The following is a 72,089-nucleotide window of genomic DNA, read 5'->3' as shown; positions in this document are numbered from 1 at the left end:
AAGCGCAGCTTGGCAGTTTGTTTTGGGGGACGCGTGACTCGACCTTCGCCTCGCCTGAGCCTGTTGAGGAGTTGCAGAGATGAGACAAGATGGCAATTGGATAGCATGAAAAAGGGGGTAAAAAAAGAATAAGGCTGTTTCGTAACAAAATGTGGAAAAAGTCAAGGGGTCTGAATACTTTCCGAATGCACTCCGTTATCAGTCATATGGTACAAAAACAACCCCTGGAATTCTTATGCCTTTATTGTAAGGATGTCTTTATTTATGTTCTATGCACTGTGTTCTGTTTCTATGAGGCGTTTGCCGTTTATGCAAATGAGACATGATAACCCTTCATTTATAACTTGGAATACTAAGCGTGGTTGTGTCTGTAATTTTAAGTGAACCGGTTGTATCGTCATTTATTTCACTAGGGGAGTGATATGTTTTATGATTCTTTGTGCCATCTTGAGTGTGCCATCTTCAGTACAACCTCCTAGTACAACTATGAACCTGCAGGATCCAGACAAAATAATTCATAATAGATTTAAGGACTCATTTCACCCAAACAATCAACCATTGCAAATATAACTGTCACTTTTACATTTCTTTGAGATATTTTGTTTGAAGTAGTTACATTCAAAACATTTTGAAAATGGATATTAATGTACAATATATTACTATTGGAAGTATAGAAGTGACAATATGACGTTGAGTTTCTCACATTATTCCACAGACAAAGTATAACAACTAAAATAAACAGTTGGACCCTTCCAAAGGGTGTAAAGTGCTACAATGTATCAGGCGATGTGATTGAACTAGTGTCCACTGAGACAGTGAAATATGACATTGATCCAAAGTGAATGGGATGTTCGTGCAAGATTGCTACACAAAAGCAGATGTTATGAACAACAAAATTCATGGTAGTTCTGCTAACATCTTGTTGACGGTGGGAAATTAAGTTCATAAACTCACAGGCTCAATATTGTACACTTTTTGTATACTGTTTTTATACTGAAGGTCTAATAATAACCGTGATCCACCTGGTCCACTGGAGCTAGGGCAATCTTCAATACAGTGGTCCTCAGGGCATGGTTGGTCTTCAAAATATCACTTCCTTCCTTTGCTGTCGTCTTTGAAGTATGTTGAGTTTTCTAGGGTGCTTGCCATTCAGGATGAATTGGCCGCAGTTGCTGAACCACCAGCCACCTATGAGGAAACCAGACACTTGTTAGAGAACATACTTTTAGATAAGAAGTTCAGTGAGGTTAAAAAATATGCAATTTTTAGAGTAAAATGTTCAAGAAACACTAAAATACTTGAGTTGCTTGGCACAGTTGACGTCTGTGTTCAGATCGTTGTCTCTGTCAATAGTGGAGAAGGACAGACCTGAGGGCCCGGTGGTTACGCCACTTTCCACTTTATCACATGAACTCTCGGGGAGGTAGAGGGTGTAGTTACTCTCTTCTCCATCCAATCGGAATGTATACTGCACAGACTGAGCCTCTCCCATCCAATCAGACAGCTCCACCAGCAGTGTGAGCTCTTCCTGTTTGGTCAGAGTGTGGATGTTGTCCAATCCCAGCCAAAACTCGCCTAAAAGAGAATTAGAATCCAGATTATTCACATGAATGTGTGCATTATTTAAACATAAATATTGGCTGTATTGAAAGGGTTTCCATATACATTTGCTCTAATGAAATAACACCTTTCAGGCTGCCAAAGCCTTTTTGATAGGCCTCCCATAATTGATTTGAAATTTTGGAATCAATCTTGCCGTCTTTGGATGACCGTCCATCCACCTTCTGTAAAAGAAAAGACGGGAAGAGAAGGAATTAGCCAAGTAATGTTCCAATTGTTCCACAGCTGATGGGGTTTTCTCTGTGCAAAGCAACTTTTCTTGGAGAAGCCTGTATCCGCCAGGACAAATTCCAGCCAATGGCAATATAGAAGTTTTAGAGCAACCAAGAACAAGGCGATTTAGTTTCCCTTTCACTCACCAGCAGTCATTTCACAGAAGACGTCAAAGGGCTGAGAGTTGCGAGGCTGGATGGCGTACACTCCATTATTTCTCTCCCCTTTCAGGAACAACTCATGGCAGTCGGTGGCCAACTCTGGAACAGCAAAAATGATACACGTTGATCAGTAACCATTCATTAAACTTCTTTGGTTGCAACTTGTATAATGGTCTAGGGCAGTGGTTCCCAAACTTTTTATAGTCCCGTACCCCTCCAAACATTCAACCTCCAGCTCCACACCAAGGTCCGCGCACTCTGAAATGTTGTTTTTTACCATCATTGTAAGCCTGCCACACACACACTATACGATACATTTATTAAACATAAGAACGAGTGAGTTTTTGTCACAACCCGGCTTGTGGGAAGTGACAAAGTTAGGACCAGGGCACAAATATTAATAATCAATAATGTTGCTCTTTATTTAACCATCTTACACATAAAACCTTATTTGTTCATCAAGAATTGTGAATAACTCACCACAGGTTAATGAGAAGGGTGTGCTTGAAAGGATGCACACAACTCTGCAATGTTGGGTTGTATTGGAGAGAGTCTGGCTTAAATCATTTTCCACACACAGTCTGTGCCTGTATTTAGTTTTCATGCTAGTGAGGGCCGAGAATCCACTCTCACATACACTACCGTTCAAAAGTTTGGGGTCACTTAGAAATGTCCTTGTTTTAGAAAGAAAAGCAATTTTTTTTGGTCCATTTTTAAATACCATCAAATTGATCAGAAATACAGTGTAGACATTGTTAATGTTGTAAATGACTTGTGGCTGGAAATGTATTTTTAATGGAATATCTACATAGGCGTACAGAACCTCACCCAAATGTATAGGCCCATTGGAAAATATAAATGGGCTGTTTGAAAATGTGAAGAAATGAAAAAATACATATATATATTTAGCTTACCCCAGACGGCATTGCACGTACCCGACTTTGGGTATACCTGGTCTATATACAAAGGACTGAAAGATAAATGTCTACAGTCGTGGCCAAAAGTTTTGAGAATGACACGCATATTAATTTTCACAAAGTCTGCTGCCTCAGTTTGTATGATGGCAATTTGCATATACTCCAGAATGTTATGAGGAGTGATCAGATGAATTGCAAAGTCCCTCTTTGCCATGCAAATGAACTGAATCCCCAAAAAACATTTCCACTGCATTTCAGCCCTGCCACAAAAGGACCAGCTGACATCATGTCAGTGATTTTCTCATTAACACAGGTGTGAGTGTTGACGAGGACAAGGCTGGAGATCTCACTTACTTACATCATTTAGCAGACGCTCTTATCCAGAGCGACTTACAGTAGTGAATGCATACATTTCATACATTTTTTTCTCTGTACCGGTCCCCCGTGGGAATCGAACCCACAACCCTGGCGTTGCAAACACCATGCTCTACCAACTGAGCCACACGGGACTTAAGTCATGCTGATTGATTTCAAATAACAGACTGGAAGCTTCAAAAGGAGGGTGGTGCTTGGAATCATTGTTCTTCCTCTGTCAACCATGGTTACCTGCAAGGAAACACGTGCCGTCATCATTGCTTTGCACAAAAAGGGCTTCACAGGCAAGGATATTGCTGCCAGTATATTGCTGCACCTAAATCAACCATTTATCGGATCATCCAGGAGAGCGGTTCAATTGTTGTGTAGAAGGCTTCAGGGCGCCCAAGAAAGTCCAGCAAGCGCCTGGACCGTCTCCTAAAGTTGATTCAGCTGCGGGATCGGAGCACCACCTGTACAGAGCTTGCTCAGGAATGGCAGCAGGCAGGTGTCAGTGCATCTGCACGGACAGTGAGGCAAAGACTTTTGGAGGATGGCCTGGTGTCAAGAAGGGCAGCAAAGAAGCTACTTCTCTCCAGGAAAAACATCAGGGACAGACTGATATTCTGCAAACGGTACAGGGATTGGACTGCTGAGGACTGGGGTGAAGTAATTTTCTCTGATGAATCCCCTTTCCGATTGTTTGGGGCATCCGGAAAAAATCTTGTCCGGAGAAGACAAGGTGAGCGCTACCATCAGTCCTGTGTCATGCCAACAGTAAAGCATCCTGAGACCATTCATGTGTGGGGTTGCTTCTCAGCCAAGGGAGTGGGCTCACTCACAATTTTGCCTAAGAACACAGCCATGAATAAAGAATGGTACCAACACATCCTCCAAGAGCAACTTCTCCCAACCATCCAGGAACAGTTTGGTGACGAAACAATGCCTTTTCCAGCATGATGGAGCACCTTGCCATAAGGCAAAAGTGATAACTAAGTGGCTCGGGGAACAAAACATCGATATTTTGGGGCCATGGCCAGGAAAACTCCCCAGACCTTAATGCCATTGAGAACTTGTGGTCAATCCTCAAGAGGCGGGTGGGCAAACAAAATGGGCTGAATGGGCTGCCATCAGTCAGGATGTGGCCCAGAAGTTAATTGACAGCATGCCAGGGCAGATTGCAGAGGTCTTGAAAAAGAAGGGTCAACACTGCAAATATTGACTCTTTTGAGTCAACTTCATGTAATTGTCAATAAAAGCCTTTGACACTTATGAAGTGCTTGTAATTATACTTCAGTATTCCATAGTAGCATCTGACAAAAATATCTAAAGACACTGAAGCAGCAAACTTTGTGGAAATTAATATTTGTGTCATTCTCAAAACTTTTGGCCACGACTGTACATATTCGTTGCCAAACCCACTGGCTCCAGGTCATCTATATGTCTTTGCTAGGTAAAGCTCCGCCTTATCTCAGCTCACTGGTCAACATAGCAACACCCACCCGTAGCACACGCTCCAGCAGGTATATTTCACTGAAGCAGCAAACTTTGTGGAAATGTATTATTTGTGTCATTCTCAAAACCTTTGGCCACGACTATAGTGTTTTTAAGCTTTTGTAGCGTTCTCCTTCCTTTCAACAGCTGTAACAGTTCAGGATGGTGTAGAAGAAGATCTCAGAGGGATATGGTCTGGCTTTTGACAAACTGGAGTAGAGGTTTTTTGTTGAAGGATAGGTAGTGTGAATTTGAGTTTTGGAAATTCAATGAAACTGACTAGCGTTAATTCAACCTCCATATTCTATTAGGATGTATTAGGTTTACCAGTTAGAGAAGCGACTTCTTTAGTGTAATCCTTCATTGCTATTTTCTGATGTTTCCACCTGACAACGGACTTCTCTCCTCTGTTTAACCTGAGGGAAAAGACAAACATGTATCATCAGATATTGTACACACACCTACATGCAATAGGGGTTATTGTACAGTACATACCTCGCCCTGGAGTGCTTGTAGGTGCATGTTCTGTTTCTTCAGTTTGTCCTGCTGTTGCCTTATTCTGTCCACCAGGTAATCTATCCGTTTATTCTGTGCCTCCAGTAACCGCTGAAGAAAGAAGTAACACAAATGAGATCTGTTTTCTGTTTTTCGTTGTTCGCAATCACTTCTTCCGACTATATTGATAATGTGGGACACGGATGTACTTTCCGTAATTGCAGTATATTGAAGCTTGACTTGTATAACTTCACTGTCCTTCACAAGATCAAACTGTCAATGTTAGTGAAACCTGGGTTCAAATACTATTTAGGGTATTTCAATGACTTCCAAAGACATTTGGAAGTATTTCAATCTTTAAAAAAACAACAACTAGGAATTAGAATGTAGTTGGAAATACACTTTGAAATTACTCAAATACACAGTATTTATAGAAATATAAAAATACTCTCATGCATGTGAACCAGGTCTGTTTGGTACTGTATTTGAATTACGTTTTTGAAAATACTTTCAAATAGTAGGCTATTTATAGGATAGTATTTGAAATGACTTTAAAATACTTCCATAGAAGTAGTTGATTCAGGCCACATTATTTGAAAATATTAAAATACACAAAAGTATTTAAATAACATGTATTGGAACCCTATGATGTGAGTCAGCAGCTAACTTTATATTCTGGACCTCTATCGTTTTTGTTTTATTCCGTTTAGCATGTTATTAATCATATTTAATTAAGTAATGGAAGATTTACTCCCCGATTAATATTTTAGGTATCACCCACAGTGCATTGTGAAAAAGTGGCAGATTGTTCTCTTACCTGGATAAAGTTGGCATCATCACTGCGGTTGTTACTGCTGTTGTTCAGCTTCAGCCCCCGTCCTTGCTGCATCCACCCGTTCTTCTAGCCTGTCCATCCTGGCGTGGATTCTCTGGCGCTCTGCCCTCAGCTCCTCAGCACTCGCATGCACCTCAACAGACATGTTGACCACCATCTCCTGGGCTCTGATCTTCAGTGCCTCTCCACCCTCCTGCAGGCTCTTGGTCTCCCTGCCCAAGTTGGCCACTGTGCCATTGAAGGCTTTCAGCTTGATGGAGATGTCTCTCATCTGGCTCTTGGTTTTCTCAACGTGTTCTTTGAGGCCCTGGCCCAGCTGGAGAAGCCGGTGAGAGAAAGTCTTGTTCTTTCTTCTGTTACATAGCCACAGATGTTTTATATATCCTGTTGGTCACATGCTGCTGATACTAGGCAGTTCTGATTGGATGCTCCTCGGGTAGTAGGGGTGTAGCAAGCAAAGTCTGACTCTCCATTGTCACTCTTGTCACATTCTTTTAGGGAACATGGACCTTGATGAGCAACTTTTGATATATCAATCAGAAACTTTACCTCCTATTGAACAAAAAATATATATAATACACCCTCGTAGTACATTATTGACAGGACCAGTATGCATTATGTGAAGTTATAAAAAATTAAGTAAGTAGCTTTGGCTTGTGTGATCCAGAACGGCTCAAATGAGTTTCAGTAGCCTGAGGCAGCTTGATGTACAAGTACACCCTCTGGATAGGACGCTATTCTATCGCAGGACTTTACCCTCAATCTATCTCAATGCTGAGTGCCAAGCAGAGACTCATCAGGTCCCATTTTCCCAACCTCCCAATCTCTGGGCCATATTCAACAAAAATGTTTATTGCTGAAAGTATTTTGGGAAAGAAGCAAAGATGTTTGTTTTCACCTCCATAATTGTCTCATCTCTAAAGGAAGTTGCTGTTTAAACTAAATTATGTTTCACATTCATTATTGTTTGTTTAGCAGTGTTGCACAACATAGGCTATATATATCCTATTAGATCCTGTTATTCTGGTGCACTCAAGTGTCTAGCTAGCAGGACAGTCATGATCATCATTATGTGTTGTGGAAAGCTGATTCAAACAGAGGCAGTGTGTGAAGTAGGGGAAAGTTCAGGCTCAGAGAGTAGTGGTATTTTGGGGAATATCAATTTGACGAAACAAGTGGTGACAGATCCATTATTTTTTTTTAGATCCATTGTTTTGATAGATCCATTATGCCAAACATTTGTGAGGATATTTATTTTATTAATACTATTATGTTGTTCTGTTCCATCAATGGTACTTTTGACTAAGAATTTTACTTGAAGTACTTTTATGAAATGGTTTTATACATACTGTGTATTTATGTAGTTGGCTAATTAAAATTAAAACGATGCTTAAGTTCCATATGTCAGTGAATGGTCGCATTTTGACAGCATCTTCGGTTGTACATTTACATTACATTTGAGTCATTTAGCAGACGCTCTTATCCAGAGCGACTTACAGTAGTGAATGCATACATTTCATACATTTCATTATAATTAAAAAATAAAATATATATATTTTTTTGTACTGGCCCCCCGTGGGAATCGAACCCACAACCCTGGCATTGCACACACCATGCTGGCGTTGCAAACACCATGCTCTACCAACTGAGCCACAGGGAACGCAATAAGGGACTTACTTTGATAGAAACGCACACATTTCCAAAGTTATTATTAGTAACGAAAACAACAATGATAGCGACGCGGGAAACAGATGGAAAATGTGAACACGTATGCAGATCCTGTTCTGACGGGAGATGCACAAATGTCTGCAGACTTGAACTGCACAAACAATTGGGAAGTGCGTTGGGAATTTTGTCCGGGTCAGAAATGCCCCAAAAATGTATTGTCCGCAAAAGTAAAAAGGACTATTTTTATGTGAATGAATGAGGAGGCGGAACACACCTCAATTCAAACTGTTCTCAGAAAATAAAAACTTGTTCAAAAACCATTTGAAATTGAAGTTGAAACAGCCTATAAGTAAAAACAGGCTAAATTCCTTGGTTTGAGAGCAGTGCGGATTAAATGTACTGTTGCGTAACAATCACATTCTGGAATGGAGAGAACGTTCTAACATCTTGTGCATAAAAAAACTCACGCTGGGGCGACCGTTAGACATATTTGGAACTCTCGCATGAAAGGGTTAAAGGTCTTACTCACATTGGCTGCGGAGAGAGTGATCACACAGTCGTCCGGAACAGCTGGTGCTCTCATGCATGTTTCAGTGTTATTTGCCTCGAAGCGAGCATAGATGTAGTTTAGCTTGTCTGGTAGGCTCGTATCACTGGCCAGCTCTCAGCTGTGCTTCCCTTTGTAGTCTGTAATGGTTTGCAAGCCATGCCACATCCGACGAGCATCAGAGCCGGTGTAGTACGATTCGATCTTAGTCCTGTATTGACTCTTTACCTGTTTGATGGTTCGTCGGAGGGCATAGCGAGATTTCTTATTAGCTTCCGGATCAGAGTCCCGCTTCTTGAAAGCGGCAGCTCTAGGCTTTAGCTCAGTGCGGAGCCTTTAGCTCATTTTATCACAGGTAAGACATTTAGCTCGTTTAGTAAAGTCCGTTTGTAACTCCACTCACTACTTGTAGCTTTATAGTCCGTTTTGTTTGTATTGTTGGTCTTGGCTAGCTTAATGTTCTGGTTGGTAGCTGACACTAACGTTAGCACCATCATGAAAAGGGGCATGAGGGAAGCCCTACAATATTAGCTTTTTCTAAGCAGTGATAACGCTTGGGAGCAGGCAATGCTGTACTTTTCTCAAATGTAGTTTTGTAATTGACTTTTTGTAGACAAGTTGCATAAGCTTTTTCTCAAGATAGGTTATTATGACATGTAGTCAAGGTTATATTGACTAGAAACCATTGTGTGGAACAAGAGACTGAAGAGAACATAGTGCTGTATTGAAACCAGAAGAGTTCCCGTGGGGAATAAAAAAGCACTTATGTTTATGCAACATAATAAGCATCCTAAGAGTGTTTCCAAAACTGAGGGAAACCTTCAAGCAGGGGTCCCCTATTCCATTCAGCCAATTTTTTTTTCCCTTGAATGGGTGGTCGGGGCCGGAACATAGTTATAAATAATTTGTGCGCTGCAAATTCACCGAAAGGATTCTAAATAGATATACATATTTGAAAAAAAGAGTAATTTCAAACCTTGATTACATTGGGATATGATCACATATGCCTCTGTGGGGGAATACTTGGGAACAAATATTCTTAATTAAAATCACTTTGAGCTCGTTTCCTGGTGATTTTACAGTCATTTATGTCCAAGAACTAATATATATATATATATATATATATATATAATATAATATAATATAGCCGGTATATATATATATAAAAATATAAAAATAAAAATGACCCGTAGGTCGAAATTGGGGAATCCTGCTTTAAAGACACATATCCTGGACTGCCATCCTGCACGTCACCTTGTACTGCTAGGATACTGTAGGTCAGGATACTGTGGTTGTTGACCTCTAGTCCACTAGTGTCCAGGAAGTGTTTTTTTTTTTATGCACACCAGAACACAATGGTCAACTTTGTGATGCAACTTAGTTGTAATTAGATGAACCTATGCTTTTCCTGACCCAGTAAAAACAATTGCTTCCTACAAGTTTGAATAATTTGTCATAGTAAGAAGAAAATCACAAAAACTATTATGTAAATCTGAATATGTTTGCAAATTGTATGTTTTGCATATTAGTTTACAAAATGTTTTAAAGTCAAGTCATCCAAGCTATACTGGACAAAAATATAAATGCACATGTAAAGTGTTGGTCTTATGTTTCATGAGCTGAAATAAAATATCCCTGAATTTTTCTGTACACACAAAAAGCAGATTTCTCTCAAATGTTGTTCACAAATGTGTTTAAATCCCTGTTAGTAAGCATTTCTCCTTTGCCAAGATAATCCATCCACCTGACAGATGTGGCATATCAAGAAGCTGATTAAACAGCACGATCATTACACAGGTGCACCTTGTGCTGGGGACAATAAAAGGCAACTCTAAAATGCCACAGATGTCTCAAGTTTTGAGGGAGTGTGCAATTGGCATGCCGACTGCAGTAATGTCCACCAGAGTTGTTGCCAGATAACTTAACGTAAATTTTTCTACCTCCAACGTCGTTTTAGAGAATTCAGCAATACGGCCAACCTGCCTCACAACCGCAGACCATGTGTAACCATACCAGCTTAGGACCTCCACATCCAGGTTCTTCACCTGCGGGATCGGATGAGTCCAGCCACCCTGACAGCTGATGAAACTGAGGAGTTTTTCTGTCTGTAATAAAGACATTTTGTGGGGGAAAAATATTTATGTTTGGGTGGGCCTGGCTCTCCAGTGGGTGGGTCTATGCCCACCCATGGCTGTGCTGTGCCCCTGACCTGTTATGTGAAATCCATAGATAAGGTTCTGAGTTTGTCAACTGACTGATTTCCTAAATACGTATGAACTGTAACTCGTTGAAATTGTTGTATGTTAAGCAGTGCGGCTTGACGGGGTCGTGATTCAGAGGACGCATGGCTCTCGACCTTCGCCTATTCCGAGTCTGTACAGGTGTTGCAGCGATGGGACAAGACTGTAACTACCAATTTGGATATCACAAAAATTGGGGGAGGAAAAAGGGGTAAAACATTTTTGGGGACATTTGTTGCATTTATATTTTTGTTCAGTATAGATAAAGGTACTTACAATGTACAGTGAAACATTGTTTCAAGGTCATTGCATTGGTTATTCAAATCAAATTTTATTTGTCACAAGCTCTGAATACAACAAGTGTAGACCTTACTGTGAAATTCTTACTTACAAGCCCTTAACCAACAATGCAGTTCCAGAAATGGAGTTAAGAAAATATTTACTAAATAAACTAAAGTAAAAAATAAATGTAAAAAAATTAACGCAATAAAATAATGAGGCTATATACAGGGGGTACCGGTACTGAGCCACTGTCGTTACTCTGGTGTAAGGCCTATGTAGCTAATAATGATCAAATTCATTCATAAGCAGTGTAGGAAACCTTCACAAGACGCAAATGCTCCCAAGCATAGATTTAAATGTCACAGCATTCTAAAGAATAAGTGGGTCATTCCACGAAATTAGTGCCTTTTAGATATTTTAAGTAGAAATTGTGCACCAATGTTCTTATATGAAGTGCCCTTTAATAGACCAATAGAGTATTCCCCCAAAAACATTTGCTAAAGTGGCAAAATTAAGCATTTTGACATGTCAACTGTGTTTGTAGGAATATTTTAACACACATAATGTCTCCAAGTTTCGCTATCATTGTAAGGCCCTATTTAGTTGCTTTGACAAAGTAATTTCTGAAGGTTATTATTTCATGTGATTAGTGGTTTAATTTATGTCTGTGCCTCATTTTAAGGATAACACAAGTGAACTGAAGTCTCGTTTTAATATGGTGAAACTATTCCCTTTGAAATATTTGTTTAAATATGAGCTGGTTTTAGTCTTTTTGGCCATTTTCTGGTGTTTTGTGGTGGGAAATGGAGTGGGTCCAGCATAACACTACAACTCTGTTATACATAGATGAACCAGCTATATATATATATATATATATATATATAACATTTTTTTGTGTGTGTAAATCTTGCATTCCTGTTGTACACAACAAGCTTCCATTCCCCCTGTCACAAGGGGATTTATGGCTGGTTTAAGAAAAAATTGTCAAATCTGGGCATGCTTTTCATCCAGACGTGAAAATACTGCCCCCTACCCCGATGACGTTAAGAAAAAATTGTCAAATCTGTTACTTTTCTAGTATTTATTTTTAATTTTTATTTAACCTCTTGAGATAGGCAAACTTGTTTTTTGTGAAGTTGAACATGTGCTCTTTGTCAATGTTAAAATGAGTTGAAATCAAACGTCTCTTTTGACCAAGTTACACTTCTCAAAAGCCACCGAATTGGTGGAGCGACCCAAGTATTGTGCAAAGCCATATACATTTAAGTACGATATAACCCTTGAATGGTGTGGGATTGTGAAGACTAGATTTCTACCACAGCAATAATAACTCTCATTGTTTTTCCTTTGCAGGTTTGTGTGTGAATGGTGAAGATGATATCATGTGCAAGGAGTCTTATATCAGCTTCTTGAGGCAGAAAATAAACTCAGCAAAAACAGAAATGTCCTCTCACTGTCAACTGCGTTTATTTTCAGCAAACTTAACATGTGTAAATATTTGTATGAACATAAGATTCAACTACTGAGACATACACTGAACAAGTTCCACAGACATGTGACTAACAGAAATTGAATAATGTGTCCCTGAACAAAGGGGGGGGGTGTAACAGTCAGTATCTGGTGTGGCCACCAGCTGCATTAAGTACTGCAGTGCATCTCCTCCTCATGGACTGCACCAGATTTGCCAGTTCGTGCTGTGAGATGTTACCCCACTCTTCCACCAAGGCACCTGCAAGTTCCCGGACATTTCTGGGGGGAATGGCCCTGGCCCTCACCCTCCGATCCAACAGGTCCCAGACGTGCTCAATGGGATTGAGAACCGGGCTCTTCGCTGGCCATGGCAGAACACTGACATGCCTGCCTTGCAGGAAATCATGCACAGAATGAGCAGTATGGCTGGTGGCATTGTCATGCTGGAGGGTCATGTCAGGATGAGCCTGCAGGAAGGGTACCACATGAGGGAGGAGGATGTCTTCCCTGTAACGCACAGTGTTGAGATTGCCTGCAATGACAACAAGCTCAGTCCGATGATGCTGTGACACACCGCCCCAGACCATGGGGACCCTCCACCTCCAAATTGATCCTGCTCCAGAGTACAGGTCTCGGTGTAACGCTCATTTCTTTGACGATAAACGCGAATCCGACCATCACTCCTGGTGAGACAAAACCTCGACTCATCAGTGAAGAGCACATTTTGCCAGTCCTGTCTGGTCCAGTGACGGTCGGTTTGTGCCCATAGGCGACATTATTGCCGGTGATGTCTGGTGAGGACCTGCCTTGCAACAGGCCTACAAGCCCTCAGTCCAGCCTCTCTCAGCCTATTGCAGACAGTCTGAGGACTGATGGAGGGATTGTACGTTCCTGGTGTAACTCGGGCAGTTGTTGTTGCCATCCTGTACCTGTCCCGAAGGTGTGATGTTTGGATGTACCGATCCTGTGCAGGTGTTGTTACACGTGGTCTGTCACTGCGAGGACGATCAGCTGTCCGTCCTGTCTCCCTGTAGTGCTGTGTTAGGCGTCTCACAGTACGGACATTGAAATGTATTGCCCTGGCCACATCTGCAGTCCTCATGCCTCCTTACAGGCTTCGAAGTGTAAATGTGTTAATCCTTGGTTGTAATGGCTGTAAGATTGATTGTGATTTTTATTCATGTACGCTCACATTGTTAGTTTTGATTTAAAGGGATCATTCAATATCTTAAAAACAGCAAGTTGCACAAATGGTTATTTAGCTAAAGAGTAGAGGACAGTAGATGTACCATTACTATATACGCCATTCCATGAAACACATGGTTACACTTGTTTATTTCAGGGGGTGTGGTGGGGGAATTGGCATTTATGTTAGAAACCACACAGCTGTTATTTTCAATGCAGGAACTGAAATTCCATTCACCTTCATGTTGACCCATCACCCAGATTCCAAATGTATAGTACCTGTGTTCTGCATGTTGTTTGTCTTTCTGTAGGCCTTATATGAACTGTGTCCTAGATTATCTTCTCTATATCACTGTTAATTGACCTGTTGCCTCTTTACATTTAAAAATCTATTTTGTGATGTGACCAAATGCTATCAAGTTAGTGCTATCCAGGGACGTCCCTAACCTAAAGCCTAACCTTAACCACTACCCTTACCCACTACCCTTACCCCAACCTTAACCCTTACCCTTACCCAACCTCAATCATTAAACCTTAACCCTTACCTAACCCTTACCTTAACCATTTTAAATTTCAATTTCAATGGGGGACGTCAGAGTTGGGACATCCCAAGGATTCCATTTAAACTTTTCCATGCCCTTAATGTCACAGAAATGTCATGCGCCATGAGATACATGGTCAATTGGTAACATACACCATACATGGACTTGTCCACAAATCAATGTACACCCCAAGTTAATTGTAGATGTGGTAAGAAATACCTCTATGTGTCTACTGGATTCAACTGAAGTGTCATGAGTGGAATGCCTGCTGGAGCAAACATTGTGACCATTACTTAAATGTTGTTATACACACATGTTCAACCCTTGCTCAGCTAATCAAATAGATTTTCCAATGATGTTGCAACTGTGGGGTGACAGGAAGATACTCTCCTCCTACATTCTGCCCAATTTCAGTCACTGTAACCTGGAAATGGATTCTGCCCAATTTCAGTCACTGTAACCTGGAAATGGATTCTGCCCAATTTCAGTCACTGTATCCTGGAAATGGATTCAACTCTTCCCCCTGTTGCATTCAACTTCAGTTCACTGCGCCTCAGTCCAGACATCTATTTGCTCAGGTAAAGTTCATTGGTTCATCGCTCTGCCTCACTCCTCATTGGTCTGATGAGCCAGGACTTGTGGTAAAACACTCATTTGATTTTTCATTCACCTTTTCCCCAATCCCAACTCAAAGAGATTTCCACAGGGTAAAATGTGTGAAATGGACTGGACAGAACTAATATTTTGACTTTCATCCTTTTTTTAAAATGTTTTTATTATTATTATTATTATTTTTTTTAATATGCTGGTACCGGGCTACCTTCAGATGAGTCTTGTGAGGCTTGTGGGTGTCCTACAGCAAAACAAATTACATGTACTTTTTCGTGAAAGTCACTTTTCCATAAGAGGGGTCATATTAGTTTTGTAGGACAAACCGTTCAGACGCTACAGACGTTTTTGTGAGAATACCGATTTTTGGGACGTCTCATGGTCTGACAAACCCTGTTGTAGCTCGGCCACCTTCCACCACAGATGCGGAAGCCCGCCATTGGTGGATGTGGTGGATTGAGACGCAGCCCATGCAAGATAACAAATATCTCTTAAACAGACATATTTTGATGGGGCTTTTTATATTATGCTAATTCGATTTCAGAGGGGGCGTGGACATCGACTCTAGGGGTTTTTAACATGACTATGTTCAACTCATTCAGGTATTTAAAATAACTTTGTCTGTCAAATCCAATACTCTTTGAGTCCTTTTACCAGGACAACAAATATAACATATGTTTTCCTCTCCATTTTGGACTTTAGCATGTCCTAATGACTGGTTTCTTATATTACAGTAGGTAGGAATACGACACAATTTCTCTTGCCAATACACAACAGCCAAAGGATTTTATGACTTATTGATAGGACAAGGAGGGATGTACAAAGAGTGCTTTTTTTCTGACGTTAGGCTTCAACTTTTAGCAGATGAAATTATAACTAAGAACTTCCCTGAATTTATAGAGTAATATGCGTATATCCCTTGTCATCCCTTTGGCTAATTTACAGGCCATATGGAAAATATATTTTCCGAAGAAGAAGTTTGGGCCATAGTTGTTGGTGGTAGTTTAGAGTCTGGAATCTTATGACAGAGCGAGCTTGGTTGCTGCCTATGTCAGGGGAAAGCGTGATAATCCAGTAATTGCTCAATTTGGTTTCCTTCCAAGCAGTCTCAGTATTACATAGCTGAGGATAGCGCACTCATGGAAAATCTGAGTCAGATAGGAAACAACAATGCCAACTGTTCCCAATGGTCATCCTCTTACCGTTTTTTTCTGGCAAAATCAACTAGGTAATCATAATTTATGTGTATATATCGTCTGTAAATCACAATTAGGAGGAAATCGAAGTGTTATGTAAATGCATTAAAAAAAAGAAGCACATCACGCCTGCTATTTACATAGGCTTTACACTGCTGAAACAACTTTTTATTTTTATTTTGTTTAACCTTTATTTAACTAAGAAAGTCAGTTAATAACAAATTCTTATTTACAAAGACAGCCTACCCTGGCCAAACCCTCCCCAACCCGAACAACGCTGGACCAATTGTGCATCACTCTATGGGACTCCCGATCACGGCCGGTTGTGATACAGCCCGGGATCAAACCAGGGTCTGTAGTGATGCCTCTAGCACTGAGATGCAGTGCCTTACACCGCTGCACCACTTGGGAGCTAAGTCAACTACTGTTATAAGATGAGAGAAACAATATAACTTTGGATATATTCAATAACATACTGTGCCAACCTGAGGGGTTAGAGAGTGTGCGTCTGAGACAATGGCAAGCCCCCATACAACCTTCACCCACACTAAGCTTTATCTCCTTTAGATAGGCTATCTCTAATGTCCTATCTCAGTCTTCTGCAACTTGTATAGACAATAGGGGACTTACATAACAGAACAATGTTTCACATTCCATTCCTGAGGGTGCATATTTGTGTTCTAGTCCAGCACTAACACAACTGATTCAACTAAAGAAATGGGCTTTGTGAAACAAACATGCAACCTCCTACAGATGTTGGATCGTAATTTGAGCTAGTTTGCTACAGCATGACTAATCCTGCAGCAACAGGAAATGTGAATTACTAAATGGATTTGAATTAATGGAAATATTTTGTTGGGGTTGATGCATTTTTTGTTATGGGTAAATCAAGTCTGACATTTTAAGTGTAAATTACAAACTTTAGAAGTCTTTTTAAACCTTGACTACACTAGAAGTTTGTATCGCAAATTCTCAGCAAGAAAAGAGTGATCAAATTTAGATCCTACATCTGTAAGGGTCTGCTTGCCCCGAGACATGGTAGACTCCTACAGCCATGTCTCAGAGCAAGGGGGCCTGTCATGCCAAATAATGTCCCCGTTCAAATAGTGTCCCTCACTGCGTCAGAACTCATCAAATCCAATTGTGACGTAGAGGGGGACACTATTTGGCATGACAGGCCCCCAGGAATGGAAAAATAGAGGTCAACTGATGACGTTATTATGACTAGTACTTGTTGTAATTTAGCCTCTCTGTGAACAGTAGAGTGGAAGCTAACTATGTTATCATGGCTCACTGAAAGGTAATCAGTCAGAGTGTGACCTCAGCTAAATGTCTAACAGTAACCCCAGGACTCTTCATCTCCTGGGAGTGTTCTATTCTGCTGTGGCCATCAACCGGGGGTCAGCTTATGACCTGGAGGAAAACCCTCAACACTCATCCTGGCCCCATTCTCTGGCATCCTCCACTCCACCACAGAGGTCGATGAACTAAGGATCTGGGAGAGAAATATTATGTTAGTATTTTTGCTCTCAAAACATTTCACTCTGAGCATAGATATAAGAATAAACAGACATGGACTTTTAATATCTATGGCTCAAAATGAAACCGTGAAGCACAACTAATCTAAATGCTTGGCAGAAGGAACCCTGGAAATAAAAAAACATGGGAAACTAGTCAGTGGCCTTCATTGACACCTAGCCTACATGAATTGTATTACTCAACTGACACACAACTGTGATTAAACATGGAATGGACATTTTATAATGAGATGTGAGAAACTGTAGAAGTTGGTAGCTGAAGTGATTTATCACTTATGTCATTCTCTCATGGATCTTGAAGGTCTCTGCTAGTGTTTGTTGTTGTTACATTGTGTCAATGTCATGTTGTGCTCGTCAGTTTACCCCTGGACCCATACCAAGGGAGGGTCAACACTAACCTACAATTAGAGCAATAAAAACAGTCTCCTCTTCCTCCTCAGGATGTTGACACAACAGGACATCCCAAAGGGATTTTTTTATATGCTTTATTAATTATCTGAATATGAATCAGTGCTTGTTTGCTCCAGCCCCACTGCCTGTTCTTTTGTTGTACGACTAATGAACCATGCGGTTTTCCCATATGATGGATGTTGGGGAGGTGCTGGAGATTCTGAATATGAAGTTGAATGAGTGTCACTGGCTCGGTTTCTCTGGTAAATCACAGAGAAGGAGCGCTATCTGTGTGCTCACCCTTGTATCCCCTTTCCCACTTCTAGCCTTCTCTTTGCAATCTATTTCCGCAGTAAAAACCCTGTTAGAAAATAGTGGCTATGTCAGAGATCGACTACACAGCAGTCGGTGACGGCAGACTGAATGATCTACAAATCACCTTTCATCCTAAATAACTACTCATTATTATTTGTAGATCCGTCAGTCTGCTCAATCATTGATCAGCAACTGCTCTCTATCACGGCCGATGTCTCTCTTACTTGAAGACACATTCTGCTGATTCATCAAAGCAAAGATATTTTTAATGTTCATGACAGAGCAGGGAAGCCATTACAAAATTTTGGTCAGCTCCGTGTGTGGTTAGTCAAGCACTGTTCCCTCTGTCACGTTCTTGTAAAATGGAACAATGTTTTCTTCAGTGACCAGATTTATCTTAACCCTACCCTTAGAGGTTTTACTGGTCAGTAAGTAGTGCTTTGTACAATCTGAGAAATACAGTAACTGTAATGCAATAGTGCCCTCTACTGTTAGGCCATATGGTTGCAGCCAGGTCAATAGGGAAAATTGTGAGACGTGTTGACATGAGTGAAGGCATTGAAGATGACCCTTCCACTTTGCGAAGCATAGACTTGGTTAATTCTTACTCTGCGAAGCCTAGACTTGGTTAATTCTTTATAGATTGTAGTTCAGCTTACATTTTTCTTAAACATATACTAGCAGACTGCAATTTTATTCCCAGTTACTGAGTTTTTGTAACTAGCACTGAACAATAAAATACTAACCGCTGTCTGGAAAACATAACATCTGTTGTAGCTGTTTCTGTTTGTAATTAAAAAACTGCTGGTCAGCAGAAAGGAACAGCTACAAGTACAACAAGGATGCTCATAAAAAAATCTGTTTCTCATTTTACTGGCTTCCGCTATACATAAACACACGCATGCTCACACACACACACACACACACACACACACACACACACACACACACACGCACGCACGCACGCACGCACGCACGCACGCACGCACACACGCACTATGCTGACCAGGCATTGTAGGAATGGTAAATATTAAGGTGACTTTCCCCATCCAACATCTTTGCATTCTCAAGTGGGAAGTATTTCAATTGCTTTTATCCAAAACAGTCCTGCCCTCCATGCGCTTTCTACACACACATGCATCACTTACCTCATTACATTACCTCACATTGGGGACATTCCTGTGAATGTATTGTGTAAATGGTGGTTTCTACAGTGTTATATTGTATATCTGTATTGATGTTGATCTGATGATGTTTTTGTTCTGAGCCAACACACCAAGATAAATTCCTAGTATTGTTTGTTGCATGGCTGTAATGTTTCCTGATTCTGATTCAATGTCCTATTACAGTCACCTCAAAATGACTTGCAATAGAGCAGACATCCTATGAATGCTTTCAAGTTAACACAATTGAATCACATAGAATAAAAACATCATGCAAAAGTAATTCATAGCAACAAAACCTTACTGTTCAGTGTATTATTTTTGATTATGAAGGCATGATCGTTCTAAATAGATAATGCTATTGAGCAGAACATATTAAACGTCACTGACATCCTTTTCATGGCTAATCAAGGCAATATCCTTTCCTATTCAGGCTTTCCAATGTGCTCTGATTTACATTGGTATTTGACCAGATAACAGTATATTCTTGATAATTATTATATCACAAGCTAACTTAATTCCAAAACATTCCACTATGCACTAAATAGCTTGAAGGCAAACATGAACACATCTTTGTTCAAATAAATAAAGGAGATTTTACACTTCAGAGACTACATTTATGAATTAGAGCGGTAGTGAAACTTTCACCATTTTTATAAAATGTAGAAAGAAGATCTGTTGGCAAAACAATAATAACTTATTTCTCATTACTTACTGACTTTATTGTCCCCATGGGGAAATGTTGTTGCAGTGTCATATACACGTTTAAAGTGTACATGACACTGCAACAAAATTTCCCCTTTGACATCTGGCACTAGTCTAGGCCAACTACATGACAATTTTTTTTTTGCTCAATTATGACTCAAGAACTTTGGCCACAAACTTATTTTTAGATATTGTGATAAATATGCAAAGTTGATTTTAATTTTAGAAACATATTAAAAAGTATTTATATTATGGCTATAACATCATAATACGTAGCATCAGTCACTTCCACTGAGGTATAAAGAACTTCCCACCGTTTCTGTCCCCTACTACTTCTAGTGGGCACACATCCCCTTGCACGGATTGGTTGATTCGCCTGTCTATCATTGACTCATAAACCTGTTGAAGAGTGGGAAAGCGCAAGGGGTGGCATGTTTTTCCTTCCTTCCTAACTTTATTACCAAGAATGCTCGGAGAAATTATAGTGAAAGTTAAAAGAAAGCCTTAGGAAGTCTGAAAGGTAAGACAAACACATTTCAATGATACATTATTCCATGCAATACATATTCCTCGAACGATAGTCTATCGAAGGGGCTCAACATTTGCGTAAAAGCAAAGGGTACAGGTAAAGTTGCCGCTCTATCAACCGTATGGACCATGCCTTGATTGATTTCTATCTCTTTTCCTTTTTACTTAGGCCTACATAACATATTTTGTGCGCTTCTGATTTGGTGCATTGAAAATAGTGCTCAGATAGTTGTGAATGTTACCGACCCGTACGAAGCCCATCATATCCCTTCGATACATTTTTTCTGTAACCAACTGTATTCTGAAAAATCTGTAGCGAACCATCTGCCATAGTTTAAAACATGAACTGTACGGTTATATTTGTGTTTAACCAATCAAGTAACGTTATATACGAATAATTGTTCATAACGTTGTGCATTTATTTAGCTCACTGTTCAGATACAGCACATGAAAAGCCACAATTAATACCCTATGTGTGCATAAAGACAGTATCGTCAGGTCCACAAAGAGCCCAATTTGAGCAAAACTGGGCTTGTCCAAGAACATCTGTTTGAATTTAACTAAAATTAATTATACATTTTTATAGTGAATTTAGTCTTGAGAAGAGAGAGAAATTGACACACCCCATGCAAGATAACTGTTAAAGTAGTACTTCATAGATGTATAGGCTACTGAACGCATAGAATGGCGTTATGAAGGCGTTACATGAGGCTGGATGTCTGTTGATTAGTGACATTAGATTTAGACAAGTACATTTGAGATGTCCACCAAGGAAGTCAAAAAAACGTTTTTTTACCCCAAGCAAAAAATATTTCGAGTTGTAGCTAAACAAGGTCATCATCAAACAGAAAGAAATGACATGGTATGAAAATACTCCATTGTCAGTGAACTGCCCCCCCACCCCTGTGCACATCCCCCATTAGGGCAACAATCTGTGCTGCTGTCAATTGTATTCACTCTGTGGAGGACAAGAAAGTCGTGTCTTGCTTCATAATAACACACATAATCACATTGTGATATGGGGATTACTAAATTAATCACAGCTTTGTGGAATTGGCTTGTTGTGATCACAATTGATTCTCTTGTTGTGGGGTGAGTTGTGCCCCAGACATGGCTTGTCCAGACTGTAATTCATCCACTTGACTGCTAACCATCCCCATCTTGTCTGTCATGTGATTCTACGCTATAAACTGTCTTATTGCCAGCTCGGATTCATTGAATCATTGTTTTGTAACTTCCATATGCATTCATCGTGAATTCACATGTTGTGAACTATCGGGCTTTCTTTGAAATGTAGATGTTAATTGTAAGATGACAAAATGTTGTGCATCTACAAGAACATACTGGTTCATGATGTACATTCCTAAATCTGTTTGTTTGTATTTGAATGGAACATAAACCATGGATGCAGGCTAGATCATTTCTACAACAATAGACAGATAACCAGCGAAATGTTTAATTATGTTTATGTGGGAAAGAAATGATCTAAGCTAAGGTTGGATGTAAAACAGAATTCATCATATTTGAGCAGCAATATCTGTCCAAACAAGAAGCCTCTATTGTACATAGGATAATTGCATTGACTTGTTGTGCCCTTAGACAGTAGCCTCCAGAGTTAAAATATAAGTGGCTTTTTTTATCTCTTAGAATATGCAAACAGTTTTATGTGAAGTTTTAGAGTGTAATTATTTATGTTTAAGCATGAATTCACTGCCTCCACATTTTTCCACCATCAATGCAATGCTTTTCAAGCTGTTATTGAAAGCAATATTTCCTCCTGAGATCTATTTGAACAACCCCAAAGTTTTAGTAGAACTTCATATTTAACCTTAACCTTTGTTGTTGTAAGTAAGTATCCATATGAAACATCTTCATAACAATGTGAACATCCTCCTATCCAAGAAAATATGAATGGTAAAAAGTTGGCAGTTGGCACATTTCTATTAATTCAGTCATTCAGTTAGATGTTTAACCAAAACGCAGTGTGGTTTAAAGGCTTTAATAAGAGAGGAAATTTCCCTCCTCAGATTGACAGTAGCTAAAGCACTTGCTCATGCCTGTTGTCAACCCCTTCGAGGAGCAGTGACTGATGTCTTGTTCTGCTATTTATATCTTGAGATTCATTGGAGCAAATCACAACAATTACGCGTGTTGGACGGTAACGTGTTAAGCTTTCAACAGGGGGGATAAGGTCGGGTTCCTGCAACTGTACACTTCAGTATGACTTACAGTGTCTGTCTTCAAAAATAGAACCACCATAAATGTAGTGACGGGTGTTGTGGGGGAAGTGAAACTGTCTGATGCTGAGGACGTTCTCAGCGTCTAACAAAACAAGAAAATATATATTATATTCTGTAATATATAGGTCTATATTCCAAAACCTTGATGCCATCATAGTAAATGTTTAGTTTTCTTCTCTGCCTGTTCCCTTTACCTTTCATTCACCTTGAATATCCAATCTGCAGAGAGTTTTGGTCATTGTTTGATTGAGTTAGACTATTGACTTATTCATTCAAGGCCACTTGAGGTTTGACCGTTCCCTGAACACTAGTTGTACAATCATCTCCTTTGATGAAGGCCTTCAGTGGATTTGATGTCTGCCTATTGCATCTCCATCAATCAATCAATCAATCAAATGTATTTATAAAGCCCTTTTTACATCAGCTGATGTCACAAAGTGCTGTACAGAAACCCAGCCTAAAACCCCAAACAGCAAGCAATGTAGATGTAGACGCACGGTGGCTAGGAAAAACTCCCTAGAAAGGCCAGAACCTAGGAAGAAACCTAGAGAGGAACCAGGCTCTGAGGGGTGTCCTCTTCTGGCTGTGCCAGGTGGAGATTATAACAGAACATGGCAAAGATGTTCAAACGTTCATAGATGACCTGCCGGGTCAGATAACAATAATCACAGTGGTTGTAGAGGATGCAATAGGTCAGCACCTCAGGAGTAAATGTCAGTTGGATATCCATAGCCGATCATTCAGAGTTAGAGACAGCAAGTGTGGTAGAGAGAGGGTCCAAAACAGCAGGTCTGGGACAAGGTAGCGCGTCCAGTGACAGGTCAGGGTTCCATAGCTGCAGGCAGAACAGTTGAAACTAAAGCATGACCAGGTGGAGGACTGGGGACAGCAAGGAGTCATCAGGCCAGGTAGTCCTGAGGCATGGTCCTAGGGCTCAGGTCCTCCGAGAGAAGAGAGAGAGAGAGAGAGAAAAAAAGAGAGAATTAGAGGGAGCATACTTAAATTCACACAGGACACCGAATGAGACAGGAGAAATACTCCAGATATAACAGACACCCTAGCCCCCCGGCACATAAACTATTGCAGCATAAATACTGGAGGCTGAGACGGGAGCGGTTGGGAGACACTGTGGCCCTGTCCGACGATGCCCCCGGACAGGGCCAAACAGGCAGGATATATCCACACCCACCTAGCCAAAGCACAGCCTCCACACCACTAGAGTGATATCATTCACTACAGCGGCCATATTGTTTATTGTTGATAATGCAAATGGCTCAAATATTCCGCGAAGAAGGCGTCTACTTGGCTGTTTCTGACATTGGAGGAGTTATCATTCAAATAAAATAAAATAAAATGTTATTGGTCACATACACATACAGTTGAAGTTGGAAGTTCACATACACCTTAGCCAAATACATTTAAACTCAGTTTTTCACAATTCCTGACATTTAATCCTAGTAAAAATTGTCTTAGGCCAAGGTCAATTAGGATCACCACTTTATTTTAAGAATATGAAATGTCAGAATGTAAAGACAATGATTTACGTAAACTTCTGACCCACTGGAATTGTGATGAAGTGAATTATAAGTGAAATAATCTGTCTGTAAACAATTGTTGGAAAAATGACTTGTGTCATGCACAAAGTAGATTTCCTAACCGACTTGCTAAAACTATAGTTTGTTAACAAGACATTTGTGGAGTGGTTGAAAAACGAGTTTTAATGACTCCAACCTAAGTGTATGTAAACTTCCAACTTCAACTGTATTTAGCAGATGTTATTGCGGGTGTAGCGAAATGCTTCTTTTCCTAGCTCCAACAGTGTAGTAATATCTAACAATTCACAACAATACACACACATCTCAAAGTAAAATAATGGAATTAAGAAGGTGCAGGGTTGTGTAATCGATGGTAGCTGGCTAGTGATGGCTATTTAACAGTCTGGTGGCCTTGAGATAGAAGCTGTTTTTCAGTCTCTTGGTCCCAGCTTTGATGCACCAGTACTGACCTCACCTTCTGGATGATAGTGGGGTGAACAGGCCGTGGCTCGGGTGGTTGATGTCCTTGATTATCTTTTTTTTCTTCCTGTGACATCGGGTGCTGTAGGTGTCCTGGAGGGCAGGCAGTGTGCCCCCGGTGATGCATTGGGCAGACCGCACAACCCTCTGGAAAGCCCTGCGGTTGCGGGTGGTGTTGTTGTCTTCACCACACTGTTTGTGTGGATGGACCATTTCAGATCATCAGTGATGTGTACGCCGAGGAACTTGAAGCTTTCCACCTTCTCCACTGCGGTCCCGTCGATGTGGATAGGGGCGTGCTCTCTCTGCTTTTTCCTGAAGTCCACGATCAGCTCCTTTGTTTTCTTGATGTTGAGGGAGAGGTTATTTTCCTGGCACCACTGCCAGTCCCCTCACCTCCTTCCTGTGGGCTGTCTCGTCATTGTTAGTAATCAGGCCTACTATGGTTGTGTCGTCTGCAAACTTGATGATTGAGTTGGAGGTGTGTGTTGCCACGCAGTCATGGGTGAACAGGGAGTACAGGAGGGGGCTGAGCACACTTCCCTGTGGGGCCCCTGTGTTGAGGATCAGTGAAGTGGAGGTGTTGTTTCCTACCTTCACCACCTGGGGGCGGCCCATCAGGAAGTCCAGGACCCAGTTGCACAGGGCAGGGTTCAGATCCAGGGCCCCGATCTTGATGATGAGCTTGCAGGGTACTATGGTGTTGAAGGCTGAGCTATAGTTAATGAACAGCATTCTTACATAGGTATTCCTCTTGTCCAGATGGGATAGGGCAGTGTGCAGTGCAATGTCGATTGCACGGTCTGTGGATCTATTGGAGCGGTAAGCAAATTGAAGGGTGTCAGTTAAGGTAGAGGTGATATGATCCTTAACCTGCCTCTCAAAGCACTTCATGATGACAGAAGTGAGTGCTACGGGGCCGCGTCGATGGCACTGTGTTATCCTCAAAGCTGGTGAAGAAAGTGTTTAGCTTGTCCGGGAGCAAGACGTCGGTGTCCGCGACGTGGCTGGTTATTGGTATCCGTGATTGTCTGTAGACCCTGCCACATACAGTTGACGTCGGAAGTTTACATACACCTTAGCCAAATATTTTTAAACTCAGTTTTTCACAATTCCTGACATTTAATCCAAGTAAAAATTCCCTGTTTTAGGTCAGTTAGGATCACCACTTTATTTTAAGAATGTGAAATGTCAGAATAATAGTATAAATAATCATTTATTTCAGCTTTTATTTCTTTCATCACATTCCCAGTGAGTCAGAAGTTTACATACACTCAATTAGTATTTGGTAGCATTGCCTTTAAATTGTTTAACTTGGGTCAAACGTTTCGGGTAGCCTTCCATAAGCTTCCCATAATAAGTTCGGTGAATATTGGCACATTCCTCCTGACTGTGCTGGTGTAACTGAGTCAGGTTTGTAGGCCTCTTTGCTCACACACACTTTTTCAATTCTGCCCACACATTTTCTATAGGATTGAAGTCAGGGCTTTGTGATGGCCATTCCAATACCTTGTCTTTGTTGTCCTTAAGCCATTTTGCCACAACTTTGGAAGTATGCTTGGGGTCATTGTCCATTTGGAAGACCCATTTGCGACCAAGCTTTAACTTCCTGACTGATGTCTTGAGATGTTGCTTCAATATATCCACATAATTAACCTAAGTGTATGTAAACTTCCGACAACTGTACATCTCGTGTCTGAGCCGTTGAATTGCGACTCTACTTTGTCTCTGTACTGACACTTTGCCTGTTTGATTGCCTTACAGAAGGAATAACTACACTGTTTGTATTCAACCATATTCCCAGTCACCTTGCCATGGTTAAATGCGGTGGTCAGCGCTTTCAGTTTAGCGCGAATGCTGCCATTTATCCACGGTTTCTGATTTAGGTATGTTTTAATAGTCACAGTGGGAACAAAATTAACATCGCCTATACACTTCCTGATGAACTCAGTCACCGTGTCCGTGTATACATCAATGTTATTCTCCGAGGCTACCCGGAACATATCTCAGTCTGCGTGATCGAAACAATCTTGAAGCATGGATTACGATTGGTCAAACCAGCGTTGAATAGACCTTAGCACGGGTACTTCCTGTTTGAGTTTCTGCCTATAGGAAGGGAGGTGCAAAATGGAGTCGTGATCTGATTTGCCGAAGGGAGGGCATATCCCAGTCTGCCTTGTAGGCATCCCGGAAGAGAGAATAGCAGTGGTCAAGTGTTTTCCCAGCGCGAGTACTACTGTCAATGTGTTGATAGAACTTTGGTAGCGTTTTCCTCAAATTTGCTTTGTTAAAATCCCCAGCTACAATAAATGCGGCCTCATTTAGCCAACTTGGAGATTGACACACCATTCTAAAAAATGACTGGTTGTCCTAGAGAGAAGATTTTATTGATATGAGTAGGAACATACTGCTTAATGGGCTTTCATTGCACTGAAACACTATTAAATTGAATCTATCTTGGATATTAGATTGAGTCCCTACTACACGATATACAGTGTGTGAGAATAAATTTGCTAAAAATACCCATGTAAACTTTCTAACAAGGTCTGGGGGAGAGAGCCTATTTACTAATTGAATCTAGTGCCTTGAGATGCTGTTTATTCCCGCTTAAAGTGCAATCAGCTGCTTCTAACAATTTCCCCAAGGCCACTTTTGGAAACACTTAAAGGGATAATTTGGGATTTTGGCAATGAGGCCATTTATCTACTTCCCCAGAGTCAGATGAACTCGTGGATACCATTTGTATGTCTCTGAGTGCAGTTTGAAGTTGCTAACTAGCGCTAGCGCAAGATACCCATACTACAAAAAACCCGTAGACTTCCAGTCATTGCACTATTGCTGGTTTGCATTGGATGGCGAACCTACCTTCATACTGGACACAGAGACATAAAAATAGTATTCACAAGTTCATCTGACTCTGGGGAAGTAGATAAATGGCCTCATTGCTAAAATGCCGAAGTATCACTTTAATGCATGTCATAACTCTATGGTTGTTCATGGAATACACAGACTGTATTGCCCAGAAGTTAGTGTTCTGTTATATCTCATTAACACACAGACAGAGCTCCAATCACATTTACAAATGAGGTGAATTGGAGCTCTACTTGTATGAAACCTTGACCTTCACAATTTCATAGAGTGAAAATAGCCAATTGCACATTTGATATTAATTTCTTCTTCCAAAGCCAACTTTTAAGTGTATTATGTCATATTACATGTAATATGAGTTAACTTAATGATTTACCTTAAGGCCAAAGTTGAATTACTGTTTAACGGATGCCCTGCCTTACTTTTCTCCACACCCCGCAACAACAACAAACCAAAAAATCTGATGTGTTATTTTTTGGACAATATATGCGGTGCTTTGTTTATAATGCATTGTCCGCTCTCCCTTGAGGTTTTCCCAAGTTGATGCGCAAGAGACCAAACAGCCTCAGATCACGCGCTCAGATCATGTTCGAGCCTCGGATTGGACATTGAAACACACACACTTGCACCTGTAGACGACGTGCAGATGTTTAATTTCTCTCTCATGCTGTCATGGCTGAGGTCAGCAGAAATTCCTACTATTTATGTGTCCAGGTTAAACGTGCGACGTCCCTCATTATAAACAAATATTTGCAGATATTTGCTCTCTCAGCGCTCGGGCACGCCACCGAAGCTCCGCCCCTGTGCCTTCTTCTCGAGGAAGCTCAGCCCGGCGGAGCGAAACTATGATGTGGAGGACTGGGAGCGGTTGGCTGTGGTCAAGGCTTTGAAGGCGTGGAAACATTGGCTTGAGGGGGCTAAACACCCTTTTCTCATTTGGACTGACCACCGCAACCTGGAGTACATCCGGGCAGCGAGGAGCCTGACGAGGATTCAGTCAAGGTGGGCCATGTTTTTTACCCGTTTTGTTTTCAAAACACCCAGTGTAAGGCTCCCTACAGACCAGGTTCCCAAAATGTGAAGGCAGACACACTGTCCCGGCTGTATGACACAGAGGAGCTGCCCATGGATCATACTCCCATACTCCTGGCCTCCTGCCTGATAGCGCCGGTAGTGTGGGAGCTGGACGCGGACATTGAGTAGGCGTTACGTGCAGAGCCCGCTCCCCTCCAGTGTCCCGCTGGGCGTCTGTACGTTCCATCTGCTGTCCGTGACCGGTTGATCTATTGGGCCCACACGTCACCCTCCTCTGGTCATCCTGGGATTGGTCGGACGGTGCGCTGTTTGAGTGGGAAGTACTGGTGGCCTACCTTGGCCAAGGACGTGAGGCTTTATGTCTCCTCCTGCTCGGTGTGCGCCCAGTGTAAGGCTCCTAGGCACCTGCCCAGAGGGAAGCTACACCCCTTACCCGTTCCACAACAATCTTGGTCGCACCTGTCGGTGGATTTTCTTTCTCACAATCTCCCCCCCCTCACAGGGAAACACCACGATCCTGGTCGTTGTGGATCGGTTCTCTAAGTCCTGCCGTCTCCTCCCTCTGCCCGGTCTCCCTACGGCCCTACAGACTGCGGAGGCCTTGTTTACGCACGTCTTCCGGCACTACGGGGTACCTGAGGATATAGTGTCTGATCGAGGTCCCCAGTTCACTTCGGGGGTCTGGAAGGCGTTCATGGAACGTCTGGGGGTCTCGATCAGCCTTACCTCGGGGTTTCATCCCGAGGATAATGGGCAGGTGGAGAGAGTGAACCAGGATGTGGGCAGGTTTCTGCGGTCTTATTGTCAGGAGTGACCGGGGGAGTGGGCAGCGTTCGTGCCCTGGGCCGAGGTGGCTCAGAACTCGCTCTGCCACTCCTCCACTAACCTCTCCCCCTTCCAGTGCGTACTGGGGTACCAGCCGGTTCTGGCGCCTTGGCATCAGAGTCAGACCGAGGCTCCTGCGGTAGACAACTGGTTCAGGCGCGCGGAGACATGGGACGCCGCCCATGTTCACCTCCAGCGGGCCTCCATCACCGCAGTGAGGCCCCGGTGTTCGCACCGGGGGACCGGGTCTAGCTCTTGACCCAAAACCTGCCCCTCCGCCTGCCCTGCCGGAAGCTGGGTCTGCGGTTTGTGGGGCCATTTAAAGTCCTGAGGAGAGTGAACGAGGTATGTTACAGGTTACAGCTTCCCCCCGATTACCGTATTAACCCCTCGTTCCATGTGTCTCTCCTCAGGCTGGTGGTGGCTGGCCCGCTCCAGGATTCTGAGGTGCGGGAGTTTCCTCCGCCTCCTCTGGACTTCGAGGGGGCCCCGGCGTACTCCGTTTGCTCCATACTGGATTCGAGGCGTCGGGCGAGGGGCCTTCAGTACCTCGTGGAGTGGGAGGGGTACGGTCCGGAGGAGAGGTGCTGGGTTCCGGTGGAGGATGTGTTGGACTCTTCAATGCTGCGGGATTTCCACCGTCTCCGGCCGGATCGCCCTGCGCCTCACCCTCCGGGGCGTCCCGAGGCAGGTGTCGGCGCGCTGCTGGAGCCACGGGTCAGCGAGGGGGTACTGTCACGACTCCCGCCGAAGTCGGCTCCTCTCCTTGTTCGGGCGGCGCTTGGCGGTCGACGTCACCGGTCTTCTAGCCATCGCCTCGCCACCTTTCATTTTCCATTTGTTTTGTCTTGTTTTTCCACACACCTGTTTTACATCCCCTCATCACTCTACGTGTATATTATCCTCTGTTCCCCCCATGTCTGTGTGTGTAATTGTTCGTTACGCGTCATGTGTGACGCTTCATGCAGGTCTTTCCCGGGTCTTGTTTGGAACCCGTGGTATTGTATGCTGTACATTATTTGTGTGACGAGTGCGCTATTCGCTTTTGCCTTTGGCGGGAGTGTCGTTACGCAGTTGCGTCCGACTGTTTTCCTTCTGCCAAATAATGTGTGCCTGTTCACTCATCTCTGCTCTCCTGCACCTGACTTGAGTTTACCAGTTGCGCACACTGTTGACAAGGCCAAGAACCTGCACAAGTGCCTAGGACAATGTGGTAAAGTACTGTTATTCCTTATCCACTTAATGTTTTTATTTGTACTTTTTAATTTTTTTTGCTCACTCGCCTCACTTTTCTGGGTGGAAAATCCGTTAAACAGTGAATAAATGTTGTTTGGCCTAAACGTATAATAATCTGTAGTATTAATTTAATCAACACATTGACTTTAAGTAAAAGTATTGTGGCTGTATTGTGAGTGGCGCAGGGGTCTAAGGCACTGCACCTCAGTTCTAGAGGTGTCACTACAGACCCTGGTTCGATCCCGGGCTGTATCACAACCTGTGATCGGGAGTCCCATAGGGTGATGCACAATTGGCCCAGCGTCGTCTGGGTTAGGGGAGGGTTTGGCCGGGGTAGGCTGTCATTGTAAAATAAGAATTTGTTTTTAATCGACTTGCCTAGTTAAATATACAGTAAATATACAGTATGATTCTCAGCTTTACTTTGAGGTGAGCAGAGCTTACGCCTTGCTGTTTTTGTTAAGTCTTGGATCTGGAGAAGGTTTTCCCACAAATCAGCTGTCCCTATCCTCCTCTATAAACTTGAAGTAAAGATGTTGGTGAATAAGTGTAATTTGCACCAGTAAAGGAAATAACGGACTAATAAACAGGTTTTGGAGTGTGGTTTTAGACAACTGCGGCTAGCTGACATCTGGTCTTTTTACTGGAGGTATGAAAATAAAACATCTGGAGGCTTCATTTGTTACTGTTGTGAAGAAGGCAAATGGTTCAGTCTCAAATGGTGCAGTCTCCATGCTGCATGCAGCTCCTAGGCTTGCCAAATGGGTCAATAAGATCATGTTTCCGGAGACCTAGACATTAGGCTATGTTTTTATTGCATCATTTATTGGACCATTCCAAGTCCAGTCAAGTCATTTTCTCAGTTTTCTTAGTTGACAATATAACAGTTTGAAAATAAACAATTTGAAAAAGTAAAGTAGTTAATTCAATCTCAGTACAGTAACTTGGGTTGAAGTTGAACAGTAAGATGTCGCAGAACCATGGCACTCCTTTTAATTTCATCCACTTTCTCCCCAGTGACATTAGACAGTACATGTCAGAATGTCTTACCGTTTCTGTTGTCCACTAAGGCCTATATGAGGACCCTTGCTGAGGAGCTAGACCTTCAGACCCTTTTAGAAAGAACTTGGGACCATTGAGACCATTGTAAAATCTGCATGCAAATAGCTCCACTTTGAGTGTGGTCCTTGGAGCCAACATGGTGTCTGGGTGGGAAGACAAGGTCCTGTTAGACTGGGTTTTGTACTTGGCCTTCCAAACACCATTCAAAGCCACGGACTTCCCCAATGCCTGATTGAATTCACTTTGTGACATTTTGAACCCTTTGGGGAGAGAGAGGGAGAGTGAGGGGGAACGGGAATGGGAGATTGAACAAGGAACAAGGAGACCTCAGAAAACTGTTGCGAACAGCCTCACCACCGAAGTGGCATAATGCCTCATTGTGGGGCTTGAATGTGTGTGGGGGAGGTGGGGATGCATGTGATGTTTGATACCCAAGTTGATAGTTAAAAGATAGGGTTTTAGTCTAGAAGCGTATTTAAGACTGTAAGGGCTAAACTTTGGACGGTAATGTGTTTGTGTATCTCGAAATCCCTCATTGACATCAACGCATGATTTACGAGACAGAGTTACGGATAAGGATGTGGCCCTAAATACCTGGCGAAACATCTGGTGGCAGGGGGTTATTTCTGTAAACTTCCCAGGCACTTCATGCTGTGTACACATTTGCATGTTGTCCAATTTCTGCATTATGTCGTGATGGGATGCTTGGACCCCGGGAAAAGACCAGGAGCTGTAGTGGATATGCGCTAATGTGTGTTTGCGCTCCTGTGTGCACTCCTGTGCGTTCTTGTTTCGCAGCAACTTAGGCTGCTTTTTGACAGTAACAGCAGTGTTACACTTGTGTACATCCCCTTTGTTTATATTAGGGATATTGTGTTTCCAAAGCTAGGGCTGACAGTGAGAACTTGTCAAGAGCAGAATCAACAACCTCTGCATAACCAAAATAGTTGCTTTGTGAGAAGATGTTAAAGTTCACAGTTAGACATTGTTATAAAATTACAGCTGTAAAGTAACAGTAGCCTGGCTTTGGCCCAGTGAGACACGGGTACTGGCCCGTGTAGATGGAAACAGAAAAGTGAGCCTTTTGGGTAAAACACAGGGGTTAATCCTGTATGGCAATACGCCAGTAGTGTGTTTGTTCAGCTCCTCGTTTTTGCTCGTCTTCTCCCTGGATTTTTCTTCTGGTGTCGCAGGAAGCAGCTTTTTGGCCTTAGCGATGGGTTTCCTGTCGGGATTGGAGCGGCCCTGAGTTCCTACTGCGAGACAATAGGATGTTTCCCCTGTGGGCCGGGTGCTGTTCTCAGACCTGCTTCCCTTCAGGAAACTGCAGATTTATCCCAGCAGCTGAGCTGTACTGAGCTGAGCCACACTGACTCATACAAGGACGAGAGTGAGGCACTACCCTATGAGTGTGTGTCTCTTCTGAATGGGGCTTTTGTTATGTTAAGTAGTCTGATGGTAAAGATGAGCCTGTAGTTGTGGTGGGGTGGGCTGGAAGGATGAAGGAATAGCCTTGCCCAACAAGACCTGAATCTGGGTTAATAAGTGTGGGCTGATCTGTAGTGACTTTCGTCTATCTGTAGAGCTAGAATCCTTGCTTTCTCTATTGTCAGCTGGGCTTGCTGTTGACCCTCTCCTTCATTTTGAGGGAAAAGGGAGGTGGTGGCCAGGATGAGGTCACTTTTCCAAAACATGGCTCCTGCCATGTAGTCAGCAGCCTTCGGCCAGAACACTTCCTGTTGAAAAGCAGCGCTGAAAAAGTATAATTCAGTGTTAGAATTATGATGAATGCCGGGGAAACAGCCACCTCAGTGATGACGGTAATGGTAGAGAGTCGTTATGTTAAACAGGATGCCAAATCTTTATAGAAACCCTCAACAGCTATTGGAAATATGTGCAATTGCTTAGTTTATAGTAGCTTGGCTTCAATTTGTAGAGTATTCCAGTGTGTCCGAATCCAATGACGGCTTTACAAAGTTAAACCCTTCTATTCGTTTTATATTGACTTACAGCCATAGGCATTTGTTTTTGTCATTTATGGGATCATATGACATGATCTACAAGATTGCAACAACAACATAGAACATTGTCTAACAGACAGTTGTTGTTGCGCTTGCATGTGTCTGCGTGTGTGGTCACACCTGCGGGTGTATGTGTGTGTGACAAGGCTGTGGCTGTGGCTCACTGCTGGTGATGAAAGAAAGGGGGATACCTAGTCAGTTGTACAACTGAATGCCTTCAACTGAAATGTGTCTTCCACATTTAACCCAACCCCTCTGAATCAGAGAAGTTCGGGGGGCTGCATTAATCGACATCCGCGTCCTCGGTGCCCGGGGAACAGTGGGTTAACTGCCTTGCTCAGGGGCAGAACGACAGATTTCTACCTTTTCAGCTCGGGGATTCGATCCAGAAACATTTCGGTTACTGGCCCAACGCTCTAACCACTAGGCAGAGGGATGTGGCTTCTCCCCCTGATTGTGTGAGTGTTGTAATTTGGTGCCTGTCATCAGGACCTGGAAAAACATCTTGAACTGGCCTGTTTGTGCTGAGTGGGATCTGGCGACACTAAGTAAGGAGGAGTGAGGGAAGGAGTGGCTGGCATAGAGGCTCGGCTACATGTCTATTTTACACTCCTCTAATCTGAGGAGAGGGAGTGGGTGGGATGGAGGCTATGTTACACTCTTCTGATCTGAGGAACAGGCATCTGGGGCAAATCTGAGACACTTGGAATTTGGCGGTTGCTAATACCCGACTAAGGGTTTCTTTGTGTTTATCTAAGTGTTGTCGATCCTGCCTCGTTACCCCTTGCTTTTTCACAAGGTTGGTTCTGAGTTTGTGGCTGTGTAGATTACCTAATCCTTCCGACATGAGGATATGTTCAACAGTGGCAATTGTTACTGAGTGGACTATCCTGGCTAAATAAAATAAATTAGTTGTTTGGAAGTTGAGATGATTTACAGATTGGTTAATCTGCGCAGCACCTTGACTAATTAGACTGGATGTTGGGAAGAAGGCCTTGGAGTTATTCCAGACTGGGAACTGAAATCCTGGCCCTAGTAAAGTTATAGGCTATAACTAAGGCCCAGAGTTTTCCCTAGTCAGGAAAGTGTTTTTGCTAGATGGCCCTAGTACCCTGTGTTTGAGGGAGTGGGTTTTCCCTCTGGCTGGGAGAACGAAGCAGTGACAGCAGGCATGTCTGAAGCTAACCAGAGTCCCTCAGACCATTCTCCACTTGACGTCTCAGGCTAATGCCCAGTGTCAGTGGATGGCATTCTCTTGTGATAAGCTTGGCTTGGTGAGGGGAAGGGGCTGTAGGGACTAGCCTCTGCAATCAGTTTTTGTGTTTTATTTTATTCCGACGCCTTGCTTTGTGGAATATTAATGTAGGCTACGCTGGGCTTTGCTGTCACAGTGTAAACATTTTGTGCATAGCTTCTCCTTGAATTACAACGAGAGATTACAGAAAATCCATGTATTGGAGATGTTTTTTTATTTATCCTTCTATGTTATCACAACTACCATGTAGGTCTACATGTCCCAGCCTGGTCCATTCTAGCAAGTTGTGAGAGGGAAGTGTGGTGGAATGTGCCAGAGGCTATAGGGAAACAGAATCTGTGTGTTTGTGTATTAGGGTGCTCTGACCCTGTGTCGATCTCTCTTTCTTAGTCTAGTTGTCTAAGGAAATGTGCCCCACAACTCTGAACTGTTGGTGTGCATGTTAGCTTTTCTACGAGAGTTGTCATTCTGGGTCGGTGAGAGAAATAACATACTACTTTAGCTATGAAGGCTTTAAAAACCACACCCCAGACCAATGTAGGAAATTGCTTTTCAACAAGGGTTGAATTCAGAAATATTGCTAAATGGATTCTCTCTACTTTTAATTTGCCCAGCAGGCTGTCTTGTAAGCCATGTGAGAACTTATGTGACCGACTGGCTAAATTCGGTCTTCTGTAGCAAAATTTTAAATTGTGTTTTTCACAGTGGATAAAAGTAAAGAGCAAGAAAGTGGGTATATCGGACACAACAGCTGAGGAACAATGGGAAAGTAATTCTGCTTTGAAAGTTGATAAACTTGTAACCCAACTTTAGAGAAAATGTTCCTTGAATGTTTTGGTACACCTACTGGAAAGCTCTTCTTTGTCTACACTCATTCAGCATCGTCACACCCTCTTATGCCTTAGCCCCACCCGTCTCTTTATGGATTCACTTGAGGCCATGTGCTAAACAACCAAAGATTTCAATACTGGTTTATACTACGTTTATTGACATGTCTGTAGACAGTTGTCGCAGTGACATCATGAACATTCTATTGTTGTTCGACATCAAACTTGTCGTTGTTCTTATGAAAAAGTATAAACACAAAAACGACAGGCTGCATGACATCAGCAGCCTGGTGGTCCAAAATAGCATAACTGGTTTATTTTAACACCAATAAACCCATCCGTTTAAAAATGAATTTAGTATATGTCAATCTAGCAAACCAGGCAACTAAAAGCAACTTTCTAAACAATGTTTTGGTTTGTTTCTAGCTTGTTAGCTGGCTAGCTAAAGTTAAGTTAGCTGGCTAGCCAGTTCAAATAATTACTATATCTTATAGCTGACAACGTCTTAACTTTAGCTAATTTGTATTCATTATTACAGGAAAATAAACTCACAACAAGATCATTATTTGCAAGTTAATGGTGAGCTAATTTCAGAAATTGCGTCCCACCTACTCAACAGCCAGTGTAATCCCGTGGTGCGTTATTCAAATACCTCAAAAATGCAAAAACTTAAATTTTTCAAACATATGACTATTTTACATCATTTTAAAGACAAGACTCTCGTTAACCTCTTACATCTAGACGTTCCGCTAGCAGAACACCTGCTCCAATATCCAATGGTGGGCGTGGCGCGAAATACAAACTCCTCTAAAATCCGAAAACTTCAATTTTTCAAAGATATGACTATTTTACAGCATTTTAAAGACAAGACTCTCGTTAATCTAACCACACTGTCCGATTTCAAAAAGGCTTTACAGCAAAAGCAAAACATTACATTATGTCAGCAGAGTACCCAGACAGAAATAATCAGACACCCATTTTTCAAGCTAGCATATAATGTCACAAAAAACAAAACCACAGCTAAATGCAGCACTAACCTTTTGATGATCTTCATCAGATGACAACCCTAGGACATTATGTTATACAATACATGCATGTTTTGTTCAATCAAGTTCATATTTATATCAAAAACCAGCTTTTTTACATTAGCATGTGACGTTCAGAACTAGCATACCCCCCGCAAACATCCGGTGAATTTACTAAATTACTCACGATAAACGTTCACAAAAAACATAACAGTTATTTTAAGAATTATAGATACAGAACTCCTCTATGCACTCGATATGTCCGATTTTAAAATAGCTTTTCGGTGAAAGCACATTTTTCAATATTCTCAGTAGATAGCCCGGCATCACAGGGCTAGCTATTTAGACACCCAGCAAGTTTAGCACTCACCAAAGTCAGATTTACTATAACAAAAATGTTATTACCTTTGCTGTCTTCGTCAGAATGCACTCCCAGGACTTCTACTTCAATAACAAATGTTGGTTTGGTTCAAAATAATCCATAGTTATATCCAAACAGCGGCGTTTTGTTCGTGCGTTCAAGACACTATCCGAAAGGGTAAATAAGGGTGACGAGCATGGCGCAATTCGTGACAAAAAAATTCGAAATATTCAATTACCGTACTTCGAAGCATGTCAACCGCTGTTTAAAATCTATTTTTATGCAATTTTTCTCGTAAAAAAGCGATAATATTCCGACCGGGAATCTGCGTTTAGGTAAACAGACGAAAGAAAATAAAGCATGGGGTCGACTCGGGCACGCGCCTAAGCCCATAGTACTCTGATCGGCCACTTGCCAAACGCGATAATGTGTTTCAGCCAGAGGCTGCCTCGATATCATTTAGCTTTTTCCCGGGCTCTGAGAGCCTATGGGAGCCGTAGGAAGTGTCACGTTATAGCAAAGATCCTCAGTCTTCAATAAAAAGAGCCAAGATGAGCCAACAACTTGTCAGACAGGCCACTTCCTGCATGGAATCTTCTCAGGTTTTGGCCTGCCATATGAGTTCTGTTATACTCACAGACACCATTCAAACAGTTTTAGAAACTTTAGGGTGTTTTCTATCCAAAGCCAATAATTATATGCATATTCTAGTTACTGGGCAGGAGTAGTAACCAGATTAAATCGGGTACATTTTTTATCCGGCCGTGTCAATACTGCCCCCTAGCCCTAACAGGTTAACGAGAGAATCACTGACATGATGTCAGCTGGTCCTTTTGTGGCAGGGCTGAAATGCAGTGGAAATGTTTTTTGGGGATTCAGTTCATTTGCATGGCAAAGAGGGACTTTGCAATTCATTGCAATTCATCTGATCACTCTTCATAACATTCTGGAGTATATGCAAATTGCCATCATACAAACTGATGCAGCAGACTTTGTTAAAATTAATATTTGTGTCATTCTCAAAACCTTTGGCCACGACTGTAGCGTGGACCAGCCAACGAGAGCATACAGGTCACAGTGGTGGTCAGTATATGGGGCTTTGGTGACAAAATGGATGGCACTGTGATAGACTGCATCCAGTTTGCTGAGTAGTGTTGGAGGCTATTTTGTAAATTACATCGCTGAAGTCAATGATTGGTAGGATATGCAAATGGCTCTAAAAATAATCATATTACTACACAGATCATACACGTAACATTAGCTCGCTATCTAACGTTAGCTAGCTAGCTAGCTAACAATACGCTTTAACTTGCAATGAAAACAGCTTTCTGACAAAATTAGAAACGTATAATATCTGAAAATGTAGCTAGCTAGACTCTCTTACCGTATACATGGATGAACGCTTCTCCCTCTCTGTCATGGTTGCCGTGGTTGCCCATATTTTGAAAATGTAATCCGGAGACAGGTGTTTTATTCAACAGTGTGTTCTTTTCTAGACTCCCTCCATGTTATTTGCAATCAAATGCCAGAATTTTCTCCAACTTCTTAGCTATCATACTCAGCTTCCACCGGGCATTCCACTGAATTCAAAACTCGGTCCTCCAGAAAGTGGAGAGTGGAAAGCATTAGCAACATTATCACAGTCCTTTGTGATATCTTTCAAAAAAGCCTCTTTAGAAAGGATTACCTACACATGAGCAGCTCTTGTTATAGACAGAAGCATGCAACATGGCAGACCATTCCGAACTCATCTCTCGGCATGTCCAGCCCACTCATTATCTCAGCCAATCATATCTAGTGGGAAGGGTCCTGGCTTTTTTCGTAGCCAAACCAACTAGGTTTATGAACAATTTTGTTCGTATTTACAGATAGAGTACAAGTTTGTTTTTAAGTCACATGAAAGTTCAGTTGTTCCAGAAGGCATTTCTGCCAAAAATGCATTTTTATGAAAAAGAAATGTTTGCTTTCAAATGCCTCTCCTGTGAAGTAGTGACGTGCGACATACGCCTAGTTTCCTGAAACGAGTCACATATGAAGGTCTTCAGGTCTCCTTACAGTAAGAGCTTCATAGGCAGTTTATAGCAAGGTTTCGTCTTGAATGAGAAGGAATTGCTGCAGTTAATTTCACCATCATTCGAAAAGCATCAATCTACAACAGCCTGAATAGTATAATTTTAAGCTTCATGCTCTCTTTACCTCTGGGAAACACATGAAAAATACATAGAGATGTTGGATCTTAATTTGATCACCCTGTTGCAGGAGTGTATTTGAGGTTTAAAAATGCTTCTGAAGTTTATAATTTCCACTTTGAAATTTCAGACTTGATATTCCCTTACCAAAAATGTATCAACCCCAACAAAAATGTCCATTAATTGTAATCCACATAATAATTTACATTTCCTGTCGCTTCAGGATTATTTTCCTGCTGTAGAAAACTGGCTCAAATTAAGATCCTACATATGTACAGTGCATTCGAAAAGTATTCAGACCCCTTGACTTTTTCCACATTTTGTTACGTTACAGCCTTATTCTTAAATTGATTAAATAAAACATTTTCATCATCAATCTACATACAAAACCCCATAATGACAAAGCAAAAACAGTTTTTTAGAAATGTTTGCAAATAATAAAATAAAAAAAACAGAAATACCTTATTTACATAAGTACTGAGACCCTTTGCTATGAGACTTGAAATTGAGCTCAGGTGCATCATTTTTCCATTGATAATCCTAAAGACTCTCAGACCATGAGAAACAAGATTCTCTGGTCTGATGAAATCAAGATTGAACTCTTTGGCCTGAATGCCAAGCGTCATGTCTGGAGGAAACCTGGCACCATCCCTAAGGTGAAGCACGGTGGTGGCAGCGTCATGCTGTGAGGATGTTTTTCAGCGGCATTGACTGGGAGACTAGTCAGGATTGAGGGAAAGATGAACGGAGCAAAGTATAGAAAGATCCTTGATGAAAACCTGCTCCGACCCTAAGCACACAGCCAAGACAACGCACGAGTGGCTTCGGGACAAGTCTCTGAATGTCCTTGAGTGGCCCAGCCAGAGCCTCGACTTGAACCCGATCGAACATCTCTGGAGAGACCTGAAAATAGCTGTGCAGCGACGCTCACCATCCAACCTGTACAGAACTTGAGAGGATCTGCAGAGAAGAATGAGAGAAACTCCCCAAAAGGGCCTGAATGCCAAGCGTCACGTCTGGAGGAAACCTGGCACCATCCCTAAGGTGAAGCATGGTGGTGGCAGCGTCATGCTGTGGGGATGTTTTTCAGCGGCAGGGACTGGGAGACTAGTCAGGATGGAGGGAAAGATGAACGGAGCAAAGTACAGAGAGATCCTTGATGAAAACCTGCTCCAACCCTAAGCACACAGCCAAGACGACGCACGAGTGGCTTGAGTTGCCCAGCCAGAGCCTGGACTTGAACCCAATCGAACATCTCTGGAGAGACCTGAAAATAGCTGTGCAGCGATGCTCCCCATCCAACCTGTACAGAACTTGAGAGGATCTGCAGAGAAGAATGGGAGAAACTCCCCAAATACAGGTGTGCCAAACTGAATATTTATGTAAATGTGATATTTCCTTTTTAGAATAAGGCTGTAACATAACAAAATGTGTAAAAAGTCAAGGGGTCTGAATACTATCCTCAGAAACACACATACAGTACACAGGTATCTGAGTCTGTGTGTCCATTCTCTGCCCAGGTTGTGAGTAGATTCTCTGGGGGCTTCTGCTGAAAGGTGTCAGTCCACAACCATGACTCAGTCTGTGCAGGTCAACCCAAAGCTGCCTGGTAAGCACATTTCACCGCTATTCACTTCATTAGACGTTCAGTTCCAGCTGGTATTTACCAAGTCATTATGTGGTAACAAATTATGGATATAGTCTAATTGCTACCTGTTATTATAATGTTTATTGCGGATTGCAGATCTGGGCGCACCGTTTCTATACTCCAGTCGGGAAGAGGCGGATCAACAGGGCTCTTATTCGGTCCAGACACCGTATGGCTTCCAGCTGGACCTGGACTTCCTCAAGTATGTAGAGGAAATAGAAAGCGGCCACCACGTCCGACGGGCACCCGTCAACTCCCGCAGGTCATCCCGGGGGGTCAAAGTCTCCCAGCGGAGCCCGAGTGTGGGGGGACGCGCCAGCGGCTGGACCTCCACAGAGTCCCTCTCCTCGCCCGCCAGCGAAGATGGTCGAGTGCCCCCTCCCCCGCCCCCACGGAATCGCATTGGCTCTGCTCCCAGTGAGGGGCAACCCCTGTCCTCGCTATCTGTACTCAGCCCTCCTCTCTCTGCCGGCGCCAAAGTGCCACCACCACCTCCACTACGTAACCCCAGAGTAGAGAGGACCCTCCTGGAGACCAGCCTGAGACTGCAGCAGGAGCAGAGCCATCAGCACCAAAATGGCACCCGTTTCCAGCTCTCAGACCCACCAAAGCAAAACCCCAGGACTGCCCCTACCCATGTCACCCCAGCTAGTGCAGCAGCCAGTGTGGATGGCCAGCCCTTGCACCTGTCCTCTGCCTCTCCCAGCCCATCTCAGAGTAGCCTGCACAGACCCAGTCCCCACACCTCCGGTAAGAGCACCCCGGCCTCTAGCACTGGAATGGCTACTCTGCCCCCCAGCCAATTGCAGACGGTGAGAGAACAGATGGCCACTGCCCTGAAGCAACTGAAGGAGATGGAGGAGCGAGTAAAGGGTGTCCCAGTGCTGGAAAGAGAGGTGGCCAAGCTACGGGCTGAGAAAGACATGCTCCTACTGGCACTGCAGGAGAAGAAGACCTTGGTGGCCCAACAACAGGCTACAACAGTAGTCAGCAGTACTAATACCACCACGTTGGACGCAGGCACACGGAGTCAGGAATGTCCAATTTTATCCCCTAAGAGTCCCAGATGTCCAAAGAGTCCGAGTAAATTAGGGGACCTCAGAAAGCTGACAGAGAAGTTTGAAGGCAAGACAGAGAAAGATGGAGCACTTTCTGAGAAAGTTCCGGAAAAGGTTGTGGAGAAGAAGTCTGTGGCCATCGGGGACAACATGTTGCTGGATGCTGGGGTCTTCTACTACAGCCTGGGCACCAAGGACGCCTCAGAGGGCACGCCGCAGATGGACGTCTGCGAGAAAGGAGTGGCCACGGAGGCGGCGGACATCCGCGAGGAGGGGGTGCAGGCTGTAGTGGAGACAGAGGAGGCCTCAGTTTGGGTGATGGAATCCCAGCTGGGGCTAAGCAGCGATGCCCAGAGGGAGATCGACACCCTACAGGACAATATCAAGTTCCAGCAGGACTCCATCTCGGTTCTGGAGGGGCGACTTGGCCAGGCTGACGAGGAGCTGGCGGTGCTCAAAGCCCAGGAGAATGAAAGGAAGTCCAAGGCAACGTCTGAGAAGGGGGTCCTTGCCAAACCAGACTCTGCCCATGCCCAAGTGGGGACTGAACCCTCTACAATGTCCACACCAGCTTCACAGAATGTTGCAGTCTCCTGTTGTCCTGAGGTGGTTGACGCATGTGTAGGTGAGGATTTAAGAGCCGGATATTACGATCAGAGCACTCAAACTGACTCTGTGGAGAGCCCTGCAGAAGTGGAATCAACCCCAGTAGTACTGGTCAGCACTGGAAGTCAATGGGAGAATCTGTACAAGGAGGAGGACATAGAGCAGAAAGCTCCAGTCACTGCGCTGAAGAGGAGACAGACGACCATCGCGGAGTACAAGGTCAACCCTGGCGAGGAGACGGTCTGTTTACCCGAAGGAAAGGGAGTGAAAGAGGAGGAAATGGCGCCCAGCACTCCAACAACTGCAACAACGGTTGGAAGTGAGTGCCAAGTGTATTTATTTAACTGTTATACAATAGTACTTCATATAGAAGAAAAATGATTCCCCCACACTGATAAAGCAGGTAGAAAAGTAATATAGAATTCAATGTAATAGCATACTGGTTGGGTCACTCACCATATCCGTTGTGGCCACAGGTATGTTGAAATCAATCATGAAGAAGAAGGATGGGAGTAGTTCCAGTGAATCACGCAGCAGCGGCAAGAAAAGCTTGCAGTTTGTTGGCATTCTCAACGGGGGGTAAGTGGTGCTTTGCCATCAATGAATGTGTCAAAAAGCACATATTACCGTTACACTGACAATACACAGACCATATTCGAAGGAAATGATGACCAATCTTAAAGATTAACTAGACATGTGCTTCTGTCCAGGTATGAGTCGACATCTAGTGAAGAGGAGGAGGATGAGGATGATGAGGATGAGGGGAGTTCCTCAGGTGGCAGTGAAGTAGGCGATTGCTCAGACGGTAGTGATGATGAAGATGCAGCGGCTGCTCTGGAGGAGACCTCCGATGAGGAGAGGAACATGAATATGGATGACACCGATAGTGATGATGTGGCCTTAGCAGCAGGGACTGGAGCCACTGAGGAGAGTCCAGATACAGTGAAAGAGAAGTATGCTTGATTATGGCTACAGCTCATAGAACTCAGTGGTGGCAGATAGAGTGCCTTCAGAAAGTATTCACATCCCTTGATCCCTTGACAAAGTGGGATTCAAAGGGATTGCATTTTATTTATTTTTTATCAACGATCTACACTAAATATTCTGTCATGTCAAAGTGGAAGAAAAATTCTAACATTTGTAAAAACAAATCTAAATAAAACACTAATGTACCTTGATTAGATAAGGATTCAGCTCCCTGAGTCAATACAGTAGAATCACCTTTGGCAGCGATTACAGCTGTGAGTCTATCTGGGTAAATCTCTTAGAGCATTCCACACCTGGATTGTGCAATATTTTCCCATCATTCTTTAACAAATTCTTAAAGCTCTGACAAATTGGTTGTTGATCATTGCTAGACAACCATTTTCAGGTCTTCCCATAGATTGTCAAGCAGATTTAAGTCAAAACTGTAACTTGGCCACTCGGGAACATTCACTGTCTTCTTGGTAAGCAACTCCAGTGTAGTTTTGACCTTGTGTTTTAGATTGTTGTCCTGCTGAAAGGTGAATTCATCTCCAGTGGCATGTATTCATGAATGCCAAGAGAAACCAGGCTACACCCAAAAATGAACCAAGAAAAAAGGAAAAAAATTGTCTCTGTGTTTCAAACATTTCCTTCAATTCGCAGAGGCTGAATGTATCTCACTTGAGAAAGCATCCGTGTGAACAAAACAGCGCCCCTCTGTCTCAGTATGTGTCGCGTATCTATCTGATGCTGTCTGGTCAGAAACAGTATGACATTGTTGCCACCTGTAGCATTGAATGCAAGGTAAGCCAGCGAGCATTTGGCCTCCCTTGATATAAAAATGAATAAATAAATAGCCAATCGGCATTGAGATAAAATGAGTGAGCTCAGCTGTGAATGGTCCTGGAAAACCAAAAAAAGTGTCAAGGGAAGCCAGTTTAGATTTGGCTACAGACCAATCCCATCACAAGCCAAACGTCATTATTGACAGACAAAAACTTGAATTGTTGCGTCTCGTTGTGTTGTTGTCCTCCGGTGGCTAGCTAGCTATCTAAAATCATCCCTTTCCTAAATTAGCCATTGGTAGAGATTTGGACTTGTGGTTTTAATTAATTTTCCGTACTGGCCAATAACTATAATGATGATTATGATCCAACCATAAGTTCATACATTGTGCCCCTGGCCTGAGAAGATGGAAATTCTAGATGTAGTATGCTAATGTTAACTAGTTGGCCTGGTTGCCCATGAAAGGAAGCTAGCGAGCAAGTATTTTAGCCAGGTAGCCTAGGACAACCAAAACTAAAAGAGGGTACTGTATGACAGAGTCATACACCGTTTAGGCAACATGAAAGAGGAGGGTGGCATTGGCGTTTCTCTACAAGTAGGGTGAGTCAACATGTTTTTTTCGCACAAATCTGTACCATGGATATCCACGTCATATTTAGCTTATGTTGATTTGACAAAATCTTTTTGGTATATTTTAATTGTCACTGTATTAGACTAAGCATAGGTGATTAGATGTTGTTGAAATGGTGCTGGAATAGTGGCGGCAGCTCCCGTTTTCTTTGCGACTTGCAGGAAATCTCCATGGTTCTAAATTAATAGTACGAAATATCGGAAACATTACCTTGCTTGGGTGGTTGAATTCATGTGTGGTTGAATTTATTCTGCCACTGTGTCTTCTTATTGTCTCGGCCTTAGGCCTATATATCACGATGTCAAGGCATATGAACTAACAGGTTATAGAGCAAACAATGCAATTATCACAACACATAGGTTGTAATATGGCGGTTTTTGTTCTGGATTGGCTTCCCAGGTGATTTTACCCATGCACTGTTCATCTCCCGGTGTCTGATGGAAAGCAGACTGAACCAGGTTTTCCTCAACGATTACAAACACACCCATTTCATGATGCAGCTACCACTATGCTTAAAAATATGGAGAGTGGTACTTAGTAATGTGTTGTATTGGATATGCCCCAAACATAACACTTATTCAGGCCAGATTTTTGCAGTATTACTTTAGTGCCTTGTTGCAAACAGGATGCATGTTTTGGAATTATAATAACACAGGGCGAGACCCAGATGCAGACACAGGAGGCAGATGGTTAGAGTCTCTGATATTTATTAAAATACAAGGGGCAGGCAATAGGCAGGTTGAGGACAGGCAGAAGTTCATTAACCAGGTCAGAGTCCGAAAGGTACAGGGCGGCAAGCAGGCTCGAGGTCAGGGCAGGCTGAATGGTCAGGCAAGCGGGCTCAGTGTCAGGGCAGGCAGAATAGGTCGGAACTGGGAGGGCTAGAAAACGTAGACTAGGAAAACAGGAGCACGGAAAAAACACGCTGGTAGGCTTGACGAGACAAGACGAACTGGCAACAGACAAACAGAGAACAGTTATAAATTCACTGGGGATAATGGGGAAGATGGGCAACACCTGGAGGGGGTGGAGACAAGTACAAAGACCGGTGAAACAGATTAGGGTGTGACAGTACCCCCCCCCCCCTCTAGGGGCGCCACCTGGTGTCCTACCTGGGCGCATACCTGGTTGACCGAGGAGCATGTGGTGACAGTCGGAGATGAGGGCCGAGTCCAGGATGTCCTTAGCGGGGACACAGCACCTCTCCTCCGGGCCATAACCCTCCCAGTCAACCAGGTATTGGAAAACCCTGCCCCGAGGTCGAACACTCAGTAGGCGTCTCGCTGTGTACGCCGGATGGCTGTCGATGAGACGGGGAGGAGGGGTGGGCTTGGAAACAGGAGACAAAGAGCTGTGAGACAAGTGCTTAATCCTGGACACATGAAAAGTGGGATGTATATGGAGGGTACGGGGCAACAGAAGATGAACAGCAGTGGGACTAAGGACTAGAGATGGGGAAAGGACCAATAAAACAGGGGGAAAGTTTACTGGACTCCACCCAGAGGGGCAGGTCCCGCGTAGACAGCCATACCCTCTGCCCGAGACGATAGCGGGGGAGCCGGAATCCGGTGGTGGTCGTCTTGTCGACGATACCTGGAGGTGGTCTTGAGAAGAGCAGACCGAGCTCTCTTCTAGGTACACCGACAGCGGCGGACGAACATCTGGGCCGAGGGTATGTTGATCTCTTCTTCTTGCTCTGGGAAGAGCGGGGGCTGATACCCCTTGGACTCGACGAGCGAGAGCCCAGTGGCCGACCAGTGAAGAGTGTTCCGGGCGTACTCCACCCACACAATTTGCCTGCTCCAGGTGGTGGGGTTGATCGAGACGAGGCACCTAAGTGTCGTCTCCAGGTCTTGATTGGCATGTTCCGACTGGCCGTTGGAATGGGGATGAAACCCGGAGGACAGGCTGGCCGACGACCCAATGAGGGTGCAAAGCGCCTTCCAGAATCGGGACGAGAAATGAGGACCACAATCAGACACAATGTTGACAGGGACTCCATGGATTCGGAAGACTTGCTGCACCATGAGCTGGGCCGTCTCCTTGGCTGAAGATAACTTGCGGAGAGGGATGAAATGGGCGGCTTTAGAACCTATCCACTACTGTCAGGATAGTGGTGTTGCCATCAGACGGAGGTAGCCCAGTGACAAAATCCAGGGATATATGGGACCAGAGGAACAGGGAGTGGCTGAAGGAGGCCAGCCGGAGCTTGCCGCAGAGTCTTATTCTGAGCACACACTGTGCATGCGGCGACGAAGGCTGAGACGTCAGGAACCATAGTGGGCCACCAGAAGCGCTGTCGGAGGAAGGCCATGGTTTGACGGGAGCCGGGATGGCAGGTGAGCTTGGAGGAATGAGCCCATTCCAGGACCTGAGATCGGGCCAATTCAGGGACAAACATCCGGTTAGCCTGGCCCCCCTAGGGTCCCCTCGATACCCCAGACAACTGTAGCTGCAAGACATGAGGTAGGGAGCATGGTCTCAGAGTCAGAAGGTGTGGCAGCGGGACTATACAGGCGAGAGAGAGTGTCCGGCTTCACATTCTTGGACCCTGGGCAGTAGGAGATGGTGAAGTTGAACCTGGTGAATAGGAGAGCCCAACGGGCCTGCCTAGAGTTAACCTGTTAGGGCTAGGGGGCAGTATTTACACCGCCGGATAAAAAACGTTCCCGATTTTAATCTGGTTACCACTCCTACCCAGTAACTAGAATATGCATATACTTATTACATATGGATAGAAAACACCCTAAAGTTTCTAAAACTGTTTGAATGGTGTCTGTGAGTATAACAGAACTCATTTGGCAGGCAAAAACCTGAGAAGGTTTCATGCAGGAAGTGGCCTGTCTGACAAGGTGTTGTTGTTCTTGCTTCTGTTTATTGAAGAGTCAGGATCTTAACTGTAACGTGACATTTCCTACGGCTCCAATAGGCTCTCAGAGCCCGGGAAAAACCTGAACGATGACGAGGCAGCCTCAGGCTGAAACACATAATCGCCTTTGCCAAGTGGCCCATCAGAGGACAATGGAATTAGGCGCGTGCCCGATTCGACCCAGTGATATATTTTCTTTCGGCTGTTTATCTAATTGCAGATTCCCGGTCGGAATATTATCGCTTTTTTACGAGAAAAATGGCATAAAAATTGATTTTAAACAGCGGTTGACATGCTTCGAAGTACGGTAATGAAATATTTAGAAATCTTTTGTCACGAAATGCGCCGTGCACACGACCGTTATTTACCATTGGGATAGTGTCTAGAACGCACGAACAAAACGTCGCTGTTGGAACATAACTATGGATTATTTTGGACCAAACCTACATTTGTTATTGAAGTAGAAGTCCTGGGAGTGCATTCTGACGAAGAACAGGAAAGGTAAGACCATTTTTCTTATAGTAAATCTGATTTTGGTGAAGGCTAAACTTGCCGGGTGTCTAAATAGCTAGCCCGTGATGGCTGGGCTATGTACTTAGAATATTGCAAAATGTGCTTTCACCGAAAAGCTATTTTAAAATCGGACATATCGAGTGCATAGAGGAGTAATGTATCTATAATTCTTAAAATAATTGTTATGCTTTTTGTGAACGTTTATCGTGAGTAATTTAGTAACTTGTTAGTAAATTCGCCGGAAGTTTGCCGGGGGGTATGCTAGTTCTGAACGTCACATGCTAATGTAAAAAGCTGTTTTTTGATATAAATATGAACTTTATTGAACAAAACATGCATGTATTGTATAACATAATGTCCTAGGTGTGTCATCTGATGAAGATCATAAAAGGTTAGTGCTGCATTTAGCTGTCTTCTGGGTTTTTGTGACATTATATGCTAGCTTGAAAAATGGGTGTCTGATTATTTCTGGCTTGGTACTCTGCTGACATAATCTAATGTTTTGCTTTCGTTGTAAAGCCTTTTTGAAATCGGACAGTGTGGTTAGATTAACGAGAGTCTTGTCTTTAAATAGCTGTAAAATAGTCATATGTTTGAGAAATTGAAGTAATAGGATTTTTAAGGTATTTGAAAATCGCGCCACAGGATTCAACTGGCTGTTACGTAGGTGGGACGAATTCGTCCCGCCTGCCCTAGAGAGGTTAAGGCGCTTGGCGATGTGAAGATATTCTAAATTCTTATGGTCGGTCCACACCAAAAATGGATGTTCCGCCCATTCCAGCCAGTGCCTCCACTCCTCCAACGCCATCTTGATAGTCAGAAGTTCCCGATTTCCTACGTCGTAGTTTCTCTCAGCGGGGTTGAGACGATGGGACATGAAGGCACAGGGATACAGCTTTTGGTCCGGGGCAGACTGCTGGGACAGGACGGACCCCACTCCAACATCAGAAGTGTCGACCTCAACCACGAACTGACGGGACGGGTCTGGATGGATGAGGATGGGGGCTGTAGTAAACCGATGCTTAACCTGTTGAGGACAGACGTTCCGCTAGCGGAACCCCGTTCCGCATGCGGAACCCCTAGCCAACAGCCAATGGCATCGCATGGCGCGAAATACAAAACCAACTAAAATACCACAATTAAATTTTCTCAAACAATCAACTATTTTACACCATTTTAAAGATAAGACTCTCGTTAATCTAACCACAATGTCCGATTTCAAAAAGGCTTTACAGCGAAAGCAAAACATTAGATTATGTTAGGAGAGTACATAGACACAAATAAGCACACAGCCATTTTCCAAGCAAGCATATATGTCACATAAACCCAAACCACAGCTAAATGCAGCACTAACCTTTGATGATCTTCATCAGATGACACTCCTAGGACATTATGTTATACAATACATGCATGTTTTGTTCAATCAAGTTCATATTTATATCAAAAACCAGCTTTTTACATTAGCATGTGATGTTCAGAACTAGCATACCCACCGAAAACCTCCGGTGAATTTACTAAATTACTCATGATATAAACGTTCACAAAATACATAACAATTATTTTAAGAATTATAGATACAGAACTCCTTTATGCAATCGCTATGTCAGATTTTAAAATAGCTTTTCAGCGAAAGCACATTTTGCAATATTCTGAGTACATAGCTCGGCCATCACAGGCTAGCTAATTTGACACCCACCAAGTTTGGGGCTCACTAAACTCAGAATTACTATTAGAAAAATTGGATTACCTTTGCTGTTCTTCGTCAGAATGCACTCCCAGGACTTCTACTTCAACAACAAATGTTGTTTTGGTTCCAAATAATCCATAGTTATATCCAAATACCGCCGTTTTTTTTTGTGCGTTCAGGTCACTATCCGAAGGGTGACGCGCATTTCGTGACAAAATAATTTCAAAATATTCCATTGCCGTACTTAGAAGCATGTCAAACACTGTTTAAAATCAATTTTTATGTAATTTTTCTCGTAAAATAGCGATAATATTCCAACCGGGCAACGTTGTATTCATTCAAAGGCTGAAAGAAAAAAATGGAGTAGTCTCGTGCATGCGCATCTCCAGTCTCACTGTCCCCAGGCTGACCACTTACAAATTCTGCTGCTGTTCTTTGCCCAGAGACAGCAGACACCCCATTCCACTTTCTGGCGACTTTAGAGAGCCAATGGAAGCCTTAGAAAATGTCACGTTACAGCACAGATGCTGTATTTTTGATAGAGATGCAACAGAAGGATAACAAATTGTCAGACAGGGCACTTCCTTTATGGAATCTTCTCAGGTTTTGGCCTGCCATATGAGTTCTGTTATACTCACAGACACCATTCAAACAGTTTTAGAAAATGTAGTGTTTTCAATCCAAATCTACTAATTATATGCATATTCTAGTTTCTGGGCAGGAGTAGTAACCAGATTAAATCGGGTACGTTTTTTGTCCGGCCGTGAAAATACTGCCCCCTATCCCAAAGAAGTTAAGGTCCAAAAACGCCATGTCAACAGCTGGGTACCATGTGAGAAGTGAGTGCAGAGAGGGGAGCAGCCAGGGTGCTGTAGCCCCGAATGAAGCGGCAGTAGAAAACCCAAATCCACCACCTCTCTCACCTTTTCATGATCCATCTGAACATTCCCTTCAGCGATGACGTATCCCAGAAAGGAGATAGTGGAGCGGTGAATTCGCACTTCTCTGCTTTCACGAACAACTGGTTCTCTAGGAGGCGCTGAAGGACTTGTCGGACATGGAGAACGTGTTCTTGAGCAGAACAAGAGAAAACAAGGATGTCGTCGAGGTAGACAGACACAAATCGATTCAACATGTCACGGAGCATATTGTTGACCAGGGCCTGGAACACTGCGGGAGCGTCCAAACGGCATGACCAGGTACTCATAGTGTCCACTAGCTGTGTTGAAGGCTGTCTTCCACTCCATGGTTGCCCCCTGGAGAGGTTTGAAAGTCAAGGAGAGGAGTGGTGTCATTGAGGCCCCGGTAGTGGATATATGGATGCAGGGTCTTGTCCTTTTTTTCCACGAAGAAGAACCCTGCGCTGGCAGAGAAGGCAGAAGGACGAATGCTCCCAGCAGCCAGAGTCCTCAGTGTACTCCTCCATGGCCTTGGTCTCAGGGCCAGACAGGGAATATTGTTATTCTGTACAGGCATCCTTATTTTCACGCTGTCAGTTAGGTTAGTATTGTGGAGTAAGTACAATGTTGTTGATCTATCTTCAGTGTTCTCCTATCACAGCCATTAAACTCTAACTGTTTTAAAGTCATCATTGACCTCATGGTGAAAACTCTAAGCGGTTTCCTTCCTCTCCGGCCACTGAGTCAGGAAGGACGCCTGTGTCTTTGTAGTGACTGGGTGTATACACCATTCAAAGTGTAATTAATAACTTCACCATGCTCAACGGGATATTCAATGTCTGCTTTTAATTTTGATTTTTTTTTACACATCTACCAATAGGTGCCTTTTTTGTGAGGCATTGGAAAACCTCCCTGGTCTTTGTGGTTGAATCTGTTTGAAATTCATTGCTCTGCATTTCAGATAATTGTATGTGTGGTACAGAGATTCAAAAATCATGTTAAACACTATTATTGCACACAAAGTGAGTCCATGCAACTTATGTGACTTGTTAAGCACATTTTTACTGCTGAATTTATTTAGGCTTGCCATAACAAATACATATTGACTCAAGACATTTCAGCTTTTCACTTAGAATGAATTTGTTAACATTTTGAAAAACATAATTCCACTTTGACATTAATGGGGTATTGTGTGTAGGACAATGACAAAAAAAATCAGGCTGTACAACAACAAAATCTGAAAAAAGTCAAGGAGTGTGAATACTTCCTGAAGGCACTGTGAAAAATGTAAATGGGTATTCAACATAATTCTAAAGGGATAATTAACAGAATTTTCATATTTTGTTGAAAGTTTGCTTTCCTCGAAAGAAGTCTGTTGGTAGTAAAACTTGAATCCTTTATTTTGGTTTGTAGCCTATAGGTAGCCTGAATTTGCAAAAGTTAGCATAAATGCCAAAGAAGTAATGGGAGCAAATCTGTCCTGAATTAACATATGAAACCCTAATATTACTGCAGTCAAAGTTATTTCGCAACATTATCATCTGTGAAGCTATGCATGTGTATAATATTGACGAGGAATTATAGCCAAGATGTTTACAAAAATGAGTTGAATGCTTTATATAGGAGCATCATCCATTGGCTAACTGCACAAGTGTTAGATCCCCGTTTGTCACGACCCATAGATAACTTCCACATCTAATTGCAGTAATCCTTTGTCCTAGGTTTGAGCTCAGTGCAAAAATGCGTGAAGCTTGTCTCATTTTGAAGAACCATCTGAATGATGATGTCAAAACACTGAAGAGTAAAGAAGTGGTGGGTTTCAGCATGCCTCTTTAATTCCTCTGTTTTATTATATCCTGGAAATCTTACATTTCCTTTACAATTTCCGGCTAGTTTTTTTCCAAAATGCACATAATCTCTCAAGTGTTCCCTCTCAGTATTAAGAGTGATATTTTAAAGTTCAATGACTTGAAGTGTTTATAATCATGTTAGTATGATAACCTTTATGTAGTAGTATTCCATCCCACGTCCTCTCTTCTTCTCCCTTGTCTTGTCCTATAGATCTCCAGCACTCACACTGTGCAGCTGGAATGGTTCCGCATCTCCAGTGCCAAGCTGGCCCAGCCGCCCCGTGTCTCAGACTACCTGATGGCCTTCACAGAGGTCTCCTCTGCTTTGCTGGCCCACGTCGTCAACATGACCGATGGCAATGGTAACACGGCCTTGCACTACAGCGTCTCACACTCCAACTTCACTGTGGTGGGGCTACTGCTGGACACAGGTTAGTTGGAGTGAGGAGTCTTTCACTTATCTTTGGGAAGTTGTGTTAGGGTCAAGGTTTATGACCTTAGTGAAGAGGGCCTATTATAATGAATCTTCAGAAGTTTGGTTATTTATGGTTTAACTACAGGCATAAAATCACATTAGTTATGCCATGCCCCGGGGTTTCAACAAGGTGTGTGTGTGTGCTCTGTGCAGGCATGTGTTGTGTAGATAAGCAGAACAAGGCAGGCTACACTGCGATCATGCTGGCGGCCCTCTCAGCTGTGAAAGAGGAGGATGACATGGTGGTGGTCAGGAAGCTCTTCAGTCAGGGCAACGTCAACGCCAAGGCCAGCCAGGCAAGTCCTACTCAATCACTTCACATCCAGTCTATCCCCTCTGTCAATACTGCTTATGTGTGTTTCGCTAACACTATGCTAACTGGGATAAGTTGTGGTTAGGCTGGCCAGACGGGGCTGATGCTAGCTGTTAGCCATGGACGGCAGGAGATGGTGCGGGCGTTGCTGGACTGCGGGGCTGATGTGAACGTGCAGGATGACGAGGGCTCCACGGCGCTCATGTGCGCCAGCGAGCACGGCCGCGCCGAGATTGTCTCGCTGCTCCTGGACCAGCCAGGCTGTGACATCTCCATTGTGGACAATGTGAGTTCCTTTGCTGTCTGTCTGTCTGTTTACCCTGTACACTCACAGAGTGTGTCTTGATACGCTTACCTGGCTTCCTCTTCCTGGCCACTTTCCTCATCCTCTACTTCTTTTCCGTTTCACGCTGATCTGAAAAAACTAAGCAGATCAAAGCAAGTGCTCTGATAGGCTTTAGCCATATTTCCCATCTTAACATCAGAGCTGCAGATGAATGACAGGAGAGCAGGGGAGGAAACCACAATAGATTATTGAGATGCACCCAAGAAGGGAATACAAAAACACATACTCAGTTTATTTATTTTATAAATTCTTGTTTGTATGAACACTTTTATTTTCACAATAAGAGAGAATCATTTTATAGTCTATACACCAAGTGTTTTTCTACAGTATGACTTCACAATAAATTCTTCTCAGACTACTTTGAACCTCCAGTTCAGACTCATATCTGGGGAAAAATGTGTTAGCCGTGCAGCACGTGGATTGGGTTTCAGTAGGACACAGCTGGACTGAGAGGGGCTGGGAAAGTATTTGGGAACATGCTTTTTTTCTTCAACCCTTTGACAATTGGATACAGCTAATTGTTGAGGACTGGGAGACAGACAGAGATGTGGATTATCCCTTTGCTGGTGTGTAACCTAGAGCGGGGGTGGGCAACCTTAAGGGCCAGTGTGGGTGCAGGGTTTGGTTCCAGCCTGATTCCAGCTTCATTTAGTTGGTGTGTTGCTTAGCTACCTAGAAGAAAAGCCTGTACCCACACCGGCCCAGCAGTTTAAAACCTCTACAAGATCGGTGGGTCCCCCGCGGGACGGTTGAGCTAACGTAGGTTAATGCTTAACGTAGGTTAATCATGTTTTTAGAAATGTTGACAAATTAATAAAAAATGAAAAGCAGAAGGCCTACCGAGTGGCGCAGCGGTCTAAGGCACTGCATCGCAGTGCTTGAAGCATCACAACAGACCCAGGTTCGATCCCAATATGTGTCACAGTCAGCCGTGACCGGGGGACCCATGAGGTGGTGCACAATTGGCCCAGTGTCGTCCGGGTTAGGTGAGGGTTTGGCTGGCCGAGATTTCCTTGTCCCATTGTGCTCTAGCGACTCCTTGTGGCGGGCTAGGTGCCTGCAAGCTGACCTCGGTTGCCTGCTGGGCGGTATTTCCTCAGACACATTGGTGCGGATGGCTTCCATGTTAAACGAGCAGTGTGTTAAGAAGCAGTGCGGCTTGGCAGGGTCATGTTTCGGAGGACGCATGGCTCTCCCAAGTCCGTAGTGGACTTGCAGTGATGGGACAAGACTGTAACTACCTATTGGGGAGAAAAAGGGGTAAAAGTACTAAAATGAAAAACACAAATGTCAATAAGTCAATAAGTATTTAACCCCTTTGTAATGGTAAGCCTAAATAACTTAACATAATAAGTTGCATGGACTCACTCTGCGCAATTAAGTGTTTAACCAGATTTTTTAATGACTACCTCATCTCTGTACCCCACCCATACAATTATCTGTAAAAACCCTAATTTGAGCAGTGAATGTCAAACACAGATTCAACCCTCAAGACCAGGGAGGTTTTCCAAAGAAGGGCACCTATTGGTAGATGGGTACAAAGAAATATCAGACTTTGAATATCCCTTTGAGCATGGTGAAGTTATTAATTACACTTTGGATGGTGTATCAATACACCCAGTCACTACAAAGATACAGGCATGAGGCAGAGTGGATGTGATAGGAGAAAACTGACGATGAACAACATTGTAGTTACTCCACAATACCAACTTAAATGACAGAGTGAAAAGAAGGAAGCCTGTACAGAATAAAAAATATTCCAAAACATGCGTCCTGTTTGCAATTAGGCACTAAAGTAAAACTGCCAAAAATGTGTCAAAGAAATTAACGTTATGTCCTGAATACAAAGTGTTATGTTTGGGCAAATCAAACACAACACATCACTGAGCACTACTCTTCATATTTTCAAGTATGGTGGTGGCTGCATCATGTTATGAATATGCTTGTCATTGGCAAGGACTAGGAAGTTTTTAGGATAAAAAGAAATGGAGTAGAGCTAAGCACAGGCAAAAACCTAGAGGAAAATCTGGTTCAGTCTGCTTTCCAACAGACACTGGGAGACAAATGCACCTTTCAGCAGGACAATAACCTAAAACACAAGGCCAAATACACACTGGAGTTGCTTACCAAGTCAACACTGAATGTTTCTGAGTGGCCTAGTTACAGTTTTGATTTAAATCAGCTTGAAAATCTATGGCAAGACTTGAAAATGGCTGTCTAGCAATGATCAACAACCAAGTTGACAGAGCTTGAAAAATTCAAAATAGAATAATGTGCAAATATTGTACAATCTAGGTGTGCCAAGCTCTTAGAGAAGGACTCACCTCTGTAATCACTGTCAAAGGTGATTCTAACATCTATTGACTCAGGGGGTTGAATCCTCTAATCAGAAAGTATTCATACCTCTTGACTTATTCCTCATTTTGTTGCGTTACAGCCTGAATTCAAAATGGGTTAAATTTAAAAAAATCTCACCCATCTACACACAACTTGGTATACCTTTCTTTTTCACAAAATTACAAATCAATCTTATAAATCCGATAGTCACACGACGGGTCTTTCCCTGTTTAAGAAGCCCAACGAAATAAAACAAACAAAAAGTGAAAACATATTTTTAGACATTTTAGGAAATGAAATACAGAAATGTCAAAGTATTCCCACCCCTCAATACTTTGTCGAAGCATCTTTGGCAGCGATTACAGCTGTGAGTCTTTCTGGTTATGTCTCTGAGAGCTTTCCATGCCTGGATTGTGCAACATTTGCCCATTATTCGTTTCAAAATTCTTCAGGCTCTGTGAAATTGGTTGTTGATTATTGCTAGACAACCATTTTCAGGTCTTGCCATAGATTTTCAAGTCAATTTGCGTCTACAAATGATTTGTAATTACGTTCTGGCATATAGTTTACTAATCTTCCTAAACTGTGTGTTGTGGCTATGACTGGGCAGGAGTGCTATGTGTATCCCGCCTCAGAGGATTTATAGCTAAGCCTGCTCTCCCTTTCGTGTTCCTCCCTCTCTAGGACGGCAGTAATGCTCTGTCCATCGCCCTGGAGGCCTCTCACAATGACACAGCTGTGCTGCTTTACGCCCACATGAACTACGCCAAGGCCCAGACAGCTGTGAGTTCCCCAGACTCTGGTCTGGCGGCCGAGGGGCCTGCCTTTTTTTATATGACAAACAGCCAGTTAGGCCTTGAATCCAGTATAGGTCGCACTCACAACATATCTGTGTCATGTGCAATGTTGCTACTATTTGAAGTGTGTAATTTTTGCGCTTCGGCTACACTCCAATGTTTAGTTTGGGTGTGGTATGTTGGCTGCTAGTTGAAAGATCCTGTCTTGACATGTGTAGCAGTAGTGACCCATAGAGCATATTCTATAAAGCACCATGTATTTTTTCCCTCCAGTTTATTACTGTTCATTGTGATTTTTGCCCTGTTTTATTACTATCAGGCTGAAAACATTGGGATATTTATTTCAGGGGACGACCAAGACTCGAAGCCCCACTAGTCCTCAAAAGACATGGCCTGCTGCGGAGTAATGGGCCACCAATATGGAAAAATAAACATAACTGGACTTGAGCATTGAAAATGCGCCACTGGAATACTGCCGCTGTCTACATAAATATATGTATTTATATAATGGCATATGTCATTCATTTATTTGTATTGTTAATATAATATTATTTTTTCAATAAATGCCTTAAACCATTATTATATAAGCCAATAATCTGCATTTGCAACATTTCTGACTAGGTCAAGTCTGCAGCATATTTTTCTATGATACAGTAAAGCAGACCTCACATATATTTGCACTCATTGACTGTGTTTAGTTTTTAGTTCCCCTCCCCCTTTTAAAGGCGCACTGCAGCTATTTAAAAAAAGTGCAAGTGCAAACTTCATGGAGTAGGCCATTCGACGGGTTGGTCTGATGGTGCCCTCTGATGTCATCGGCTTCCCCCTTGCTTGTAGTAACAATAGAGAACACCTGGACCACCTATTTATATGTTCCTTTTGTTAAGTAAATCAGGTGATAAATTAACTGAAAATGAGACTGGAGTAGTAGTCTTCTCAATCTTCATGCCAAAATAGTTCCAAGTTTGCACTAACTGTCTATGCCTTGTATATTCATGTATCTATTGTCATGTAAAAAATAAACATATATTTACATAACATGGGACACTGTTAATTTTTTTACTAAGCAGATATACCAGAAGGTTGCTGTTAATGTTCATTATATAAGATGATGTAAGGCAGGTATTCCCAAACTGGGGTACGCGTAATGCCATCCGGGGTACGCCAAATAAAAATGTGATTCATATTTTTATTCACATTTTCTAACTGTCCATTTATATTTTACAACGGGGCTATACATTTGGGAGAGTTTTTCTTCTCGCCTGAGTAGCCTCGTTTCACTGCCAAAAATAAAATGAAACCCTCTAGTGTTCAGCGAAATAAATCACAATGTCAAATACAGGTAGCCTAGTCAAATCATTAACATCCAATCACATTAACTGTTACTCTCTCGAGGGAAACTTTCACTCTTGCGCAGACATATACATGACAATTAAAAAAATAAGCCATGGGAGTTTTTTTAGCGAGAATAAAGACGACTTTCGAGTAGATAGACGTATAAAAGCAACAGATACCATTAATAAGAAGGGGCTAGAAGCATCTTATATGGTGAGCTACCGAGTGGCTAGGACAGGAAAGCCCCATACTATTTATTGTGGAGGACTTAATTCTTTCTGCTGCCACGGATATGGCTGGGACAATGCTGGGGGAAAAGGCCAAAAAAACTATGCGCTCCCGGCGCCACTTAGGTACACTGCAGCATCCACCAAGAGGCTTTTGCTGCCAAGGGAATGCCTGACAGCTTGAAAGACGTTTTGGACACTTCAGTGAAAAAGGTTAACTTTGTTAAAGCAAGGCCCCTGAACTCTCGTGTATTTTCTGCACTATGCAATGATATGGGCAGTGACCATGTAACGCTTTTACAGCATACAGAAGTGCGCTGGTTATCAGGGGGCAAAGTATTGGCAGGTTTTTTTTATTTGAGAGACGAGCTTAAAGTTTTCTTTACTGACCATAGTTTTCACTTGTCTGACCGCTTGAGTGATGACGAGTTTCTCACACGGCTGGCCTATCTGCGTGATGTTTTTTCTCGCCTGAATGATCTGAATCTAGGATTACAGGGAGTCTCCGCAACTATATTTAATGTGCGGGACAAAATTGAGGCTATGATTAAGAAGTTGGAGCTCTTTTCTGTCTGCATTAACAAGGACAACACACAGGTCTTTCCATCGTTGTATGATTTTTTTTGTGCAAATTAACTCAAGCTTATAGACAATGTCAAATTGGGGAGGCAGGTAGCCTAGTGGTTAGAGCGTTGGACTAGTAACCGAAAGGTTGCAAGATTGAATCCCTGAGCTGACAAGGTAAAAATCTGTTTATCTGCCCCTGAACAAGGCAGTTAACCCACTGTTCCCAGGCTGTCATTGAAAATAAGAATTTGTTCATAACTGACTTGCCTAGTTAAATAAAGGTAAAAAAAATAAGTGATATAGTGAACCCCTGTCAGTGAGCTGCATGTGCAATTACACAGGTACTTTCCTGAAACGGACGACACAAACAACTGGATTTGTTATCCCTTTCATGCCCTGCCTCCAGTCCACTTACCGATATCTGAACAAGAGAGCCTCATCGAAATTGCAACAAGCGGTTCTATGAAAATTGAATTTAATCAGAAGCCACTGCCAGATTTCTGGATAAGGCTGTGCTCAGAGGTTCTTGGCTTGGAAAAATCGCTCTGTTAAGACACTGATGCCCTTTGCAACCACTTACCTATGTGAGAGTGGATTCTTGGCCCTCACTAGCATGAAAAGTAAATACAGGCACAGACTGTGTGTGGAAAATGATTTAAGACTGAGACTCTCTCCAATACAACCCAAAATTGCAGTTATGTGCATCCTTTCAAGCACACCCTTCTGATTAACCTGTGGTGAGTTATTCACAATTTTTCATGAACAAATAAGGTTTTATATGTAAGATGGCAAAATAAAGAGCAAAATTACTTATTATTATTGTATTATTATTATTTGTGCCCTGTGTCACACCCTGATCTGTTTTCCCTGTCTTTGTGATTGTCTCCACCCCCCTCCAGGTGTCACCCATCTTCCCCATTATCCCCTGTGTATTTATACCTGTGTTTTCTGTCTGTCTGTGCCAGTTCAACCAAGTCAACCAGTGTTTTTCTCGTAGCTCCTGTTTTTTTCTCGTCCTCCTGGTTCTGACCCTTGCCTGTCCTGACTCTGAGCCCGCCTGCCTGACCACTCTGCCTGCCCCTGACCTTGAGCCTGCCTGCCACCCTGTACCGTTTTGGACTCTGCCCTGGTAATAAACTCTTGCCCCTCCCCGACCTGCCTTTTGCCTACCCTTGGATTATAATAAATATCAGAGTTCAAACCATCTGCCTCCTGTGTCTGCATCTGGATCTCGCCTTGTGTTGTTATACCCTGGTCCCATAAGAGCTCTTTGTCACTTCCCACGAGCCGGGTTGTGACAAAAACACACTCATTCTTATGTTTAATAAATGTATCGTATAGTTTGTGTGTGGCAGGCTTACAATGATGGCAAGAAACAACATTTGAGAGTGCGCTGACCCTCGTGCTAGAGGGGGTACGTAGCTGGAGGTTGAATGTTTGAAGGGGTACGGGAATATAAAAAGTTTGGAAGCCACTGATGTAAGGTATTCTTCTGTCAAACATGATCAAGCCAAAGCTGAAATTTTGTTTAAATAGTATTTCAAGCAATAACCATCCTGTCAGACATCAAGCCATCTTTTAATGCAAATTCATGTAATAAGATGACATGACATATTCAATTGTTTATACAATTTATCACCTGACACAGAACCATGTCTCTAATCTGTGTCAGAGAATCTTGCCTCATAAAATAGGTCTGACTGTCTGTATAGTCTATGGGCCAGACCAGAGCCTTCTATTGCGATAAAGGGCTCTCATGGCCATAACTACATATGAGGACAACGATGTCCGGAGCTCATCATTTTGTAAAGAAAATCAATTACATGTCAACATCTAAATATTTCTCCAAGCATTGATCAAAGCTCAGAACGCTTATAATGTTGATCTGACAGTTCTAATCACGCTTGCCTTCTTTTGCAAACGAGTGGAATCATGAACAGTGGTTTGTTCGTTATGTTTGCCCGGATTTGCTTTTTTAGCAGCACATTCATGGATGCCAAGGTTTCCCCTAGAAATGTGCCAAGAAAAAAAGGAACTCTTTCGTCTCTGTGTTTTTATAATTTTACTTCAGTACCGCCTGGTACGGCAACTGCACCGCCCGCAACCGCAGGGCACTCCAGAGGGTGGTGCGATCTTCCCAACACATCACCGGGGGCAAATTACCTGCCCTCCAGGACACCTACAGCACCTGATGTCACAGGGAGGCCAAAAAGATCATCAAGGACAACAACCACCTGAGACACTACCTGTTCACCCCGCTATCATCCAGAAGGCGAGGTCAGTACAGGTACATCAAAGTTGGGACCGAGAGACTGAAAAACATCTATCTCAAGGCTATCAGACTGTTAAATAGATATTACTGGCACATTAGAGGATGCTGCCCTATATACATAGACTTCAAATCACTAGCCACTTTAATAATGGAACACTAGTCACTTTAATAGTGTTTACATATTTTGCATTACTCATCTCATATGTATATGTATACACTCATATGTATACACTCTGACACTGACACTGCTTGCCCAAATAATTATATATTCTAAATTCCCTTCCTTTACTTTAGATTTGTGTGTATTGTTGTGAAATTGTTAGATATTACTTGTTAGATATTACTGCACTGTTGGAGCTAGAAACACAAGCATTTTTCTACACCCGCAATAACATCTGCTAGACATGCGAATGTGACAAATAAAAATTGTCTCACCAGAGAAAGCATCCAACCGAGTGAAACATCAGCCCTCTGTCTCTGTATGTGTACAGTGATTTAGGAAAGTATTCAGACCCGTTGACATTTTCCACATTTTTCTACTGCAATTACAGCCTTGAGTCTTCTTGGGTATGAGACTACAAGCTTGGCACACCTGTATTTGGGTAGTTTCTCCCATTCTTCTCTGCAGATCCTCACAAGCTCTGTCAGGTTGGATGGGGAGCGTCGCTGCACAGCTATTTCAAATCAAATCAAAGTTTATTTTTCACGTGCGCCAAATACAACAGGTGTAGACCTTACAGTGAAATGCTTACTTACAGGCTCTAACCAATAGTGCAAAAAGGTATTAGGTGAACAATAGGTAGGTAAAGAAATAAAACAGTAAAAAGACAGGCTATTTACAGTTGCGAGGCTATAAAAATAGCGAAGCTACATACAGACACCGGTTGGTCAGGGTGATTGAGGTAGTATGTACATGTAGATATGGTTAAAGTGACTGCATATATGATCAACAGAGAGTAGCAGTAGCATAAAAGAGGGGGTTGGCGGGTGGTGGGTGGGAAACAATGCAGGTCTCTCCAGAGATGTTCGATCGGGTTCAAGTCTGGGCTCTAGCTCGGCCACTCAAGGACATTCAGACTTGTTTCCGAAGCCACTCCTGCATTGTCTTGGCTGTGTGCTAAGGGTTGTTGTCCTGTTGGAAGGTGAACATTTGCCCCAGTCTGAGGTCCTGAGCGCTCTGGAGCAGGTTTTCATCAAGGATCTCCCTGTACTTTCCTCCAGATGTGACGCTTGGCATTCAGGGCAAAGAGTTCAATCTTGGTTTCATCAGACCAGATAATCTTCATCAGATCAGTCACTGTCAGTCCTTTTTAGTTTTGAGTCAGTCTCTACCGGACAAAGTCATGTTAGGATACATCAGTTATCCTGTTAGAGCTTTTGTGTCGAATCCACTGCGCTGCTTCAGGTGGAACGTTTATGGTCATGTTGCAGCAGTGTGTCGGAGGGAGATTCCAAGATGTGGGACTTGTGCAGAAGGGCATGGGATAGAGGATTGTGTAGTTTCGGTGGATAAAGTTGTGTGTGTCAACTGTAGGGGTGCCCATGTTGCTGGGGATCGGAAGTGCTAGAGGCAGGTTGAAGTGGCCAGAGTCAGAGTATAGTGCAGAAGGTGTCATATGCTGGGTTAAGGGTGAGAGATCCTGAGAGGATCCCAGTGAGTAGTGGATTTAAGCCAGCAGAGGGATAGAACAACGAGTGATATATGCTTCATGATAAACTGGGTGATTCGAGCCCTGAACGCTGATTGGATTAAAGCCGCGGTATATCAGACAGTATACCATGGGTATGACAAAACATTTATTTGTATTCTTCTAATTATGTTGATAACCAGCTTATAATAGCAATAAGGAACCTCGGGGGTTTGTGGTATATCGCCAATATACCACGGCTAAGGACTATATACAGGCACTCCGCGTTGCGTCGCGCATAAGAACGGCCCTTAGCCGTGGCATATTGGCCATATACCACACCCCCTCGGGCCTTATTGCTTAAGTATGGTTGGCTTCTTAGCGTTCATAGCAATGGTTATCAACTGTACTGCAGAAATGGAACGTAAATCACAGAAAATGTATGTTGTGGTGGCAGCTGCAGAGAAGTATTTGGGTATATGAGATTTGACAGAAGAGTTACAGGGTGTGTTGTGGGGTGATGTCCCATCCTCCCAGGCCATTGGCATGGTGAAGGAGCAGATATGGTCAAAGTAGTGGAATGGGGTAGTGGGTTTTTAATGAGTGTAGATGGCAGCTGCAGAGAAGTACCTAGGTGTTCGAGATTTTACTGCAGATGAGTTCTAAGATGTTTTGAGATGTTTATTTTTTTAAATAGTGTTATATAGGTGTAGGGTTGGTTGGGTGTGCAATTTTTAAAAACAATTGTTCCCCTTTTTATATCACCAATGTAAGAGGATTGAACAAACACCACCACACAGTAAGTGGTGGCATGCACAAACAAAATGTGCGAACGCCATGATACCAAAGAAGAAGGCAGTAATGTTGAAGGGTTATGCCCTGTTTACATCATGACGTATTTCATTACGTCGTACGTCTTCTTCATGCAATCTCGTTCCACTACTGGACGGAGCGCATAAGATAGGGTTCACAACGCAGTACAAGATGGAGGAGAGCCTAGTCTCTCATCAGAGATTGCAGTTATAAATGTCAGAATTCAACTTTTGTCCAAACCACACCATAATCCTGCTGAGTTAGACAGCGGGCTACCATTAGACCACGCACTTCACGTGAGAATTCCTACCACAAAATCTACCACTGTTTACACAGCAGGAATATGGTGTGGTTTGTACAAAAGTTGGATTCTGACATTTATTTTAAAAATGTTTTTATTGAACCTTTATTTAACTAGGCAAGTCAGTTAAGAACAAATTATTTTTTACAATGATGGCCTACCGGGGAAAAGTGGGTTAACTGCCATGTTCAGAACGACAGATTTTGACCTTGTCAGCTCAGGGATTCGATCCAGCAACCTTTCGGTTACATGCCGCCTCAAGAAATTGATAGCGAGGGATACATTTCACTTTACGTCTGGTAAGTAGAGTTCCGAGGGATTATACATATGCTTTTGTTCACAGGAAGAAACAAAATGGTGAAGCCAGCCGGTTATATTGTGGTATGGTTATTTTCAGTCGCAAACCACCTCCACGCACAACTCAGGGAGTCCAACCAATACACAGACTCCTGATGTTGTGTCCCAAAGCTATCAAAATGCAAACAATACAGTTCTAAAAATGTCATGTTTTCATTCGTTGTTGATGCTACGTGTTAATGTGAATAATTTATCATATTTCCCCCTGTATAACATTACAATTGTACAGCTAATAGGCAGTGGTGTAGGGGTGCCTGGAGAAGTGGGTATACTCTAATTTTGCCCAAATATTTACAAACGGCTCACCAGGTAAAAGAAAGGCCCCCTGTGTGAAAAATTCTATTAGAAACAGTGACACACTGAATGACCTAAAATTAGAAATCCCATACTGGTCTTTCACAGTCAGGCCAAACCAAGCTGTACTGTGCAAGTAGTCTAATAGTAGGCCTACTACTGAAACAGATACATTTCAGAGTTTCAGAGTTTTCCAATTTTTCTCAGGTTTTTGCTCTCCAAGTCGCTTTTTTGATAGTAAAACAACAACATTGGATGTTGTAAGTCTATAACAACGCTTAAACATAACAGGAGACCACACAAAAAAGTGAGTGTAGTTACCCTTTTATTAAAGTGTGCAGCCACTTAGCACTGTTGTTTGGTTAGAGGTGCTTCTGTAGCACATGAAATGGAGTTAACAAAACAAATGGTCACTGGATTGATTGAAATAATCACGATATCATTCTGCCATTTAGCAGCGGTGTAAAGCATTTAGGTAAAAATACTTGAAAGTACTACTTAAGTCGTTTTTTGTGGTATCTGTACTTTGCTATTTATATTTTTGCCAACTTTTACTTCACTACATTCCTAAAGAAAATTATGAACATTTTACTCCATACATTGTCCCTGACACCTAAAACTACTTGTTACATTTTGAATGGTTGCAGGACAGAAACATTTTCTAATTCACACACTTATCAAGAGAACATCTCGGGTCATGCCTACTGCCTCTGATCTGGCAGACTCACTAAACACATGCTTTGTTGGAGCATGCCCCTGGCTATCCGTAAATGTAAAAAACAAGAAAAAGGTCTGGTTTGTTTAATATAAGGAATTTGAATTTGAAAAGATGTATACATTTACTTTTGATACTTAAGTATATTTAAAACCAAATACTTTTAGACTTTTACTCAAGTAGTATTTTACTGGGTGACTTTCACTTTTACTTGAACTTGTGTCATTTTCTATTAAGGTATCTTTACTTTTACTCAAGTATGACAATTGGGTACTTTTTCCACCACTGCCATTTAGGCATATGCTAAGAGCCGGCTCTTGTAGGTGAAGGTTGGGAGCCGGCTCGCATATCAGAAGAGCCAAATCTATTTATAAAAAAATAGAAATTAATAATCAAAAGATATAAATGAATAAAATTAACTATTTCAAAGAATGAAAAAAAAGAAATAAAATAATATAGGCCTAAATGCTCAAGTGCACACACATTCATCCTGACTGTTTTCTCAGACTAACAGCCTCACCTGTTGTTCCTGTCAATCAGACATGCAGTGTCAACCTATGAACTAAAGATACATGTGGGAGGGCCAAGCCATCTCACTCACAGTCACACACTTAGCAGCCGAGGAGAGAGAGGAAGGACAGCTGTGAAAACAACAGCTGGAAAATGAGTCGGAAGCACAGTAGCATTTGTATGCATTTTAATAATGTAGACAATGTTAGAGCATAGTGTAGAATTTGCCAAAACAAAATCTCATATAATGCCGGTTCTACCCACAACCTACACCAAGGGTAACCATTCTTGTATGTCGGTTACATGTCACTTCATTGAAGATTTTTCGATGTCTAGCTGTCTTCTAGACTGCTTTGAGTTCAGCGACAGACACACCTCAGAGAACTTGGCAGAGGAACTGTTGAGAGTGGCCAGAGAATGTCAAGTAGATGGAAAAGTGGTCTGTTGTGTTAGCGACAATGCAGCTAACATAACCAAAGCCATGAAAATGTTAAAATGGACCCATCATCCATGTCTTGCCCAAACAATCAACCTGATTGTAAGAGATGCTCTGAAGGTGATGAAGCCCACTATGGACAATGTGAAAGCAGCTGTGGAATACTTCCACAGGAGCACAGTAGGTTCTGAAAAACTAAAGACTACCCAACGATGGGGATGCCTGAGCTGAGGCCTTAAGACTGCACTACAAGGTGGAATTCAACATTTTATATGTTGAAGCGGTTTCTTCAAAGGATGCCATCATCTCTACCCTGGCCATGGTCAATGCACCTGTTGATGCTCTGACCCAAGAGGAATGGGGGGTGGTGGAGGAGGTGTGCAGTCCTGGAACCCTTTGAGCAGGTCACTGTGGAGATCAGTGGAGAGAGGTACAGTAAGTAATTATTACAACATTATTTAATCCAATATTATATATGTATATGAGCAGTAGATGAGAATGTAGTATCAGTAGACAAAACATAAACCTGAACTAATAAGTTACTGCTCTCTCTTTTCAGCTATGTGACAGCCTCAAAAATGATACTCCTGTGTAAGGGTCTGCAGCGAATCACAGCCAGCCGCCAGAGAGAAGCAAATGTAACCACAGGACATGTGACAGTTGATGGACACCCTATGTTCATCAATGGACAGAAAGTTCCACAGAATGTAATATAATCACGTGCTATCAGAAACCGCTGCACTTGTCCCCAGGTTTAAGAAGGTAGCCTTCAGTGATGCCAGAGCGATTGATGAGGCTCTTCAAAGAATAACCTCAGCAGCAGGGAGGGACAGCCCCAGCAGTCAGCTGGCTCAGGCACCAGGGCAACAGGAAGAAGAGGGAGCAGATGGAGCAGAAGCACCAGCAGTAGTGCCACAAACGTCTGCTGTTTGGATGCTGTTTGACGAGAGAGCAACTGGGGATGCAGCACGAAGGAATCCCTCAGCAGATGCCATAACGGAGGTCCGATCCTATTTGGAGGAGCCCCTCCTCCAAAGATCTGTAGATCCTCTGAGCTGGTGAAAGAACAAGGCCTCTGTCTACCCACGGCTTACTAAAGTCATGACAGGGAGACTCTGCATAGTGGCCACATCCGTTCCCTCTGAGAGGGTCTTCTCGAAAACAGGACAAATAATTACTGAGAGAAGAAACCGCATCAGCCCCTCGAAAGTGAGGCAGCTTGCATTTCTGAATGCAAATCTCTCATAAAAGCAAAATATGGTCAGCATTGCTGTGTGCTGCTGGTTATAACATGGCAATCAAGAAGAGACAAAAGTGGGACCAGTTTAATATTTTAAGTGGGAGGCTGCAGTTTTGCACATTGTTATTTATTTTTCTTTGATATGGTGCAATATTCTATTATGCTGTTCAGATTGTATTCGTTTTGAATGGTTAGATTTATATGCACTTTGTTTATATACATTAAAAAGTTATACTTTAAATGCAAATGTTTAATATTTATCATAACAAACCAATGCATTTTTAAATACATTGTGGTTAAGGTAGAGTATGATTTCATTTAATTATTTCATTAGAATGGTTTTAACACCAATCATAGTCAAACTATCGCAAACTGTTTGACTTGAAAAAATACAAAACATATCTTTTAAAGTGCCAAAAGAGCCGGCTCTTTTTGGTGAGCTGAGCCGAACGAGTCGGCTCACTGAAAAGAGACGGAATGCCCATCACTAATTTGACATGTAACTACAGCTTGCATTGAATTGTGGGTCGTATCAACCCCGCAAGTGACCATGTTGTTCACTTGCTCCCTCGAGCTAAATCTAGGGCCGAGGGGCAACGTTAGATCGTGTATGCGGTGCGGCAGGACGCCTAGTGGTTAGAGCGTTGGACTAGGAACCGAAAGGTTGCAAGATCGAATCCCCGAGCTGACAAGGTAAAAATCTGTCCCTCTGCCCCTGAACAAGGCAGTTAAACCCACTGTTCCCAGGCTGCCATTGAAAAGAACGGATTTGCCTAGTTAAATAAAGGTTAATAATAATACACCATGGCAGCACATTCTGATTTCACATTTCACCCCAGAACGGTAGGTGTCAGTAATGCCCATTGCCTGTCTTGAACAGGAAAATAAAGTATTCTGTCCTTGACGACGATGGCTACTGCTACAAAAATTATCCAGAGGCTCAGAAATCTTTTATCGGGGGTAAGCTATTGCTAGATCTCATCACATTGTGTATTTAGTGCAAGTGTCATGAATGTAACGTAAGGCAACTTATTTCAAGTTGCCAACACATTTGAAGAGTTTGCAGCCTGTCGAACTGGCTAAGGACACAGCTAACGTTAGCTAACCAGATGGCTTGTTACTAGTTTGCTGACATTGTATGTTGGAAATGGAAGACTCTTTAAAAGCAAGTTATTACTCTTAATTCACCTTATCAAATTTCCACAGCATGATCTGCAAGCAAAGCTACAGTTGCGTTACGGTGAGATTGCAAAGAGGTAAGTGGCAGCTCATTCATGTCTTTAATGTTTGATGATAGCAAAGAATCAATTTAGGCAGAACGTTTTCAGCAGGTTTTGCATGACACTCAAAGGGGAGGGGAGGAAATGATGGTGTTTGTACACTTTGTAAATGCCACAATCTTTGTTAAAATCTTTTGTGCAGGACCCTACCACCACCCAAACTTCCTGTTGGGCCCAGCCACAAGTTTGCCTTCAATTACTATAATGGCAGAGATGGGCGTAGAGAGTCTGCACCAGCAATGGTTGTGATGACGTGTCAAAAGGCTTTGATTGCTTGGTAAGTGGGGCATAATAAAGGCTATGACAGTGGAACAAGTGTTGGGATTCCTTCTCTGGCAAACTGGGTGGAAGTTGAGTGCATATGACTACTTTACTGTACATGTTTTCAAGCAGAGTCAAAGCAGTCCTGCTTAGATTAGACTGCATTAGTCTCGTGAAAATTCCCTCACTCACACAGACCACTCACTCACAGACAACTCAGACAGACTACTCACACACACACACACACACACACACACAGACAGAGACTACTCACTCACACACACACAGACAGACAGAGACTACTCACTCACACACACACACACACAGACAGACAGAGACTACTCACTCACACAGACAGACAGACAGAGACTACTCACTCACACAGACACAGACAGACAGAGACTACTCACTCACTCAGACAATTCACACTCACACAACTCACTCACACAGACTACTCTCACACACACACAACTCACTCACACACACACACAACTCACTCACAATTCACACAGACTACTCACTCAGACTATTCACTCACTCACACACGCAGACTACTCACACACACATGCAGACTACTCCCTTCATTGGCTCACACACACACTTGCATACAATCATCATATACGCTGCTGCTACTCTTATCATATCCTGATGCGAAGTCATCTTACCCCTATACATATATAACCCTCCCCCTCCATTATCCCTCCACATTGCAAATATGGTATTGGCACTGACCCTGTACATTTAGCAGACGCTCTTATCCAGAGCAACTTACAAATTGGTGCATTCACCTTATATCCAGTGGAACAACCACTTTACAATAGTACATCTCTTTTTTTTTGGGGGGGGGGTTAGAAGGATTACTTAATCCTATCCCAGGTATTCCTTAAAGAGGTGGGGTTTCAGGTGTCTCCGGAATATGTATATAGCTTACTTGTGTTCTTGTTCTATTTTACTTTATAGTACTACGGATATTACTGGATTGTTGTAAGTCCTTTCACTGTACTTGTGCACTTGACAATACAACTTAACTTGCCTATGCAGACACTTAAATCTGTAAATGACCAATCAAGCAATATTTTTGGATCATAGTAAATATTTGACAGTATTATACAATATCGGTGTGCATTTGATTTAGCTAGAGAATTAACTTCATACTGTATCTTCTGAGTGATGTACCAACATTAACTTGTGTTTTCATACCCTTACAGCCAAGCTCTGGAGGTGCCAGCAAAGCGTCCAGTCACACCTGGAAATGTTCCCAGGGAGCTAACGCTGTCTACAGACCAACCATACCTCTGAACATTGTTTTTTCCTGACTTATTGTAGGTCTGACAGCAGAGCACAATGTTGCTATCACTATTGTAAAATATTAAATTATGTTTGAAGAAATGTTTTGTAATGACCAATTGCTCATGTTAATAGCATATTTACTTTGAGTCACAGTTTTGGGTACCTGGTTAAAGGTAGACTCAGCGATATGGCGTAGATGCAGAAAGTAAACAGCATAGTGGGTCAACTTCCGCAACAACTAAGTGCGTTGAAGCGTGAGGATCAACTTCTCCGCTGTTTGGTGCCCTGGCTACCACACTGAACTGCGTTATGCGCAGATGCTGTGTGAGAGCGTAGTGTTGCATCGCGCTTATCTCTCTCCGGTGCTGCTCGTGGCAATGTCATTTCACTGAGTCTACCTTTAATATCCCCAAAGTAGCTCATCAGGAGTCAACTCAACCATTCAAGCATGTAGTCTGCTGCATATTCTTCACTCCAACCTATAGTACCAGCATGTTCTCATTGTGAAAGCATGTTTTTTTCCCCCCACTGTACTCTTGCTGGATTTATTTACATGATCAAGTGTAGCAACTTCGAACCTCCCAACTTTTGCCCCAAATAGCCTTTACTTTGCAATTTGGGTTCTGGCTTTGAAGTCAACATGGAAACATGATCTTAACTGTAACCATATTTTTCCTCAAAGCCAAGTTAGCTCCTGCAAGCATCTGGGTTCTCTTAAATTGTTCAGTGGAAGGTGCAGAATAGGTTCGTTAGGACCAAACTCTGCAATATTACATGTGAAATGGACCTTTTGACGAAATTAATTGAGGATTGAATGAAGTGGCCACAAATAGATAATTGTTCTAACCTGACCCAGACGACAGTCTGACATACTATAAAGGCTTAAAGGGGTAATCCACAGATAAAGCGTTTTCCTTGCTGTTACGTACGCCTCTAGGAAGAGGGAACTCAACTCCCCGTGGAGTGAAAGAGGTATGGGATTGTAGGTGTGAGTAGGGATGACAAAGGCAGAGAGTTTACCATTTACTGGGAATTTATTCCTACACACGGTAAATTTGGGAAAAAGGGACTGTACAGAACCAAAGCAAAGAAAGTAAATGTCAGCCCCCTCTCCTACCGTACCTGCCTACCCACTACTTACCTAACTTAGCACCACCTGATGCACTAACCAAAATACAGGGGGTAGTCCACCCAGGTCTTACCTAGTGTGTATAGACAGTAAATACTACAGGCTATGTATGCCCGCAGGCCTCTTGCCTAAGCACTCCCTAGGTCCCTTCCCCCCTGGGAACAAATGAAACAGAACAAACAATGTCAATAATAAAAATAAAAAAACATTGTTTTGACCAACACAGG

The 72,089-nt window shown here is 42.8% G+C and overlaps 2 protein-coding genes across 4 annotated transcripts; both read left to right on the top strand.

The window, feature by feature from the left end:
- The first annotated feature begins 20,280 nt into the window (after positions 1–20,280).
- LOC106573874 (KN motif and ankyrin repeat domain-containing protein 2) lies at positions 20,281–58,245 on the top strand. 2 transcript variants are annotated; one of them, XM_045697277.1, is made up of 12 exons: positions 20,305–20,459; positions 29,864–30,663; positions 40,947–41,035; positions 41,171–43,057; positions 43,215–43,317; positions 43,449–43,691; positions 52,811–52,901; positions 53,151–53,370; positions 53,568–53,710; positions 53,813–54,013; positions 57,095–57,193; positions 57,555–58,245. In XM_045697277.1, the coding sequence occupies exons 3-12, from the start codon at positions 40,999–41,001 to the stop codon at positions 57,612–57,614; spliced, it is 3,084 nt and encodes a 1,027-aa protein (XP_045553233.1). In that variant the 5' UTR covers positions 20,305–20,459; positions 29,864–30,663; positions 40,947–40,998; the 3' UTR covers positions 57,615–58,245. The 2 variants fall into 2 exon arrangements, with proteins under 2 accessions (XP_014004767.1, XP_045553233.1); XM_014149292.2 differs by lacking the exon at positions 29,864–30,663 and having other exon boundaries at positions 20,281–20,459.
- Positions 58,246–68,776: 10,531 nt separating this feature from the next.
- Positions 68,777–70,832, top strand: LOC106573873 (NADH dehydrogenase [ubiquinone] 1 alpha subcomplex subunit 7). 2 transcript variants are annotated; one of them, XM_014149290.2, is made up of 5 exons: positions 68,777–68,862; positions 69,109–69,158; positions 69,325–69,459; positions 70,404–70,427; positions 70,652–70,832. In XM_014149290.2, exons 1-5 carry the CDS (start codon positions 68,812–68,814, stop codon positions 70,740–70,742), a joined length of 351 nt encoding a protein of 116 aa, XP_014004765.1. In that variant the 5' UTR covers positions 68,777–68,811; the 3' UTR covers positions 70,743–70,832. The 2 variants fall into 2 exon arrangements, with proteins under 2 accessions (XP_014004765.1, XP_014004766.1); XM_014149291.2 differs by lacking the exon at positions 70,404–70,427.
- Positions 70,833–72,089: the final 1,257 nt, after the last annotated feature.

The sequence above is a fragment of the Salmo salar genome, chromosome ssa16 (genome assembly GCF_905237065.1).
Source record: "Salmo salar chromosome ssa16, Ssal_v3.1, whole genome shotgun sequence".
NCBI classification, from domain to species: domain Eukaryota; kingdom Metazoa; phylum Chordata; class Actinopteri; order Salmoniformes; family Salmonidae; genus Salmo; species Salmo salar.
Note: the sequence above shows the minus strand (reverse complement) of the source record. Positions and strands in the feature narration are given on the sequence as shown.

Excerpts from the sequence above, each read along its gene's own strand:
- LOC106573874 (XM_014149292.2), top strand. The coding sequence starts at position 40,999 with ATGACTCAGTCTGTGCAGGTCAACCCAAAGCTGCCTG. Across the intron at positions 53,711-53,812 it reads TCAACGCCAAGGCCAGCCAG|GCTGGCCAGACGGGGCTGAT; the intron begins GCAAGTCCTACT and ends AGTTGTGGTTAG. Across the intron at positions 54,014-57,094 it reads ACATCTCCATTGTGGACAAT|GACGGCAGTAATGCTCTGTC; the intron begins GTGAGTTCCTTT and ends CTCCCTCTCTAG.
- LOC106573873 (XM_014149290.2), top strand. The coding sequence starts at position 68,812 with ATGGCTACTGCTACAAAAATTATCCAGAGGCTCAGAAATCTTTTATCG. Across the intron at positions 68,863-69,108 it reads TCAGAAATCTTTTATCGGGG|CATGATCTGCAAGCAAAGCT; the intron begins GTAAGCTATTGC and ends AAATTTCCACAG. Across the intron at positions 69,159-69,324 it reads TACGGTGAGATTGCAAAGAG|GACCCTACCACCACCCAAAC; the intron begins GTAAGTGGCAGC and ends TCTTTTGTGCAG.